The 72,089-nt window shown below is 35.3% G+C and overlaps 2 protein-coding genes and 4 pseudogenes across 2 annotated transcripts; 3 read left to right on the top strand and 3 right to left on the bottom strand.

Moving 5' to 3' along the window:
* The first annotated feature begins 7,293 nt into the window (after nucleotides 1–7,293).
* Nucleotides 7,294–8,259, top strand: LOC113177536 (olfactory receptor 52N4-like; annotated as a pseudogene).
* A 9,769-nt stretch (nucleotides 8,260–18,028) lies between these two features.
* On the top strand, nucleotides 18,029–20,873 carry LOC113177531 (olfactory receptor 56B2-like; annotated as a pseudogene).
* Nucleotides 20,874–26,994: 6,121 nt separating this feature from the next.
* On the top strand, nucleotides 26,995–27,528 carry LOC113177533 (olfactory receptor 52N1-like; annotated as a pseudogene).
* A 6,126-nt stretch (nucleotides 27,529–33,654) lies between these two features.
* Nucleotides 33,655–35,274, bottom strand: LOC144254279 (olfactory receptor 52N2-like; annotated as a pseudogene).
* Nucleotides 35,275–45,067: 9,793 nt separating this feature from the next.
* On the bottom strand, nucleotides 45,068–46,018 carry LOC113177537 (olfactory receptor 52D1-like). The gene has a single exon (XM_026382081.2). The coding sequence runs from the start codon at nucleotides 46,016–46,018 to the stop codon at nucleotides 45,068–45,070; it is 951 nt and encodes a 316-aa protein (XP_026237866.1).
* A 10,917-nt stretch (nucleotides 46,019–56,935) lies between these two features.
* On the bottom strand, nucleotides 56,936–57,895 carry LOC113177535 (olfactory receptor 56B1-like). The gene has a single exon (XM_026382080.2). The coding sequence runs from the start codon at nucleotides 57,893–57,895 to the stop codon at nucleotides 56,936–56,938; it is 960 nt and encodes a 319-aa protein (XP_026237865.2).
* Nucleotides 57,896–72,089: the final 14,194 nt, after the last annotated feature.

Consider the following 72,089-nt stretch of genomic DNA (forward strand, 5'->3'; position numbering starts at 1 on the left):
TCTGCCTATCCATGAGCAGGGTATATTTTTCCATCTTCTAAGGTCTTCTTCTATATCTTTCTTTAGTGTTCTGTAATTTTCATTGTATAAATCTTTCACCTCTTTTGTTAGGTTGATTCCCAAGTGTTTTATTTTGGGGGGGGATATTGTGAATGGAGTAGTTGTCCTCATTTCCGTTTCAGAGGGTTTGTCACTGATATACAGGAATGCCTTTGATTTATGCATGTTGATCTTATATCCTGCCACTTTGCTGAATTTATTTATTAGCTCTAATAGCTTCTTTGTGGACCCTTTTGGGTCTGCTAGGTATAGAATCATATCATCTGCAAATAGTGATAATATAAGTTCTTCTTTTCCTATTTTTATGCCTTTAATTTCTTTCGTCTGTCTAATTGCTCTGGCCAGTGTTTCGAGGACTATGTTGAACAGAAGTGGTGAGAGAGGGCATCCCTGTCTTGTACCAGATCTTAGAGGGAATGCCTTCAATTTTTCTCCATTCAGAATGATGCTGGCCTGTGGCTTATCATAGATTGCTTTTACAATGTTGAGGTATGATCCTGTTATCCCTAATTTTTCTAGCGTTTTGAACATAAAGGGATGCTATACTTTGTCGAATGCTTTTTCTGCATCTATTGAGATGATCATATGGTTCTTATTTTTAAGTCTATTGATGTGTTGAATAACATTTATTGATTTCCGTATATTAAACCAGCCTTGCATCCCAGGGATGAATCCTACTTGATCATGATGTATAATTTTTTTGATATGTATTTGAATCCGATTCCCCAGAATTTTATTGAGGATTTTTGCGTCAAGGTTCATTAGAGATATTGGTCTGTAGTTTTCTTTCTTTGAAGTGTCTTTGTCGGGTTTCGGAATCAGGGTGATGTTGGCCTCGTAGAATGAATTTGGAAGTTCTCCCTCTTTTTCTATTTCCTGAAATAGCTTGAAAAGTATTGGTGTTAGTTCCTCTTTAAAGGTTTTGTAAAACTCTGCTGTATACCCATCCGGTCCTGGGCTTTTCTTAGTTGGTAGCCCTTTGATGGTTTCTTCTATTTCCTCTATTGTTATTGGTCTGTTTAGGTTGTCTATATCCTCCTGGCTCAATCTGGGCAGATCATAAGACTCAAGGAATTTATCTATGCCTTCACTATCTTCTATTTTATTGGAGTATAAGGATTCAAAGTAATTTCTGATTATCTTCTGTATTTCTGAAGTGTCTGTTGTGATATTGCCTTTTTCATCCCGTATGCTAGTAATTTGGGTTCTCTCTCTTCTTCTCTTCGTTAGCATGGCTAAGGGTCTGTCAATTTTATTTATTTTTTCAAAGAACCAGCTTTTAGTTTTGTCAATTTTTTCAATTGTTTCTTTTGTTTCAATTTCATTAATTTCAGCTCTGATTTTAATTATTTCTTGCCTTCTACTTCTTTTGCTGTTGTTTTGCTCTTCTTTTTCTAGGATTTTGAGATGAAGTATGAGATCATTTATTTGTTGGTTTTTTCTTTTTTTGAGGAATGAACTCCAAGCAATGAATTTTCCTCTTAGAACTGCTTTCAATGTGTCCCATAGATTCTGATATGTTGTGTCTGTGTTTTCATTTAACTCTAGGAATTTTTTAATTTCCTCCTTGATGTCTTCTAAAACCCATTGATCACTCAGCAACCTATTGTTCATTCTCCAGGTGATGCTTGATTTTTCCTTTCTTCTTTTATCATTGATTTTCAGTTTCATTCCATTATGATCAGATAAGATGCATGGTATTATCTCTACCCCTTTGTATTGTCTAAGAGTTGCCCTGTGACATAGTATATGGTCTATTTTTGAGAAGGTTCCATGTGCTGCTGAGAAAAAAGTGTAGCTACTTGATGTTGGGTGGTATAGTCTATATATGTCAATTAAGTCTAGGTTGTTAATTGTGTTATTGAGTTCTATAGTTTCCTTATTTAACTTTTGTTTGGAAGATCTGTCCAGTGGTGAGAGAGGTGTGTTGAAGTCTCCCATGATTATTGTATGGTGGTCTATTAGACTCTTGAACTTGAGAAGAGTTTGCTTGATGAACACAGCTGCACCATTATTTGGGGCATATATATTTATGATTGTTATGTCTTGTTGGTGTATGGTTCCCTTGAGCAGTATGAAGTGTCCTTCTTTATCCCTTTTGATTAGCTTTGGCTTGAAATCTATTTTATTAGATATGAGTATGGACACTCCTGCTTGTTTCCGCGGTCCATATGAGTGATATGATTTTTCCCAACCTTTCACCTTCAGCCTATGTGTATCTTTTCCTATCAAATGCGTCTCCTGTAGACAGCATATTGTTGGGTCTTGTTTTGTGATCCATTCTACTAGCCTGTGTCTCTTAATTGGTGAGTTTAAGCCATTAACATTTAGGGTTATTATTGAGATATGGTTTGTTCTTCTATCCATATTTGTTTATTGATGTTACTAAACCTGATTTGTTATCCTCTTTGACTACTTTCCCCCCTTTACTGTCCTACCTCCCATTGTTGGTTTTCAATGTTATTTTCCATTTCCTCTTCCTGTAATGTTTTGCCAAGGATTTTTTGAAAAGATGGTTTTCTAGCTGCGAATTCTTTTAACTTTTGTTTATCGTGGAAGGTTTTAATTTCATCTTCTAACCTGAAGCTTAATTTCGCCGGATACACGATTCTTGGTGGAGCCCATTGTCTTTCAGTGTTTGAACTATGTTATTCCAGGATCTTCTAGCTTTCAGAGTCTGTGTTGAGAGATCAGCTGTTATCCTGATTGGTTTACCCCTAAATGTAATCTGCTTTCTTTCTCTTGCAGCTTTTAAAATTCTCTCCTTATTCTGTATGTTGGACATCTTCATTATAATGTGTCTAGGTGTGGATCTCTTATGATTTTGAACATTTGGCGTCCTGTAGGCTTCTAGGATTTGGGATTCTGTCTCATTCTTCAAGTCTGGGAAGTTTTCTCGTATTATTTCACTGAATAGACTGTTTATTCCTTTGGAATGGAGCTCTGTGCCTTCCTGTATCCCAATGACTCTTAAATTTGGTCTTTTGATATTGTCCCATAATTCTTGGATGTTCTGCTCATGGTTTCTTAGCAGACTTGCTGAGCTGTCTATGTTCTTTTCCAGTTGAAATACTTTGTCTTCATTGTCTGATGTTCTCTCTTCTAAGTGATCTACTCTGCTGGTAGTATTCTCAATTGAGTTTTTAAGTTGGTTAATTGTTTCCTGCATTTCTAGAATTTCTATTTGTTTGTTTTTTATTACCTCTATCTCCCTGTGAAATTGATCTTTTACTTCCTGGATTTGTTTGTCAATGTGATCTTTCATTGTCTGATTTTGCTGTCTCATGTCTTCCTTGAGACTCCAGATCATCTGAAGCATATATATCCTGAACTCTTTATCTGATATTCCATCTGTTGCAGCTATTACCTCTTCTAAAGTTGAGTTGACCTGCATTGCTTGTGGTCCTTTCTTTCCTTGTCTTTTCATACTGCTCGCGTTTCTTTCTGCTTGGTGCAACTGTTGTGTTTTTGAAATTTACCCCCTATTTATTTATGTTGTTCTTGTATAGTTGGAAAGTCTCCCTTGCAGGGCGGGTAGTGGCTGTGCTCCTCCTCTAATTATGGTGGTCTGTCTACCACGCTGATCGGTCGCAGGTCTGCCCCCCCTGCGGGCACGGGAGGCGGCTTTGCTCTGCCCCCACTCCAATTGTGGTAACGTAACTACCACGCCCTGGGGTCGTAGGTCCTGATCTGGATGTGGGTGGCGGCTCTGCTGGGTCCCCACTCCAATTGGTGTGACGTGTCTACCACGCTGGCAGACCTCTAGGCTGGTGGGTCGCAGTTCTGCACAGCCCCCACTCCCAATGGGGGAACCTGACTACCTCTCCAACAGGCTGCTGAGCCCCCTCCAGACTCAGGCGGTGACCCTGCTCCACCCCCACTCCAACCAGTGTGACGCGACTGCCTCGGTGTTACGTGTCCCCCACGCTGGCAAGCTACCTGGCCTGACTTTCCAGTGGGCGGCAGGTCTGCCTGCCCTGTTTGCTCAGATGGCAGCTCCGCACAGCCCCTACTCCAAATGAGGTAACTTGACTACCGCGCCTCGGGGTTGCTGGTCCTATTCTAGGCGTGGGCGGCTGCTCTCTTCAGCTCCAGCTGCGTTTGGGGTATCATGATACCACTCTGGCGGGTCACTTGGCCTGCTCTGGGCGCAGGTGGAAGTTCCACTCTGCCCCCACAGCACCCAGCAGGACCCTGATTGAGAAGCAGTCACCGCCGGTTCCCTAGCTTTGGGCCAAAGCAGCTTAGGTAGCCGGAACCCCACCTCTCCGATCCCGATACACTCTCCGCTGGGAGCTGGCTCCAGCGAGCGACCCCCACGGGTTCCCCAGCCCCAGGCCAAAACTGTTCCGGGAGTCAGAACCCAGTCGCCCCAAGCTCAGCGCATGCTCCACTTGGAGCTGGCCTCCACCGGCAGTCTCCACAGTTTCCTCAGACCTGGGCCAGGTTAGCCCCGGGAACCAGAATCCAGCTGCTCAGTGCCCGGCGCACGCCTTGCCTGGCACGAGCCTCTAGGAATATTCTCCACAAGATCCCCAGTCCAGTGCCTGAGCAAGAAATCTGTCTGCTAGACACAGGCAACTACCAGCCTGAAATCACCTGTTCCGTAGCTGAATGAGCTGAGATCAGCAGAACATGGGGATGATTACATCATCTCTCCGAAATGGTGGCTGCTGTCCTCCACTGTGGTCCGACCAGTGTCTGGAACCAGGCTGGACTGCTTCTCTCCTCTGTCTCAAAGCAGGAACTCAGCACTAAGGGCTGCCAATGTACCCCTGGCGTGAGCCCCCACAAACCTGTTTTGATGTTGCAATCTGTCGGAGAGTGGTGGTGTATCCTTCAGTTTTCCCAGATGGTGGCCACTCACTGCCTGGATGGAGTGTCCGCTGTGGGGGATGGGATGGGACTGTACTGCTTCCTTCCCCTTCTGAAATCCCGTACTCGGCCCAAGGGTCAGTGTGGGCTTGGCTGGCGGGATTCCACCTAATGGCAGTCCCTAACCTCCCTGCTTGCTAATTAATGGCTTCTCTGAGGCGCCACGCCTTCTGTAGCCGCGGGGCAGGCCGCGCGAATCAGTCGGCCTGGATCTCCGGGGTCCTGCTGCTGGCTGTTTTGATGTTGCAAGCTGTTGGAGAGTGGTGGTGTATCCTTCAGCTTTCCCGGATGGTGGCCGCTGACTGCCTGGATGGAGTGTCCGCTGTGGGGGATGGGACGGGACTGTACTGCTTCCTTCCCCTTCTGAAATCCCGTACTCGGCCCAAGGGTCAGTGTGGGCTTGGCTGGCGGGATTCCACCTATTGGCAGACTCTAATCTCCCTGCTTGCTAGTTAATGGCTTCTCTGAGGCGCTACGCCTTCTGTAGCCACAGGGCAGGCCGCGCAAATCAGTTGGCCTGGATCTCCCGTGTCCTGCTGCTGGCTCTATATTTCTTTCATTAGTCGTGTAATCATATATGCTCATAGGATAGTAATGAATGATTCATTCCACTATCTTTTCTATTCCCAACCCCCTCCTGTTCCTTCATTCCTCTTGTTCTAATCTAAAGGACTTCTGTTCTTCCCTACCTCCTCTCTTTTTATGAGTTAGCATCCACATATCAGAGAAAACATTCTGCTTTGGTTTTGAGGGTTTGGCTTATTTTAATTAGCATGATATTTTCCTGTTCCATCCATTTATGGGCAAATGCCATAATTTCATTTTTCTTTATGACTGAGTAATATATGCCATTGTGTATATGTACCACATTTTCTTTATCCATTCATCTGTTGAAGGGCTCCTAGGTTGGTTCCATAATTTAGCTATTGTGAATTGAGCTGCTATAAACATCGGCGTGGCTGTGTCACTCTAGTATCTTGATTTTAAATATTTAGGGTCCAAAACTCGGAGTGGGATAACTTGGTCAATGGTGGTTTTACTCCAAGTTTTCTGAGGAATACTGCTTTCCAGAGTTATTGTACCAATTTGCAGTCCCATGAGCAATGTATGAGTGTATTTCCCCCACCACAAATACATTCTCACCAATATTTATTGTTGCTTGTATTCTTAATAATTGCCATTCTGACTGGAGTGAGATGAAATCTCAGTGTAGTTTTGATTTGCTTTTCTCTAATTGCTAGAGATGTTGAACACTTTTCATATATTTGTTGACCAATCGTATTTCTTCTTCTGTGAAGTGTCTCTTCAAATCCTTTGCCCATTATTGGATTGGGTTATTTGGAATTTTTTCTTTGTGTGTGTGTGTGTGTGTGTGTGTGTGTGTGTGTGTGCCTGTCTGTCTGTGTGTTTTAATATAGCCTGGAGATTAATGCTCTATCTTAGGTGCAGGTGGCACATATTTTCTCCCATTCTGTAGGCTTTCTTCACAGTCTTCCTTATTACCTTTGCTGTGAAGAAGTTTTTTAGTTTGATTCTATACAATTTATTAATTTTTCTCCCTAGCCCTTTTTATATTTTATTTTGAGACATGGTCTCACTAAGTTGCTTAGAGCCTGAACAAATTGCAGAGGTTGGCCTCAAGCCTTTGATCCTCCTGGCTTAATGAGTTGCTAGAATTACTGGTACACACCACCGTGCTTGTCATGAGTCATTAATTAAGAATTTTAGGGGCTGGGGATGTGGCTCAAGCGGTAATGCGCTCGTCTGGTATGCGCAGGGTGCTGGGTTCAATCCTCAGCACCACATAAAAATAAAATAAAGATGTTGTGTCCACCAAAAACTGAAAAAAAAAATATTAAAAAATTCTCTCTTAAAAAAAAAAAGAATTTTAGAAGTGTTTTTAATTTTGTGTTTGTTGGCTCATCAGTGAGGTGATCAAAGTCTTCTTCTTTAGGATCACATTCATAGTAAGTATGAAATAATTAATAGTTAAATAAGGTATTCTAACAAAAATTCCTTATTATACTTGATTATAAATTATGAAAGTGTGAATCTACTGCTTAAAGAAATTGAGGTACAATCAGTTTCTCTGATAAACACTTATATTGCTTGATAAGAACTTATTGAATGAATCAATGAATTAACAACAAATAATAAGCAAACAAAGCTGTACCTTGGCACTCAGAAAAATTTGATTGTCTGATCATGAAAATGTTCTATGTAATTTTTTTAAAAGTAGGGATGGCGGAAAACAGTAACCTTAACCTATGCTTTCTCTCTTTCTCTCTCTGTTTTTTTTTCCTACTTTAGGAAAACTCATGTAACTTTAAGCTGTTTAGTGACCATACTAGCTTGATCATGCTGACTCTGAAGAAAACATATGTAACCCCAGCTTTGTTCATTCTTAATGGGATCCCAGGCCTGGAGGACATGCAAATCTGGATTTCCTTCCCATTCTGCTCCATGTATGTTGTGGCTGTGGTTGGGAATTGTGGACTCCTCTACCTCATCCGCTATGAGGACTCTCTGCACAGGTCCATGTACTACTTCTTGGCTATGCTTTCTCTAACTGACCTTGTCATATGCTCTAGCACAATCCCTAAAGCCCTCTGCATCTTCTGGTTTCACCTCAAGGAAATAGGATTTGATGAATTCCTGGTCCAGTTGTTCTTCATCCATACCTTCACAGGGAAGGAGTCTGGGGTGCTCATGCTTATGGCCCTGGACCGCTATGTGGCCATCTGCTACCCTCTTCGCTACTCAGTCATCCTCACCAATGATGTCATTGGAAAGGTTGGGCTCACCACCTTCCTAAGAGGGGTGTTGCTCATTACTCTTTTCACTTTCCTCACCAAGCGCCTTCCCTACTGCAGAGGCAATGTCATCCCTCATACATACTGTGACCACATGTCTGTAGCCAAATTATCCTGTGGCAATGTCAAGGTCAACGCCATCTATGGTTTAGTGGTAGCCCTCCTTATCAGAGGCTTTGACATCCTGTGCATCACAGTCTCCTACACCATGATCCTCCAGGCGTGGTCAGCCTCTCCCCAGCAGATGCTCAGCAAAAGTCCTTCAGCACCTACACCGCCCACATCTGTGCCATTGTCTTCTCCTACAGTCCTGCTTTCTTCTCCTTCTTTTCCTATTGCTTTGGAGGCCACACAATCCCTCCATCTTGTCATATCATCATGGCCAATATTTATCTGCTTTTGCCTCCCACCATGAACCCTGTTGTCTTATGGGGTGAAAACAAAGCAGATACAAGACTGTGTCATGCGGATCCTTTCAGGTTCTAAGGACACCAAGTCACACAACATATAAATAATAAGCATGTGCAAGTTGAAGAGAAGTAAATAATTATGTCTAAAGTTTGCCTGTTTTTGCTTTTCAGGAGATGGTAAATTCCTTAGCTGTGTAAGATAATACATCTGTTTTAACCACACATACACATACACATGGAACTTATAGAATTGTGCATTTTCCAAAAGTGCCTTGAGAATTTTAATGTCACTGGCATGCCCAGCAATTTTATATGAATTTCTCACCTTCTGGCATCTGTGAAGAAGTAGACTAATAAGTACACCAAGTTTCCTTTAAAAAGACCTAAGGAAAATTGAATAAAGTGTAATAATGTTATCTGAATATTGTTTTCAAATAGTAATTTCAAGATTGATGGCTAGTAGTGACATTCTTCTGGAAATATGTGCTACATATTTATTTTCTTTGTCTCTTTCTTTCTTTCTTTTTTTCTTTCCTTTTTTTTTTTTTTTTTTTTTTGGTGGTGGGAATGGTGTGGGAGTTGAACTCCAGGTGCGTTGCCACTGAACCACATCCCCAGCCTTTTATATGTTTTATTTTATGACAGGGTTTTACCAAGTTGCTTAGAGCCTTTCTATGTTGGTGAGGCTGGCCTTGAACTTGTAATGCTCCTGCCTCGGCCTCTCTTCCGAGCTACTGGGATTACAGGTATGTACCACCATGCCCAGCTACATGTTTCTTATTTTCTTTCTTCTAGTTATGTAACTTTAGTTATACATAACATTAGAAATCATTTTGACACAATTATAAAATCATGAAATATAATTTGCTCTAATTCAATCCTCAGTACTTCTTTCCTCACCTTCTCTCTCTCGATACCTACCTCTACTCTATTGATCTTTTGTCTATATTTTTATAGTTTTTTAAAAATGGCTTTCTTCAATGACTTCTTACTGAAAAAGGAATATGGAATGCACCCCATGAAGTATTTATTATTATGAGTCTGAAGTCTTTAGGCATCTTGCTAGAACCATAATTTTAGACAATATGTCTTTCCTAGTCTGGTCACATACAAAAGTATTTCACAACAGAATAATTGGACACTTAGTTTTCTCCAACAGACCCTTGAAAAGCACAAACTCTGGAAAGAGAGGTAGTTTTCTTAACCAAATGTAACAATAAATATATTTTTTTTCTAAGAACCACATGAGAAGTGATCAAAATCCATTTGTTTTAGTATATTTCCAATTATGGATACAATAAGGAAATGAGAAACTGGATAAAATGATCTTTTCATATTAATTCCTCATTAACTAAGCCAATTATAGAAGGAATATAGAGTAAACTGAATTTTAAACTTTTTATTGGTGCATTATAATTTTACATAATAATGAGATTCATTTTGTAATATCTATACATGCACATAAGAGAATTTTTCAATCTCCTTCCTGAGTACATTTCTTTCTCCTCCTCTTCTCCCTCTCCCTGATCCACTAGCCCTGTACACCTGGTCTCCCTACTATTATTATTGTTATCATTATCATTAATTTTAATTAGTGCATTATCATCATATATACATATATATGAATAAAGTGTGATATATTTGTTCATGGACATAGCATAATTTGGTAGAGTTCTGTTTTCTCTCATATTCAGAAGCAAAAGAGAGAGAATAAAAAAAAATTTAAAAAGGATTGTCAGGTGTGGTAGTACACTCCTGCAATTCCAGCAACTCTGGAGACTGAGGAAGGAGGATCACAAGTATGAGGCCAGCCTCATAAACTTAGCAAGACCCTGCCACAAAATAAAAAGGCTGGGAATGTACTCAGTGGTAAAGTGACCCTGGATTCAATTCCAAGTACTAAAACACAAAGGAGGGTGGATTTCGGGTATTTAGAAATCTTCAGGAAAGTGATCTGAAATTTATTTTTCTATCCAACTGACCAGAATATATGTTATCTCTCCCAAATTCAGTTAACTATAGTCAAATTATACTTTTTATTTTATGAATATTTCTTTATAATCTTATTGCAAAATGTGCAAACTTTATGGCATACACTTATATTTTTTCTTCACTTATTCCTCAGTAACTTAGTCTGAAGCATGGTCTGTGAACTAATGATTCCTCAAAGGAAGGCAGGCTTCAGGAACTGTTTTCCACATGCACTCTTCTTCAGACAATCCAAGATGTTTTTCCTTCTCCCTTAATCCTCCAACTGTACTCCTATTTCCTATCTCCCTGCTTCTCTAGTCAATCTCCCCAGCTGTTTTGACATAGGTTTTTTATACAGGTTTCTTTGAAAACATACATTATCATTAGTTATTTTGTTTCAACTTAAATATGTTTTATTTATTTACTTTTTTAAAGAAAAAGAGAGAGAGAATTTTTAATATTTATTTTTTAGTTTTCAGTGGACACAACATCTTTATTTTATTTTTTATGTGGTGCTGAGGATCGAACATAGCGCCCTGCGCATGCCAGGCGAGCGCGTTACTGCATGAGCCACATCCCCAGCCCTTAAATATGTTTTATTATTCTAACGACTTGAAACTATTTCTTTCATTCTCACTGAACAAATTAATATATGTTTCTCTTGGTATTTATTTTCATATTTACTGACTATTAACATTAATTTATATGTTTCAAAACTAATAAGGCTAGATACAACGTCTGTTAAAAACATGTGTCTGCTAACTTTGCAACAGAGAAATGCCAGCGGTGTTTCTATACACTAAACAAATATTCCAAAAAGAAAATAAATAAAACAATCTTATTTGTAATAATATAGAAATGAATAAAAATCCCTAGAAATAACTTTACCCAATCAGGCAAAATATTTGAGTAGTGAAAACAAAATCAAACTGAAAATATTAAAGATGATACAAAAAAGTGAAAAGATGTTCCATATTCCTGAATTAGAAGACTTGCTATTGTTAAAATGGTATTGTTAAAACACCCATAGTATTCAGTGATCTATAGACACATCACAATCTATAGGTCACAATAAAATTTGTATAGCAATATAAAAAAAAACAATCATAATATTCATATGGAACCACAAAGAAATCTGAATATCCAAAATGATTTTGAGAAAGAAGAATAAAGTTGGGCACTCATACTTAATTATTTCAATATACCTTATAAAATTCCACTCATTAAAACAATATAGTGAATAAGAACAGTGTGGGACAAAAATAGACATAGACCAATGGAAGAAAACAGAGAGCTGAGAAATAAACCCACACTTGTAGGATCAACTGATCTTCAACAAGGTGGAAAGAATAAACAACAGGAAAAGGATGGCCTCTTCAATAAAATATTTTGGTGAAACAGAATGTCCATATGCAAATGAAAAAAGTGGATGCTTATTAATTTGTAATTTTTAATTATGCATTATAATTATGCATTATAAGTATAAATAATAATGGGATTTGTTGTGCTACATTCCTATATGCACAATACATAATTTGGTATATCTCTCTCCCCTGTGCATCACTTCTTTTTCTCATTCCTTCTCTGATCCCCCAATTCCTAGTCTACTGGTCTCCCTTATATTTTCATGAGGTCCCTTTTCTTTCCTTTTTTCTCTCTAGCTTCCACATATGAGAAAAATCTCACTTGGCATAATGTTCTCCAGTTCCATCTGTTTTTCTGTGAATTGGTTAACTTTTTTCTTAACAAAACTCTATTGTGTATATATACCACATCTTTTATTATTCATTCATCTGTTGTCAAACCTAAGTTGGTTCCGTAACTTGGCTGTTGCAAATTGTTGCTGGAACAGTTAAGTCAACAAATTGGTAAGCAGGTATCACTATTATATGCTGACTTTAATTCTTTTGAATAAATATCAAGGAGTGGTATTGCTATGGACCCTTCTAACACAAAATTTATCAACAAATATATGAAAATGTGTTCGACATCTCTAGCAATTAGAGAAATGCAAAGCAAAGCTACTCTAATATTTCATCTCACTCCAGTCAGAATGGCAATTATCAAGAATACATGCAGCAATAAATGTTGGTGAGGATTTGGGGGTAAAGGTACTCACATGCTTTGCTGGTGGCACTGCAATTTGGTGCAACCACTCTGGAAAGCAGTATGGAGGTTCCTCAGAAAATTTGGAATGGAGCCATCCTTTGACCCAGTTAGCCACTGCTTTGTTTATACACAAAGGACTTAAAATCAGCATACTACAATGATGCAGCCACATCAATGTTTATAGCAGATCAATTCACAATAACTAAGCTATAGAACCAACCTAGGTACTCTTCAACTGACAAATAGACAAAGAAAATGTGGTATATATATTTGATAGGATGTTACTCAGCTTTCAAGAATAATGAAATTATGGCATTTGCAGATAAATGGATGGAATTGGAGAATATCATGCTAAGCAAAATAAGCTAATAAAAAAGGCCAAATTTCTTCTTTGATACACAGATGCTAATTTACAATAGGGAGGGACTAGGGAAGAAGACAGTTACTTTAGTTTAGATAGAGGGGAGTGAAGAGAAGGGAGAGGACATGGGGATAGGAAGGATATTAAAATGAATAAAACATTCTACTTATATACATATATGATTCATGACTGGTGTGATTTTAAAAAATCTACAATCAGATAAATGATAAATTATACTCTATTTATGTAAGACATATAAAAGTGCATAAATGCATTTTACTGTCATATATAACTAACAAAAAAAATTTTTTTTAATGCAGGACACAGTGGCACACACCAGTAATCCTAATGGCTAAGAAGGCTGAAGCAGGAGGCTCATGAATTCAAAGCCAGCCTCAGAAAATTCAAGACATTAAGCAACTCAGTGAAATCCTGTCTCTGAATAAAATAAAAAATAGGGTTGGGAATGTGGCTCAGTGATCAAGGACCCTTCAGTTCAATTCCCAGTTATCCCCTCCAAATGCAGTACTATTGCTTTTGTTGACAATATAATAAATGTGCTCTTAGACAATTTGTTTTTATTAAAATGATATTAGCAATGGGTCTCAAAATCTGATAAACTTTGGCTAAAAGAGATTTTAATATATTTAGAGACCTAAAATAGCCCTGTAATTATTGTGGATATAGATAATATCAATGGGAAATCATGAGCATATGAATTCTAAGTTAATTTATCCAATATATTAACTCTGTGATCTCAAACATGTTTCATGATTTTGTGTGCATCTGTTTCTGCATTTATAAAATGTAAAAAGAATGTCACATAACTCAATGAGGGTTGTTATCAGGATTATTTTTTAAACATGTAACATACTTAAAATAAATTATAGCTTGTTGGAATTATAATAAAAGGACTTATTAAAATTTTTATTGTGAAATATATAAAGTAATCCTGGATCTAGTTTGCATGTAGGTAAAGTTGTCATTGCAGGAAGTAGTTTATGAAAGTGTATTGTTCAATACTACTAAACTAGGTGTATTCATCAATAATCTTGTACAACAAAGAATTAAAAGATCATGTGGATTTCTGATTCGTATAGGTTTATGTGAGTTTGGGAGGAAGAGAATGAGTGTTTTGAGGACTATTACTAAGGTTACCCAGAGAAAGATAGGCTACTCTGCAGACTGTCAAAGAGAAAATTGCCTCATGCTCCCTCCCCTTTTACGTAACACAGCTCAGACTATCTAAGTCAAACAGACAGATATGTAAGAACTTCGAGTTTCTCTCCTCTTGTAGCTAATCAATCAATTGATCACTTAGTATTATTTAATCTTTAGAGCTTCCGACCCAATTATTTTCTGAGTTGCCTTCTCTAACTCAAAATTGAAAAAAATCCTAGAGACACAAGTTGAGAGAAAAATCCCTCAGAACTTTGTGTATATACATAATTTTAAAATATGGGAAGAGATTTCCACATCCTACCTTTATTTCAAGAAATCTCCTGAAAGCTTTCCTACCTGAGGCCTGTTACTCTTTTCTTCTTGCCTTTTTCTCCTTTTTGGAAGGGGAATGTCAATCTTATCCTTGACCCACTATTACATTATAGGAGTTCATAAGTTGTTTGATTTCACAGAATCACAGTTGGAGGACAATTTACTTCATGATTAATTGTGCCCCAAGTTTTATCCATATCTGATATAGATGAGACTTTTGAGTTGATCTGGGTAGAAGTAAGGCATTTGAGACTAGTAGAATAAAGTAAATATAGTTTGCTTGTGAGAAAAACATGAATTTGAGGACCAGGTACAGAATGGTATGGATTGAATGTGTCCTCATTGTGTCAAAGTTCATTGGTCAGAAACTTATTCTTCAAAACAACAGGGTTGAAAGCTGGGATCTTTAAGGATTCTGCTTCATGAATAGATTAATGTTATTATATGACAATGAGTTCATTATTGCCCTAAAAGGGTCATTCTAAAGGATAAGTTTGTCCCTTCCTTTTACCCATGTGATACCTTCCACCATGTTATGATACAAAACGAAAGCCCTGACCAGATGCATTTCATTGAAATGGACTCTCCAGCCTCCAAAATTGTGGACCAAATCAACTTCTATTGTTCATAAATTGCTCACTCTGTGGTATCCAATCATTGCAGCACAAAATGGACTTAACACTTTGAATACATCAGATTTATGGTACATTGATATTAAAAATGTAAAATGACACAGTGTCTGAAAGAAAACATTTTACAGTTACTCAAAATGTTAAACATAATTAGCATATGATACAGCACATACTCAAAATAATGGAAAACAAGTGTTTAAACTAAATCTTATCTCTGAGTATTTATTGTAGTATTATTAGCTAAAACAGGTGGAGAATCTCTATGTTCATTAGTTAACTAATGTGTAAACAAAAAGAGTGTTTCTATGAAATGCATCAATATTCTGCCTTAAAAAGAAAAGATGTACTGGGACAGCCTGTGACATGAACTTTGAAAACATTATACTAAGAAAGCCAGACAAAAAGTCTACCTATTGTGTGATTCTTTTTATATGGTTTTCCAGAATAAGTTAAGTAAACAAACACAAAAAGCAAATTTGTTTTTGCATGGGTTGGGGGCACAGGACAATAAGGAGATACTAATTAATAGTTATGAAGTTTTCTTTGGGAGTGATGGAAATATTATGTAATTATATAGTGACAACTGTTGCATAACATTGTCAATGTATTAAAAGTCCCTCAAAGTACATTTTAACATGGGTAAAGTGGTCACTTTTATTTTATAGAGTTTTCATCTCAATAAAAATAGTTTAAGATTTGTGCTAAAATCGTTCTCTGCATATATATTTGTTTATCATATACTATAAGATAAAAGAATATAGATGTCTATGAATAGGAGAGTGGTTTAAAAAGCATATAAATATACACTGCACCTTGGATGAGTTATACTGAAACTGAATAATCCTTTTTTGAATATGCTTAAAATATAATGTCAATTTTAAGTGATAAAATTTATAGTTTAATATGTTATTAACCAAAATATTTTTAAACATAATAATTGTATATTAAGAAATGTCTCAGAAGGCACATCTACATTATAGAATGTAAGAGTTATATATAACTTTTCAAACACATTTTATCTCACATATTAATTTTTTAATTAATAAAAATATACAGGTTGGCCATGATTTGGGTACTAATGTAAAGGGATATAAAATTAGGGTCACTTATTGTGTTTTATTATTGGTATGTTCACTATAATCATTACTATCTCAAACATTCAATGTTTAATTACATTAAGTTTTTTAAGTGTGCATAATACCCAAACTTTTGATAAATTTCTACAAGGTAACATTTATCACCAGCTTCATGTGAAATTAAATTTTATGAAAACCAGAACTCATGTTATGTGATGATTTTTTTAGTTCCTAGTCTGACTTTTGAATTTCAAATTATTCAATCACATTATTTTTTAAAATATAATAAAATGAATATAGAAGAATGCAATTATGCCACTTGCTCCTGCAAAAGAGATCATCATCTTGAGCAAAAAAGTCAGAAAAACACGTATTGCATATTTTCTTTCATATGACAAAACTAGAACAAATGGGGAGAAGGTTATCATGAATGTAAATATGACAAGATTAGTGTAAAGTAAGGGAATCAATGTAGAGAGATAAGGAAAAAAAGGGAAGGTAATGGGGAGTGAATTTGATTAAACCATGTTATAAGCATGTACAATACATGACACAATGAAACAAACTATACTGTATAATAAAAAATTTGAAGTAAATTTTGATGACAGAGTTTCATGTGATATTTAGCACATGTTTTAGAAATAGCCTAAGTAACTCAGTAACAACATTGAAACCAAAAAGAAAATATGAATCTACAAATGTGAATGATTGAAACATTTTGTACTTAAATACTTTTCTATCTGTATCTCACAAGGCCTTAATTACAAATAAATTTCTTGAAAATACTATTAAAATCATGATTTTTATTAAAAATAACATGATCATTCTCCCTTCAGTTTTCATATGCTCATGTGAAAACATGCACATAGGTATATGCAAATGAAATTATTTTACTTTTTTATGTATTATCACACAGGCCGTAGAAAGCTCCGCAGTCTTTTTCCTCTACCGTAAGAGTAATCTTGTTTCCACACCAATTCTGTTATATACTTCAGGATATATAAGATACATTTTCCTTTAAAGGCTCAGTTTAATTCTACAGATATCAAAGGATTTCAACAGTAGTACCAGGCATGTAAATATTGTAGATTCTGATATTTTTGAACAAGACCCAGAATAGCTAGATAAGATTGTTTTCATCTCCTTGTTTTGCTATTCATAAATGAGGTGTTAAAGGATACAGGAAAGGGGTACTACTTAAAAAGTATTTTTTGTTGATATTAGTAGATACATTGGTGAGAGATTTTGCTAATGTGCAGAGCTGCTTTGAATATATCCTGACTGATAGCTTTTTCTCAGAAATACATTTTTGATTCCACTCACCTAGTTCAAACACAGACAGCATTGGGAAGATTGCTTTTGTCTTTGAAAATGTTTACTTTTTACAATTCTTAGATTTCTATTCAGTGCCACTTTTCATAATGAGTGTGAATATTTGTTTTCCCTAGACAAATTGACACTATTAGAAGTGGTGGCAATCAGGTATAAATTGAAATGGAAAAGAACCAAAGTAATGCCATTTTGTTATGACCTGACTCCATTTTATGGTTGCTTAACAGGTTTTTTTTTTTTTTCAGCCTCCTGGATCTCTGTGGACAGTACACTAGGACCTTCCTGCATCCCTGACAATGGCCCTGATGTATAACAAAGATGACTCTGAAATGTGTAATCAAACAATTTTCTCATGTAATCAAAATATCTGTCTCAACAGAGTCTTTCTGACCTATATGTGCTCAGTTGTTTTTGTGATTTTTGCCTATATGAACTCTATACTTCCAAAATTCAGGTGCTGGGAGTTCTTTGAGGTGCTAGCCTGCTCCCAGCCACTTGCCAAGCATGTTCATTAAAGGACTTTTTCCCCCTTTCTATTTGGCTCAATATGTGTGGTGGATTGTAATTCTCATGCACTCTGTAATAGCATCACCCATGATAAGAAGAAATAGCTAGAAAAGCGTTGATAATTATGGTCAGAGCCCTGTTGCTTCTTACCTGTCCCTCCTTGCCCATCCAGAGCAGAATCTCATTAAATTGTTCTTTTCTACCCAGACTTAGGCATGACTCTGTTTCACTCATCTTGGCAGAAGTGACTAGAATGAGCCCACTGTCACGTGGACAGAAGAACTTGGGTTGCAAAAATTGACTATGATCAAGTGAGGAAATAAACTTACCATTATGGGCTTTGAAGTGAGAAAAAACACAGATGCTTTCAAAATAATACTTTGTGGTGATGCTCCTGTTCAGAGTTATTACTTCAGTGGACCTAACACAGAATAATGTGAGCCCATTTTCCCTGCAGAAATGTAAAGTCATATGGTATTAAAAGCATTTTTAATGTGCTGTAAAATGTCTAATTTAATTTGTTCTCAGTTCTATATTACTTGGTATCAGTTTGTATTTTTAACCCAGAAATTTAAAAGAACATTGAAGATGAAATATATACTTTTGTTACAATAAAACCAATATTATCAATTAAAATTATAACTATAAAGTGTGATGAGGGACATAGATAGGATATTTAGAGAGAGTTTGGAGACATAAACTCTTGAGAATACAACACAGTTCACCCCAGCTACGTATATCCTATTATCAACTCATGGCATCTATGTTTTCCCACTAGTCTGTGTTACATGAACACATAATAGTTAAGAGTTGACTCTTAAGTCAAATTTATTGAGAGAGTGTGTTATGGTTTGTATATGAGGTATCCCCCAAAAGCCCATGAGTGAGAAAATACAGAAACTTTAGAGGTGAAATGATTGAGTTATGAGAACCTTAACCTAATCAGTACATTAATCCCCATAATGGGGATTAACTGGGTGGTAAATGTAGGGTAGGGTGTGGCTGGAGGAGGTGCATCTCTGAGGACTTAGCTATGGAGTAAATATTTTGCTCTTGGTGAGTGGAGCTCACTCTCTGCTTCCCAGTGCCTTGTTCCCTATGCCTTTCCTCTGACACACACTTCTGCCATGATGTTCTGCCTCCACCCAGCGTAGAGTAATGGAGTCGATCATCTATGTATTGAGACTTCCAAGACTGTGAGCCCCCAAGTAAACTTTTCCTCCTCTAAAATTGTTATCATCAGCTCTTTAGACCACAGCAGAAAAAAGCTAAGACAGAAATGAATACTCAAGTAAAGATTGTAGTTTTTTCAGCAATTAGTGACAATGTTGAAGATAAGAGATAGATATATTATACTATTTCATTTAGTTTGTAGATATTTAAAAATTTGGAATAAAATTTTTCTATAAAAAGATAAAGGTCATCTACCATTTTAGCTCTTAACATTTTGCTTACCTTTGGGGACAAGAAAAGGAGAATACAATTTTCAGTGAGCATAAGAGAAGCTGGTCTGTTTCTTGCTAAAGAAGTGTTTTTACTGTGTAATCATGCACAGCTGGGATATACCTCAGCATTGCAGTGATTGCCCGGTGTGTGTGAGACTCCAATACCACTTAAATATTAACTATTAAAATTGCATCTCAATGTATAGCTTAATTCCACCATAATTAATTATAACATACATATGTTTCTTTAAATTTATATATCTACACACATACAACACACACACATACTCACACACTCACACACACACACTCACACACACATTTGCCTAATATCTCAAGTAAATAACTTTAAAAAAAGTTACTATGTAATCTCCAGCAGCAGAAGTTTCATACATAAAAACCTTTATTGTGTCTTCACTTTAGATCTCTAAAGCAACCAATTCATTAGCAAAGCCAAACCTCACAGTCAGACTGTGATATCAGATCACCTTCATCTTCTGCTGCTATTGTGACCTATAACATGAATGATCTTTAACACAGTCCTGATTTTCTCTAATAGTCAGTTCTTTAATTAGAAACATGGAAAAAACATTACCTGATTTATGGAATTTTAAAATGGTTTATAGAATAAATTAATGGATCGTGTCTCGTATTAGAGTTTCTTTTTTCATAAGAAAGAAGTAAAAAAAATGAATGAAAGAATGAGAACATGAAAGAGACTAAATTCTCCTTAATATTATGATCCTGGGTTAGACAATTTCCAACACTCTGACACAGACAGTTAAGAGGTGTAACATTCAGCTTTTTTTTTTTTTTCTATTACTAAAGGATGTTCCAAGATCTCAGAGATTCCAACAGCTCTCAGTTCCAGGTCTCTGAGTTTGTTCTGATGGAATTCCCAGGCATCCACAGCTGGCAGCGCTGGCTCTCCCTACCCCTGGCTCTGCTCTACCTCTTAGCTCTTGGGGCCTACATCCTGATCCTGACCACCATCTACCAAGAGGCAAGTCTGCATCAGCCCATGTACCATTTCCTGGGCATCCTGGCTGTGGTGGACATGGGCCTGGCTACCACCATCATGCCCAAGATTTTGCCCATCTTATGGTTAAGTGCTAAGGCCATCAGCCTCCCTGAGTGCTTTGCTCAGATGTATGCCATCCATTGTTTTGTGGCCAAGGAGTCAGGCATCTTTGTCTGTATGGCTATAGATAGGTGTGTAGCCATATGCTGACCTCTGAGTTATACATCAATGGTTACTAACACTTTAGTGATCAAAGCAACTGTGTCATGGCAATTAGAAACAGTCTGCTTTCAATTTCAGTGCCCATCTTAGCTGCTGAGAGAAATTACTGTTCTCATAATCAAATTGAGCACTGTTTTTGTACTAATCTTGGAGTCACTAGCCTCTCCTGTGATGACAGGAAAATCAACAGTATCAATCAGATATTTCTGGCTTGGCTGATTATGGGAAGTGATCTGGGTTTGATTATTGTATCATATGCTTTTATTCTTCAGTCTGTATTGAAGCTCAACTCCAAAGAAGCTGCATCCAAGGCCTTGAGTACCTGCACTTCCCACCTCATCTTAATTCTATTCTTCTACACTGTCATTGTTGTTATTTCCATCACTCATAGTGCAGGAATGGAACTTCCCCTCATCCCAGTTCTACTCAATGTGCTACACAATGTTATCCCTCCTGCTCTCAATCCCATGGTGTATGCCCTCAAGAACAAGGAGCTCAGGCAGGGAATATGCAAGTTGCTTAGGCTGAACATTAAGAGCAACTAACATGGAGAAGATACTCAGTCTCTTTATTTACTCCATATGCTCACCCTTTAAATTTATCAATGACTGTGACTATGAAGTAAATAATATTGACACTATGGCAGGTTTTCAGTTATCACAAGTAATTCATGGCAACAATTATACTTGCAGAAGAAGACATTAGAATTTTTATTTAAATATTTGTGTGTCAAGCAAAAATCTTCAAGACAACAAATACCATATTAATGATGCTATTTGTTTCAAGGAATCCAAGGAAAAGATATAGAGAATATATTTTTCATTATGTTTCATGGCTGCAATGGTCAGAATTTCCAGAGGATGTTGAATAGATATGGTTGAATCAGTTATTTACCAATATTTACTAATAAATTAGAGAGTTTAGTCTTTTTTATGTAATTGCTGATAAGTTGGAAATTACTTTTGCACTTTTTTATGTGCCTTATCATGTGTCCTTATTTTTAATTAATTTATATTTTATTAGTGAATTATAGTTATATGTAATACTGTGGCTTATATTGACATAATCATGCATGTATGAAAAATAATGTATTCTACTACAGTTCGTTGTGCTTCCTTTTTTCCTTCCCACTTTTCTCCTATCCCCTTTCCTCTACTTTACCGGTCTTCCTTCTACGTATTTAGTTTGTTTCCTAAAATTGGTGTTTTACAAATATACATAAGTTGAAATTCACTATGGCATATTTTTATATGTACACAGTACAATTTGGTCAATTTTATTCCACTATTCCTCTCTTTTCCTGTCCCCATCTGTCACCTGCAATCATATTCTGCTGATATTCTTTCTATTTTTATGGGACTATGAACACTCTTTTTCCTTAGTTTGGTCTAGCCTCTGCACATCAGAAAAAATATTCAACCCTTGACTTTCTGAGTCTGGCTTATTTTATTTAGCATAATGTTCTCCAATTCCATCCATTTAATAGAAAATGCCATGATTTCATTTTTCTTTATGGCAATAGAGTACTCCATTACATTTTCTTTATTCATTCGTCTGTTAAGGGCACCAGTTCAACTGTTGATTGTTGCCCAACTTGACTATTGTGGATTGTACTGCTATAAAGTTAATGTGCCTGAATCACTATAGAATACTGATTTTAGTTTGTATTGATAAGCACCAAGGAGTGGCTATAGCTCTGACATATAGTAGTTTCATTTCTAGTCTTTGAGCAATCTCCATATTGCTTCCAATTAGTAAAAGCAAATCTCCATACCGTTTGTACTAATTTGAAGTCTCACCAGCAATGGGAATGTCACTTTTTTCTCCACATCCTCACCAACATTTTTTATTATTTGCATTCTTGATCGTTGCCATTTTAACTGGAGTGAGATTAATTCTTAATGCAGTTTTGATTTCCATTTCCCTGATTTCTAGAGATGTTGAATATTTGTTCATGTATATATCCGTCTTTTGTATTTCTCCTTTTAAGACATATCTACTTATTTCTTTTGCTGATTTAGTAATTGAGGTATTTGTTTTCATGGTGTTAAGTTTTTAAATTCTTTATATATTCTAAATTTTAATCCCTTGTCAGAGGAGTGACTGGCTAAGATCTCCCAGTCTGTAAGCTTTGTATTCATGGCTTCTTTCCTTTGCTGTGGAAAAGCTTTTTAAATTAATGCCCTCCCACTTATTGATTCTTGGTTCTATTTCTTGTACTTTAGAGGCTTGATAAGTAAGTCAGTGTCTTTGCTAATATGTTGAAATGATGAAATTGCATGTTTTTCTAGAAGTTGCTGACTTTCTGGTCTAATTCATAGGTCTTTGAGCCACTTGGAGTTGATTTGTGCAGGGTGAATGATAGAGATGTACTTTTGTTCTTCTACATATGGATATCCAGATTTCCCAAGACCATTTGTTGAAAAGGCTATCTTTTCTCCTATATATGCTTCTTGCACCTTTGTCAAATATCTGATGCCTATATCTATGTGTGTGTCTCTATGTCTTCTTTTCCATTCCAATCATCTTCATGTCTGTTTCGGTGCTGTTTTTGTTAGTATAGCTCTGTAGTATAATTTGAGATCTACTATTGTGATGCCTTCAGCATCACTCTTCTTGCTCAGGATTGCTTTGGCTATTCTGGGTCTTTTATTCTTCCAAATAAATTTAAGGACTGTTTTTCTAGTTCTGGGAAGATTGTCATTGGTATTTTGATGGGCATTACGTTGAACTTGTATAATGCTTTTGGTAGTATGGTCATTTTGACTATATGAATTCCTTCTATTCAAGAACATGAGAGATCTTTCCATTATCTTAGGTTTTCTTCCATTTCTTTCTTCAGTAGTCTATAGTTTTCATTGTAGAGATCTTTTTCCTCCACTGTTAGATCTATTTCCAAGTATTTCTTTTTCTTTGAGGTTATTGTGAATGGATCGTGTTCCTGATTTCTTTCTCAGAAAATTCATTACAGGAGTACATAAAAATAATTGATTTATGACTGTTGATCTTGTATCCTGATACTTTGCAAATTTTTTTTTACCAGCTCTCAAAGTCTTCTGGTGTTTTTTTTTTGGGGGGGGGAGGGGACTTCTATATAGAGGATCATATCATCCTCAAACAGAAATAATTTGACTTCTTTTTATATTTGTATTTCTTTTCTCTAATATCCTTTTCTTTTTTATTGCTCTGACTACAGTTTCAAGAACTATATTGACAGATCTGTTGACAGTGGTCATCCTTGTCTTATTTCTGTTTTAAAAAAATGCTTTTATTTTTTCCCATTCACTATAATTGACCTTTGTTTGTCCTGTATAGCCTTTATAATGTTGAAGTTAAGCTCTTCTATCTAGTTTTTCCACTATTTTTAACATGGATGCATCCAGTATGTTTGTCAAATGCTTTTTCTGCATCTATGGAGAGGATCAATTAGTTATTGTCCTTAATTCTATTTATGCAGTGAACTAATTTTTCAATTCAGTTCTGTTGAACAAATCTTACATCTTTGGAATGAAATACACTTATCATTGGAATCATCTTAATGTGTTTTTTAATCAATTTGTCAAAATTTTATTCAGAATTATTGTATCTATGTTTAATCAGAGATGTTGGCCTGTAGTTTAATTTCGTTGATGTGTATTTGTCAGATTTTGGTATCAGTATAATACTGGCTTTATAGAATGAATTTGGAGGGTCTCCTCCCTTTCTATCTTATGGAATCATTTGAGGAGTATTGGCATTAGTTCTTCCCTAAAAGTCTGGCAGAAATCAGCTGAGAATCCTTCCAGTTCTGGGCTTTTCTTTTTTAGGAGTCTTTTAATTGTTGTTTCATTCTCATTGCTTGATATTAGTCTGTTTATGTTGTCTACATCTTCATGGTTCAATGGGAGTAGATCACACATATCTAGAAATTTCTCTGTATCTCACATGTTCCAGTTTATTGGAGTATAAGTTTTCAAAATAGCTTCGAATGATCCTCTGAATTTCAGAAGTGTCTGTGTAAACATTTTCTATTTCTTCTCTAATTTTGTTGATTTAGAAGTCCTCTCTCTCTCTCTCTCTCTCTCTCTCTCTCTCTCTCTCTCTCTCTCTCCCCCTCCCTCCCTCCCTCATTCCCTCTCTCTCTCTCTTAGTTTGGCTAAGGGTTTATCAATTCTGTTTATCTTGTCAAAGAACCAGTGCTTTGTCCCATTGTTCTTTGTATCTTTTTTTATTCTCAATTTCATTATTTACTATGTTCTGCTGATTTTAGAATTAGTTTGTTCTTCTTTTTCTAGAGTCTTTAGGTGTAACTTTATTTGCAGTCTTTCTATATTTTAATCTTTCTTTAAGTAGGACCTTAATGCTATTAACTTTCTAAATGTAGTGTGCCTTTTTTATATGTGGTACCTCAATTCTCATTTGTTTCAAAGAAATTTTAATTTCTCCCCTGATTTCTTCTGTGATCCACTTATCACAAAGAAGTGTATTACTTAATCTCCAAATGTTAAGATAGCTTCTGTTTTTATCTAGTTGATTTCCAATTTCATTCCAGTATAATATAATAAGATGCAAGAAATAATCTCTCTTTTTTTTATTTGCTAAGACTTTTTTTTGTGTCTTAAAATGTGACCTACCTTAAGGAGAGTTCCATGTGCTGCTTAGAAGAAAGTCAATTTGGTTGTCAATTATTAGTGAGCAAAGAACTTCAATGTAGTTTTCTCTATGAAAATGTACAAATAACCAAGAAATATCTAAAAATATAATTAGCATTATTAATCAATATACTAGCAAATTCAAGTCAAATTATAGCAATGTATAATTATACCTGCTAAAATAGATATCATTAAAAATTAGAACTCAGCAAGTATTTATAGGTATATAAATATGTTGCTATTGAGATGTTAAATAGTAGAATACCTGTGGGAGAAAAAATGTTTGGCAATTATCCATGCACTTAAAAACAATGGGCACCAGATCCAGCATTAGATCCAGAGACTCAGTGTAACAGAAAGCAACTGATATAACAAAAAAAAAAAACCTTTTTTCTTTTCTTTTTCTTTTTAGTGGTTCTTTTTGTTATACATAACATTGGAATTCATTTTGACAAAATTGTACAAGCATGGAATATAATTTGTTCTAATTTAGTCCCCAGTATTTTATCTTTTCCTCCTCTCTTCCTTCCTCCATACCCTTCCCTCTGCTCTACAGATCTTTCTGCTAATTACTTATAGTTGCTTTTTTAAAAAAATAGTGTCATGTATCTAATGGTGAGATTCACTGTGGTATATTTATACACATACATAGGAAAGTTAGGTCAGATTCATTCCAATGTTCTTTCTTATCCCATCCCTCCTCCCTCACCAACAATCCCTTTTTCTTCTCCACAGATCTTTCTTCTAATTTTTATCCCCCAATTTTTTGCATTAGCTTCTACAAACTTGTGCATAAATTTTTATAACAGCACTATTAGTCCAAAAGTGGAAACAAACAACATGGATATACAAAATTAAATGTATCTACCTTTACAAGGCATGAAAAGAGTGATGACTTCTTCATCTTTCAATATTGTTTCAGCATAATGCCATATCTATACTGTAAATTCAAATTCAATACTTTTGACAGGGGACATAGATTTTCTTCATCTATGTCCAAGTTCAAGTAGCTTGGAAAATTTTTGATACCTACAGAACTAAATCTAAGATACCCATTAATCCTCAGAATAGACCAGAGAATTTCAGGTCTACCTCTAGATTCTGTCTGATTTACATAGAGCCGTGAACTTACATCAGACTTCAGTGAGGGAATTAGACTACAAAGAGCAAGGATCAGTAATAGCTAAATAGAGACCATGGGTCCCTATTAGCAATGCACTGATTTTAATTTGCTAGGGATCTTAAGGTAGTAGATGAAATTTTAAAAGCTTCTTGCATTGTATCCTTCAAAACAAGACAAAGGATTAATCCTAAAATGCAATGCCATAATAATGAATGATATTAAATTTTAAAATAATGCATGTCTGACATGATAAGGCTCATCTTTATAATTCAAGTGTCAAGCAAGTTATCATAAAGATTATTCACTTTATTTGAGATTTTATTGAGTATTTGAGTCCAACCATTAGCAACAAGCTAGGGATCATCAGGTCTTCTTTCTTACTGAGAGTCAGTCTATCTTCTTGACCACAGTTAAGACTGAATTACTGGTCTTGCTTGCAGTAGACAGAGATAAATGCTTTTACATAGACATAGAAACTTTGATATTTCACTAAAATAACTGCATGATATGCATCTTTACCAACTATCTTCGCCTCTAGATTTGTACATTTCCATGAAAGAGACCAAAAATTTCATAGAATATAAGTTTACATAGTGTATAATGACAAATTCCTTTCCAGTATATGTTTGATTATTAGAATACATTTTCACTGTAAATCTATGACACAATTTATGTAATTACTGAATTCTTCTATTGCACTTGACTAAAATTCTTGAGATACAAATATTAACCAAAAAAGTAAACTGGGAATATTTAATTATTTAAGTATTATTCTAATTGAAGTGTCACAGAGAAAAGATTACAAATTATGAGTGAAGAACTTGATGAATTTTAGATTCCATATACAGTCAAGAATCCTACACCTTTATCCCTGGGTGATTAACAACCTGTTGACTTTTCTACTCTCTATAAAATGTCACAATCCTCGCTAATGCAGGCATTGCCCAGGCAAGTCTGCTCATTTTTATTAGGGGTGTGATATTTGTTATCCCTTTCACTTTGCTCACCAAGCACCTGCCATACTGCAGAGGCAATGTCATTCCCCATACCTACTGTGACCACATGTCTGTAGCCAAGATATCCTATGGGATGTTCAGGTCAATGCCATTGACAATTTGATGGTTGCCCTCCTGATTGGAGACTTTGACATCCTGTGAATCATAGTCTCCTCACCATGATCCTTTGGGCAGTTGTGAGTCTGACTTCAGCAAATTCTCAACAGAAGGCCTTCAGCACCTGCACCATCCACATCTGTGACATCGTCATCACCTACAAACCAGCTTTTTTCACCTTCTTGACACACCACTTTCGAGTACATATCATTCTGCATACCCATCATTATGGTATTATTATTAATTATTACTAATTATTGTTACTAATCTCTATCTACTCATGCCTCCCACCATGAACCCAATTGTGTATGGGGTGAAAACCAAGAAGATCTAAGACAGTTCCATGGCTATTGTTTAAAAGAAAGGATAATTTTTCTTAGATCTTTAAATGTAGTCTTCTGAGAAGAGCTTCCTTAGCCAGGTCAGATCAAATAAACAGGAAAACCTCCAGATAAAACCTGGTATGTGTCTGCAGGAAATATTTTTCTGCAACTCAGGGTCTTCTACCTCCTTTGAAAGACTAAGATACTGTTTGTGTAGATAAATTCCCATTCTTTGAAATTCAATGCCTCTTTAATGTAAAGGACTTTGAAGTTCACAGCATTTCATCTTTACAGACTGATATCTCCCCAATACAATCTACACCTGGTGCACAGTGGTTGAATTATTAGGACTGAAGGTGCATGTTTAAAAAGTTTAAATCCCTGGCAATACATGACCATACCCATTGATATGTATGCTAATGTATTTATTTCAGCATTCTACTGCCAAAAATAGTTTGATTTTCATTTTTATGTCCTACATTCTTATATCTTGCTTTCCATTCCAACTTTGCCAGCTATTTATCCAGTTGCAATTCATATATGCATTTGCCAAAAAAATCTTGTAAGAGGTAAAAACTGAAGAACACTCAATACCCAGGAACTAGAAACAATACCAGTGTCTATCAATCTTAGACTACATAAATACATAGTTGTTTGTTCAATAATGGTGAATGGAAAATACAAGGAATGTATATCATGTTTTCATTTATTATAAAGCTTAAAATCAGGCAAAACTAACTTATGATATTAGGTATTAGGATAATGTTTACATTTGGAAATAAATGATCATAAAAAGGAGGATGCTGCTGGAGTACTCCATTGATTGATTTTGGCCTGGGTGGTAGGTATGGGGCATATCAACTAATAGCATTTCATAAAGCTGTCACTTATGTGCTCTTTGGGTGGGGGAAGTAGCGGGGTACACAGCCTATACTTTTATAAAATGTTTATTTTAAAGAATACATCTTAGGCACACACTCTAGTCCTCTAAATTATGAATCACATCTTTCTTGCTTCCAATTCCTCTGTGTGTGTACCTTACAAGGTGTGTGTACTATTTTCTCTTTCAGAAGAATATTAAATTTAGTATAAATTTAATATACAATAATAATATTGTATATTAAATAATAATAATAATACAACTATACAATAATAGTTTGTATGTACAATAAATTTTGTGACTTTATCGCCGCCCACACACACACAACTTTCAGCAGTAGATAAATCATCCAGACACAAAACCAACATATAAATAGAAGAGTTAAATTCCATCCTAGACCAAATGGACCTAACACATATCTACAGACCATTCCACTCAACAGCTGCAGAATGCACACTGGTTCTCAATAACACGCTGAACATACTCCAGGATAAATTATACCGTAGGCCACAAAGCAAGTCTCCACAAATTTGAAAGCTTGAAATCATATCCTGTATCTAAATTTCAACATCATGTAAAAAACACCAATCAAATATGGCATAGAGGGAACCTATCTTAACATGATAAAGGTCATATATAATGAGCTAACAGCTAACATCCTGAGTGGGAGAAAGCTGTAAGCTTTTTTCTAAGATCCAAAACAAGAAAACAATGTTCACTTTCAGCACTTCTATTTGATAGAATAATGAAAGTCCTGACTGAAGCAAGGGAAGCAAAGAGATTCTAGACTGGAAAAGAGAAAATAAAATTGTCACTGTATGCAGATTATATGATATTAAGTGTGGAAAATCTGAAATATTCCACCAAAAAATTATTATCATTAGAGAATGAATTTGGCAAAGTTTTATTATCTGAAAGCAATCCTATTTATAATACTACAAAGAAAACCCTAAGATTAATTTGAAAAAGCAGCTGAAAGATCTCTATAATTATGTTGATTAAACACTAATTAAGAATTAGGAAAGAATAGAAGAAAATGTAAAGGTATACTTTGTTCATGTAGTGAAAAAAATAATATTGTTAAAATGTCCATACAACCCATAGCTAACTATAGATTCAATGTAATTCCTGTCAAAATACCCATAACATTCTTCATAATAGTAGAAGAAACAATTCCAAAATCTATGTAGAACCACAAAAGTCCCCACATAGCCAAAGCCATCTTGAGCAAAAAAGAACAAGGCAGAAGAATTCACACTACTTGACTTTCAAACATATTCCATATACTAATCAAAATGCATGGTATTAGCATAAAATAACCATATAGACCAACAGAACAGAATAGAGAGCCTAGAAATTAATCCAGGTATCTACAGCCAACTGATTTTTGGCAAAAGAACTAAGAATATGCATTAAAGAAAGGATAGTCCTTTCAAGAAATGGGGCTGGAGAAATTGGATATCCACATGTGGAAGAATGCAAGTTGAGCCCCATTTCTTACCAGTTCTAAAAATCGATTTGAAAGAATTTAAAAATTTAAATGTAAGACTTAAAACAATGAAGCTACTAGAAGAAAATGTACAGAAAATTCACTTAGATCATTGGAATGGGTATGGATTTTTCAATGAGACCCCAAAAGTATGTCAAAGACTTGGGCTACAACATTACTCACAATAGCCAACAGTAAAGTGAATAATTGATAGAGAAAATGTGGTATATACATGGATTAATACTCTCCATCATAAAAAAAGAACAAAAAACTATCATGTGCATAGCATGGTGTTAACAGGAGATCATTTTGCTAAGTGAAATACACCAGACACAGAAAGATGAGTGCTATATGATTTTACTCATAAATAGAATAAAGAAGAAATAATATAAAGGAAAACTTATTGACTTTAACTTGTTTACAATAACAAGCGATACCAAGTACTGCAAGAATATGGAGAAAATAGAACACTGGTACAATGTTGATGGGAACATAAATTAGTGAAACCATCATGGAAAAAAGACGGAATTTCCTCAAAAAATTGAAAATATAACGATCAGGTGATTCAGCAATTTTCTTTTGCTGGGTATGTATCTAAAGGAAATTAAATCAATATCTCAAAGAGAGGTGCATATAATCATATTCATAGCAGCACTATTCACAAGAGCCAAGAGGTAGAAACAACACATTGAAAGATGAATGGATAAAGAAAATGTGGTATATGTGCACAAGGAAATGCTACTCAGCATTTAAAAAGAAGGAAATTGTGTTATTTTGTGACAACAAAAATAAACTTGGAGGACATACTAAGCAAAATAAGCCAGGCACTGAAAGACAAATACTATATAATCTCTCACATATAGAATCTTATAAATGTTTATGGTATATTATGAAATAATGTGAGAGCTATAAAAATTATTACCAGCATAAACATAGTTTACAAAAGAATACAAATCCTTTTTGGATCTTTCGAGGTGCTTGGTGATATGCTCTGATTGAACCTACCACGTGGCAGACAATCATTTTGGAAGAGAGATATGTTGGAAACAAATTGGGTGAATATCCTGATTTCATGGCACTACTAAACTAAACTTGATCTTAGCCAACAGGATAAGAAGCAGTCATGGCACTAATCATCTGAAGAGCAGGGTTGAGGAGGGCACCCAGTTAAAATTTTTAAAGTAATCTGCTCCATGAAAATTACAAGAGCAGAATAGAGAACACAGGCTTTCTTGTGTTACAAGTTCTTGAGTCAGATATTATGTGGGACCCATAAGAATTTAATGGCAGCTCTGTATTTACAGAAGCCATTCTCTCAGAAGAGAATAAATACTCTTCAGTCAAAAAAAGAACAAAAAGAGAATCACTTCATAGAGGGTAGGGTAACCATAAGGGACTTCTCACCATGCCAATCATAAAAAACTATTCTACAAACTTTTAATTGCTTAGAAAATAGTGTTGTATATTATAGTTGTTAAAAATAAAGACACTGGATCCAGGTGGCCTGGATGTAAATCCAAGCTCTGCCACATGCTAGCTATGTGGCTTTCATTTTATAACCTTCCTGTGCCCCAGTATGCCTGCCTGTAAAATGGACATGAAATAGTGCCATCCTCAGACTTGTTTTAAAAACAAATGAGCATATAATGATTAGAAAAATATCTGGAAAATAAGTGCTCGGTATGGTTTGTTGTTGTTGTTGTTGTTATAATCTTGAAACCATGCTCTTAAGAGAATGTTCAACCCCTTCAAAAGAAGTAATTACAGAGAAAGACACAAGGAATCTATGCTCTACCCAGGAACACCCTTTGAAGAACTCAGGCTGGTTCACTGAAGAAGTAGAACTGAGAAAATAGAGTTTATATGGGAGACAGAAGAAAGCAGGGAGAGAGACAGGCCTTAAGAGACAGAGGTTATGGTGCAGATATGAACAGTCCAGGAAAGTGACCAATGGGCAGCAGCTGCTCAAGGTTAAAGGCCATTCTAGGGCCCCTGTGGCCTCTTAGTGGTGATGGAGGAGCAGCACCTGGTGCTCCTGGTGTCCTGCCCAGGCACAGAAGCAATGCACCTCCCAGCAGGGATTCTACCTTTCCAGACCCATCTTTTTGTCTTCCTCTTTCTCTTTTGCTTCTGAAGACATTTATCTGCCCAAGCTCGATATTGTTTGTTTAACCTTCACATTTTACACAAAATATATGAAAATATTTTATTGTTTCAAATAATCCCATCTTCTCTTTCTTAAATACTCATGTATAATTCAAGATTCATCCCAAATCCTATCTTTCCTATAAAGAATTTACATACTAACTCTAATAAATATTGATGATCCTTTTCTTAGTTTCCATAATTTTTGAAAATCTGTTGCACAACTATCTTTACATTGTATGGTAGCCATTCCATGCATTTTATATCCACTAGGAGAGTAGAATTCACTAGAGTTTTTGTAATCATTTATATTGTTCAGTGCATAACATGGAGCCAGGTACCTAGAGGATAGCCAGGAAAACTTGTTTGCTCATATTGACAAAATATTTGTGGAAACTCAATGCAAGCTTAACCACAGAAACACTAATCATCCACTACCTGTACATTTGGAAAGATTTCTCCTGCCACTGTGATGTTCAGAATGAGTCAGTGTAGAAGCTATTAACTCATAAAAAAGCAAAACGTGTCAAAAACCACGCTACATACTTTTATTTTTAATTTTGTATTAGACCATGCAATTGGCCAGATGCATCTTTGTTGATGGTTTTCTTTTCCTCACTTGTAAAAATACGGAAGCTGAGACTTAGATTAAGTAGGTTTTCAAAGTCTAGTCACTACATATCAAAAGACAGAGAACTTACACTTTGGGACTAACTGTCCTACTAACTTTTTGGTCACTCCACATTTCATCCATTTTTCAAATTCTCTCTCCTCCTTTTTTTTCACATGTGTTTTCACTCATGTATCCTGGGCCAGAATCTAGAGGCCTATACTGAGGCCCAAGACTGTATTATTTTCAACTCTGCCTCACTCATTAAATTCAAGGCATGATTTATAAGATTAATGAAATTAGCTCAAAATTAATGAATGAAGGAAAGAGTGAATAAATTATTAGGTACACTAGTAACAACACATTTGCCTCCTTGGTATTTAACATGACAACTATATATTTAGATACATTTTAAATAGAGGTTGTAAAATGATTACATGGGACAAAATAGAACACTTAGATATTTTTGTATGAAGCATAAGGTATTTTTTTTCAACAATAGCAAACAAAACTCAAACATTTTATAAAACATCTAAATCTTGCTTATCTTTGAAAATTATTAGAAAATGTTGCAACACTGAACCCTTCTAACCTGGCAAAAATGCACTTGATCTGCATAGAATTTCTCCCTAGTGGAGAGGATGTGCTTGCCCACATTAGGCTAGCCTCCTACTTCTCCACACAATGTGTGGGTACATCAGGCTTACTTTTTGCCTTTTATTAACTTTCTAGTGTCACTAAACATATGACTCTATAAAAATTCATGACAAACATGATCTTTATTGGGAATGAGTATTTTACCTTTTTAATTCTACATTCTCTATTTTGGCAGATATTTACTAACAGGAATCAGTTTAAAATACACACTTGCAAAGACTTTAGAAAATCTACATTTTAGAATGATTTAATATTTCATTTGCACCTTTTATGAATTCTTCTCCACTATTTTCTCTCCATGCCAGGCAATGCATTTTATGATTCATTTGTCTTAGGTGAGGCCAATATTGTCTCACCTAATGAGTCACCAATTTGATGACTCCTTCCCGAATCTGCTTGGTCTTGACTCCATAAACAATTGGGTTCATGGTAGGAGGCAACAACAGATAAAGGTTGGCCACAATGATGTGTATGTGGTGGGGAATAATGTGGTCTCCAAATTGATGAGTGAAGAAAGTGAAAAAAGCAGGTGCATAAGTGATCACGATGGCACAGATATGAGATGTGCAGGTGCTAAAGGCTTTGTGACGAGCATCTGCTGATGACAGGCTCACTACAACCCGCAAAGTTATAGTGTAAGATGCAGAGATACAACAGATATCAAACACCCCAATCAGGAGGGCAACCATCAGACCATAGATAGCATTTACCTTGACGTTGCCACAGGACACCTTGGCCACAGACATGTGGTCACAGTAGGTGTGGGGGATGAGGTGGCCCTGGCAATAGGGCAGGAATTTGGTAAGGAAAGTGAATGGGATGATGAGCATCACACTCCTCAAGACAGTGGCAAGACCAGCCTTGGCGATGACAGGGTTGGTGAGGATGGTGGCATAGCATAAGGGGTAGCAGATGGCCACATCTGCAGTCCAGGGCCATGAGCATGAGCAGCCCAAACTCCATCCCAGCCAACATGTGGACAAAAAACATCTGGACCGGTAAGCATTAAAGTCAATCTCCTTGAGGTTGAACCAGAATATACACAGCATGTTGGGCCCAGTGGTGGTACACAAGGTAACATCAGTGGAGGCCAGCAGGGCCAGGAAGTAGTACATGGGCCAGTGCAGGGCTTCCTCATGACTAATGAGGCAGATGAGTCCCACATTCCCCAAAGAGCAATGATGTACATGAGGCAGAATGGCAGGAAGATCCAGGTGTGCACAGCTTCCAGCCCAGGAACACCATTCAAGAAAAAGAATCCTGGTATCAGGCTGGAGCTGTTGGCTCCAGATATAATGACTGACAGGAGGAGAGCATTTCATACTCTTTTTTTTTTAGTTTTATTGATTTTATTTTTTTTAAATACACAAAAGTGGAATGCATTACACATATTACACATTACACATATTACACATAGAGAGTACAATTTTTCATCTCTTTGTATATAGAGTATGTTCATACCAATTCATGCCTTTATACATGTACTTTTTTGCATTACAATTCTTATTACACATATATACCACAATTTTTTTTTTAATTTTAATATTTATTTTTTAGTTATCGGCGGACACAACATCTTTGTTTTGTATATGGGCTGAGGATCGAACCCGGGCCGCATGCATGCCAGGTGAGCACGCTACCGCTTGAGCCACATCCCCAGCCCAATATACCACAATTTTTTATATTTGATTGTATATAAAGTATATTGACACCCAATTCAAGTCTTCATACATGTACTTTGAATAGTGATGTCCATCACATTCCATCATCCTTGCTAATCCCCTGTACCCTCCCTTTTCCTCCTACCCTTCTTCCCTATCTAGAATTCATCTAATCCTCCCATGCCCCCACTCATTACCCCACTATGAGTCAGCCTTTTTATATCAGAGAAAACATTTGCCATTTGTTTTTGGGGATTGGCTAATTTCACTTAGCATTATCTTCTCCGATGCTATCTATTTACCTTCAAATGCCATGATTTTATTTTCTTTTATTGCTGAGTAATATTTGATTGTGTATATATGCCACAATTTTTTATCCATTCATCCATTGAAGGGCATCTAGGTTGGCTCCACAGTTTAGCTATTGTGAATTGTGCTGCTATAAACATTGATGTGGCTGTGTCACTGTAATGTGCTGTTTTTAAGTCCTTTGGGTATAGTCCGGGAGAGGGATAGCTGGGTCAAATGGTGACAGTGTGATAGTTCCCTGGGCCCAAAAGGAAACCAAAGGTAGAGAACATGGAAACTGCCCCCCTTTTTTTTAATCTGTGATTTATTTTTAAAAATTTGTTAATTTTATATATATACATGACAGTAGAATGTATTTTGACATATTATACATACATAGATTATAACTTATTCTAATTAGGATTCCACTCTTTGGATTGTACATAATGTGGAATGTCACTGGTGGTGTAACTGTATGATTTCAATAAGGCCTTTGGAATGAGAAGTAATTGGATTTCTCTGGAGTCACTCTGTCTAGTTTCATGCTCCACCTGTTTCTCACTTCACATAGCGTGTGTTATGAACGCATTGTTTAACTACATTATGCCTCAGTTTTCTCCATATAACATGAGTTATTTCATTGTTTTCAGGATTATTCAATAAGTTAATTTTATATTATGTGCTAAACTTTGAATAGTACATCATGAATACTTAATAGATATGAGCAGTAATCACGATTGTTATTATTGTTACTTCTATGCCAATTTAGAGCATCCCAAGAGATCAAAAGTACCTTGGTTAGTTAATATAAATTCAAATTAAGCATGCTTAGCCTACTTTAACTCAAGTGGCATTGTACATTTGGGGTTAAAAAGACAGTGTGAAATTTTGAAAATCTCAGCTATATCCAGAGATTGGGAAGTCAGATTTAGAAAATACTTTACTATGACTGTTAGGAGTTTAAAACATATTTTTGTGTTTTAGATAGGATAAGATATATACATAAATGTCTTTTAAAATGTGAATGAAATCCAGGAAAATTTCATTGAGCTAAATCCTTTTAAAAGTCTTGCTACTAAGAAAATTAAGCCTGTGTCAATTGGAATCCCCACAAAGAGAACTGATCTGTGTGAAATGCTAACTTGGGTGTCTCTGTTTCTTTTCACGTAGCCAGAAGCCTGTAGAGCTACAAGACTGGAGAAAAGACAGGATATCAGGAGAAATAGGAAATTTAGACTTTGTACTGCTGGCTCATAGAGCTTATCAGCCATCACAAACTCTTCCAAGCATCTGTAATAGCAATAAACATCAAGCCATACTTGTTAATTTACGAACAGACACAAACTCAGAGCTAGTTCATTCTTCCCCTGTGTATAATCTCCCTCACAATAAGACTCAAAGATTTGCATGGATTCTGCTATTAGGCAAACTAATTATAAAACTAGAATATATACAAAAAAAGTAAAAGTAGATGACTTAGTGTCTTCTCTCTGAAGTATAACAGTGATTTTTTTTTTTTGCCTGCTTACTACGGCACCATGGACACCCCAAACTTCTTGGGTTAAATCTCGTTTCCAGCACTCACTAGCTGGGTGGATTTGAGCAAGTTGCAAACTTCTCCTTGCACAATATTCATAATTCACAAGAAGAGTGATAATAATATATACCTTAGACATGTTAGAATGACTAAATGATAATCATTTTAGCAATACCTGGCACATGGTTATTAAAACTTGTTATCAATTTTAAAAATTGTCAGATATATTAGGAGACATACATTATTTGTTTAACAGGTTATTTATTATTTCCAACATTCCTGGTAGCATTCCTAATTTCTAGGGATATATTAACCAACTAGATAAAGTCCCTTCCATTCAGGGTGCTAATATTTCAATATAAATACCAATAATATATGTTATAACCATCATTTTATACATGAGGAGATGGAGATGCAAGGGCAATCAAAATATCTATGCCCATAAAAACTTAAAACTGGTAGATGCGAGGTTCAAATCAAACTTTTACTTCAAAGCCACATATTGAATCAGTCTCCATTGTTACAATAATTTACTGATCCTAAACACTCAATAACAGTTGCAAAAACTGCACATAACTAGACTAAACAAGTCAGGATGATCTAGGAAGAAACTGATTTTCAAGGAAAGAAAAATCTATTTAAAAAACTTTTGTTAGTGCATAATAGTTATACATAATAGTGGAATTCATTGTGATGTATTAGCACATGCACATATGTTTTTTAATTGTATCTTAAGTAAGAGATAGAAGAAATGTGAGAAGTTAACCCAAGTAAAATTTACAGCAAGTCAGTCTTTAGCTTAAGGAGCTCTCTGAACAGAGAGAATGTGTTTGTGTTATAGCTGGATTTTCATCCCTGGACTTATTTACACAGATTCTATATGGCATCTGGTTGCACAGTCATGTGGGAGGATTTTTATATTGAAGCAGGTATCCTCAATGCTTCTAGGATTCATGGGTCACTGTCTACCTACCCACAAAGACCATTCCCACTGGACCTATTCTGAGTGTAGTGATTCAATAATTAGGGTAAAGCTTTTTTTTTTTTCCTTCCTTTCATTGCAACACGAGACTGTATATATTTTGCTATCTCCAATGAATTATGAGGTATGTTTTAAATTTATTTCACAACTAGGGAAAACCTTTCCCTTCTTATTCCCCAGATAAATGGTAATGTATTAGGGTGACAGTGAAAAAGTAAATCCCGAGTTTGCCATCAACTACATCTCAAACACTTGTATTTCTGGTACTAGAAGTTTTCATTTTCTGGAAATGTGATTCTTCAACCTAACTCACCTCAGTGTTAGCAAAGACCAGACTGGTGTGCATGCCTAAGAGTTCTGAGCACCACAAGTCCCACAGCAGTCAGGTTCTGCCTCTTCTGAGCATCATTGCACCTTTTGAAGATTATCCAGACTCCAATGTGTGCACCTGCTTGGGTCTCTGCAGTTCAGTGTCTCAGAAGGCTCTGGTTCAAAGGAAAAGGTCCTTTGGGACTTTTGAGACAATTTCTGCATTTTTCAGCTTTTTATGCAGGGAGGAAACTACAGAAAAAAAATAGTGTCATATTTCTTTATCTTCTCCCTGAACTTCTGACCAAGGATCTGATAGTCCTAGGAAACATTTTTCATTTATCTTGATCACAATATTATGCTCACCACAGCTCACCACTCACCATATACATACATATGTATGTGTGTGTATATACATGACACATTAATACACACATATACACAAATATTTATACAGATACATATATTTCATAAAGATTTATGAAATAGAAAATTATACATAATTGAGTAATAGAGGACTGTGCCTGTCTAGTTATGCTTTGTCTTGAGTTTATCAAGTTGATGAATATATAAATGTTCACAAATATGCATATGAATGTTCACATGTTTATTTTAGAGGGCAAAAGTTGTGGCAAAACGGTTCTAAACATACTTTGTATACACTTTGTTTCCTAAATTTTCCTTTTTATATTTTATTATTATAAAGAAAACCGATTCTGAAGGGACTAGAAAACAAATTTAAATTATTTTTGTCACTCCAATTGGTAAATATCTGAAGATTTCTGCCAAAGCCAAAGCAAATGTTGAAAGCAATCTTTAAGTTTTAATTCAAAGTATATCACAGTCAGGAGTGGTGGTACATGGCTGTAATCTCAGCAGCTCAGGAGGCTTGAGTCAGGAGGACGGCATGTTCAAAGCCAGACTCGGCAAAAGTGAGGCACTTAGCAATTCAGTGAGACCCTGTCACTAAATAAAATACAAAAATAGGGGATGTGGCTCAGTGGTTGAGTGTCCCTGAGATCAATCTCCAGTACAAAAATAAAAATAAAAAAAGCAAAGTATATCAAAACCCTGCGTCAAAATTATGAATCTAATAAATTGATAGTGCAAGTATAGGATGATACAACTATTTCATATGATTGGTGTATGTGTAATTTAATTTAAAAAAACTGCAGGAAGTTGAATAGTTTTGTAAGTTACAAATACACTAGAAATTTCATTCTTAGGTTTTTAATGCAAACATTTGTCCACAAAAGACATACAGGAATGCACATATAACACAAGCATTGTTATAAATGGAACAGGATTGAGTGGTGGTTTCATACAATGGTATGAAGGAATAAAATATGAAATACAACATAGGTGAATCTCAAAAACATGGCACAGAGTCAAACACAAGACCTTATTATATGAGTCCATTTATAGGCAGTCCAAAAGCAAACAAAAGTAATCTTAAATTGATAGAAAAGAAAAGGTGATATTCTCTGAGGAATAATAATGACTCATAGGAGCAAGAAGGAAATATCTCTGAGTATAGAAATGTTCTTTTTCCTATTTTATTGGGCAATATACAGATTTATACTATTGCCAAAACTTGTCAAATTGAACACAAGAGTAGCACACTTTATTAGGTTTAATAAACTTTAATGGAGCCAGTCATGGTGCTGCACATGTGTAATTCCAGTTACTTGGAGACTGAGATAGAAGGGTCAAAAGTTCAAAGCCAGCCTCAGCAATTTAGTGAGACCCTAAGCACCTTCGAAAGAACCTGTCTCAAAATTAAAAAAAAAAAATTAAAAGGGCTGGAGATGAGACTCAATGGCAAAGTGTTGCTGGGTTCAATCCCTGGAACCAAAAATAAATAAGTAAATAAAAATAAATATATATATATAAAAACCACAAGCTATTGGTACAATTAAGGTATATAAAATATATAATAAGCATTATAGTTAGTGAAATATTAAAGGCATTTATTCAGAGATTAGACCAAACCTAGGGTTTCAGCTATAAATACATCTATTCACTACTTTGCTAAAATTCCATCTAATGAAAGATGGCAAAAAATGGTAATGATTGAACATAAATAATTAAAAGTAATTTTTTCAGAATGATTATAAATGCAGAAAAGGTAAGTAAAAACTACATACACATTATTAGCACTAATTCATTAACTTAAGAATGTCATTAGAAACAAATGTCATTGGTAAATAAAACTATATTTTATCAATATCTATTAATAGATTAGATAATTAAAATTAAAAACTGACACCATTTGCATTTAGTTTTAAATATTTAGAATTTAATTAAATTAAGGATGTGAAAATCTTTACTGAAAGCTTAATAAAAACTATGTCCACAGATTAGAAGACTGATACGGTACAAAGTTCATCTTAACGTAATATATAAACCTAGTGAAATGTCAAATTCCAGAAATTATTATTAAAAATATAAGGAGATATTATCATTTATTGTGAAAAACAAAAGCAGCAATAACTTACACAATACTTTTAGACCCAGAACTACTAAAAACCTCACAAATTGTGGCTGAAGAACATTCAATTGTAGAATACACGGTTTAGTCTTCTTTTTTTTTTTCTCCAATTACCATGTAGTGTATCTCCTGCTGTTGTTGTAGTTTGTTTTGGCTTGTCTTCTGTTCCTGGAAAGTTTTGCTACTGTTTTTTAAATAAAAAGAATAATATTTGAGTACTTTATTGACTAATAATGTATACTATGAAAGTATAATAACTAATGTAGTCCAATTTTTTTTAAAGAGAGAGAGAGAATCTTTTTTTTTTTTTTTTTTGTAGATGGACACAGCACAATGCCTTTATTTTTATGTGGTGCTGAGGATGGAACCCGGGTCCTGCCCGTGCTAGGGGAGCGCTCTACCACTGAGCCACAATCCCAGCCCAAGTCCAATCTTAAAATGAAATATACACATTGAGCACAAGGGGATGTCCAAAAACAAATCCATGCTCATTTGAACACCCCATATAAGCAAGGTGGCATTGCTAAGTGGAAAAAGGCTAATGAGCACAACAAATGGTGATGGGTCAGTGGCTACCATATGAGAAAATAAGTCCTTAGTCCTGAATTCTATCATTAACAACAGTCAAACATAGTGTATTGTTTTTTGTTTTGTTGTATTGTGTTTTGTTAGGGATCAAACCGAGGGCCTTACAGGTATTAGGCAAGCATGATATCAGTGATCTACATCCCCATGGTATCACTGATCTACATCCCCAGCCCAAAACATAGTGTAACTTTCAATTAGAATGATAAAATAATACCAAAGGAGATGATATGTGATCATATTATTCAAGATTTAGCATCAATTTTTTTATTAAAAATAGGACAAAAGTTTAGAATGCTTAATTTTTATTTTTCCATTGTTTTAAAATTAATAAATTGGTATACATAATTATAAAACATCTTGTAAAATTAAAGATGCATTTTTCTACCAATTCTATTGACTATATATCATAGGAGAGTACATTTTAAGATAACCAATAATATGTACATGAATGTTTACAAACTGTTACAGCAATTTGTTCCTTATGTAATATCAAAAAGCAAGAATAATTTTAAAAGTATTGAATTGAATTCTGTCAATTTAAAAACAAAATTATAAGATAATAAAAGTGTAAATACATATTGTACATATATGTGTAACATATATTTTATATGTGGATCAATGACATGCATATTTAAGCTATAGATGTAAAAAATCAAATTTTAAAAATATTGACTAAACCTTTAAAAACAAATGCAATTTTCCCACCATAAATATATCACATAAAATAATATTAAAGAAAAAATGTAAGAAAATTTATGTCAACATATATAACTGACAAAGAAGCTACATTCATAACAAATAATGAAATCCTGTACATCAAAACAAGTTCACAGACAAATGGGCAAATGTTTTGAGCTGCTACTCAAGATAAAAAAATATATATTTAAATAGATTAGAACTTATGAAATTGTGGTTTACTTTCTTGGTCAGCAGGAAATGGAAATTAAATGGATGGATTTTACAAAACGGACAATACCAAGCATGGGGATTGGTGTGTGTGTCAGTGGAATTCTTACATAGTTGGCGAGAACTTAAACGAGTACAGCTGTCTTGGAATTTAGCTGATACAATATACTAATAGTGAATTGAAAGTGTTCTGTGATCAACATAATCCAATCTTAGACACTAAACCAAAGAAATATTTAAATATGTTTTCCAGAAACATATTTAAGTAGGTTTGTAGCAGCATTATTCAAGGATTCCACAAAAATATCTCTCAAGAGTATGATGAATAAATAAATTCACACATTAGGATATCCATATTCATAAATTGATGACACATTATATTCATAAATTAGAATATGTATAAATAAAAGTGATAAAACTAATGTTTCTAACAACAGCATGGATAGCTTTAAGTATAAACTTTGACATTTCAAAACTCAGAACAAATCACCTTATTCTTTTCTAGTTTGGTTTACAGAATATGAATCTACATCTACTAGCTTCTTCTTCTCTTCATCTCTTACACTCTCCTCTTATTTATTTTTATCATTCCTTTCTTTTATTTTAAGTTTAACCCATTGTTTTCTTTTATATGGACTGAATGTTCTTTTTATTATTATTGCAGTACACGTTTTTAGACTGTCTATACCAGTTTCTTGTAATGCTTTTTCTTTCTATGTGGACTTTCTTTATACTTGAACAAATGTATCAGGATTAAATAGTGTTTTACTATGTTCTTTATGAGTTTGAATACTGTTTATGCTCCAGTCCTTGTGAATTTTCTTTATTAACAGCAAAAACTTTTTTGCTGCCTCTTCTCTATCATTTATCTTTTGTAAACATTTTTACCTTATTGTCTTTATCCATGGCAACATAAATCAGTTTTCCATATTTGCCTTCACTATTACTAATTTTAAAACATAGCATCTTTTATTTACTCCGCAATCATAGATGTTAATGCTTTTATTTTGTTTTTACTTTCCTAATTAAATTCTTTCTTGTTTGTCCTTGTTTCATCTCATTCTGTTATCATATTAACCTTCATTCTGGCCATCCTAATATTTGTCATATTTCTTTCATCTTTTACAAAGTTAATGTGAAATTTCATCCATTTTTAAAAGACTCTCTAAATAGTCTCTGTAATCTTGAAGTAAATATGTTATATATCTGGTAATCTTTTTGTTCTGCTACCTGCTGTTCTTTGCTTGTTATAAGCTTGTTACTTGTTGAAATACAGGTTTCCCTTTTTATTCATCTTAAGCCAGAGTTAGATCTGTCTATTCTAGGTGTTTTTCAACAAAAATGAATAGTGAAAATTTGAGTCCTTCTTTTCCTATCTGTATCCCTTTAATTTCTTTCATCTGTCTAATTGCTCTGGCTAGAGTTTCAAGAAATATGTTAAACAATAGTGGTGAAAAAGGGTATCCCTTTTTTGTTCCAGTTTTTAGAAGAAATGCTTTCAATTTTTCTCCATTTAGAATGACATTGGCCTTGGGCTTAGCATAGATAGCATTTACAATGTTGAGATATGTTCCTGTTATTCATAGTTTTCTAGTGTTTTGAGCATGAAAGGGTGTTGTATTTTGTTGATTTCTTTTTCTGCATCTATTGAGATGATCATACGGTTCTTTTCTTTATGTCTATTGATGTGATGAATTACATTTATTGATTTCCATATGTTGTACCAACCTTGAATCTCTGGGATAAATTATAATAATAAGTAAAAGAATAGTGTTTTTAAAGTTCTTTTAAGAAGGTATGCATGCTTCAGAAAATAGGAATTTCAGAGCTGGGAGGGGAAGGCAACAAGAGTCATTGCTTAGTGGTAATAGAATGTCTGCTTGAAGTGATGAAAATGTTATAAATAGATAGTGGAGATGATTGTACATTATAACTGCAATTAATGTCACTGAACTGTACACTTCAAAATGAGTAAGATGGCAGAGTTTATGTTATATATATATATATATATATATATATATATATATATATATATATATATATAATGGCACAATAAAAATAGAGTGATCTTTTTATATGACCCTTATTCACCAAAAACATATTATGAACTAAGTCAACTATGGGTAGTCTGAATCTCAGTCCTTAGAAAAAGAAAGAAATATAAATACTCAAGTTGAAAAGTGGAATGAATAACTGAGTAGATCAAGAATGTCTGTGATAAATAATACATGGTGAAAATGACTATAGAGAATGTTATTGCGTTTGTAAAAGGACAGACTGGCCACTTGCATTCATCTTGTTTCCAAAAACTAGGCGGAAAAGCAAAAAAAAAAAAAAAAGAACAAGCAAAAAAACCATGGCAACACTCATGGAAGTTAAGTCTGTGCTGAAACATGCAGGCCAACTGTGTAAGGATTCTTTTCCTCTGGCTATCAGCCTGGTTAGCGAAGGCAGGAAACTGTGACTTGAAAATTTTTGTACACTCAAAGGCCAAGGCTTTCCCATGCACTCTCATTCTGAAGACCCTCTTGGTCTAAGAAAGTGCTGGCAGTAATTAATTAATTAATAAGTAAGACTGTGTGTGTGTGTGTGTGTGTGTGTGTGTGTGTTCGGGCACGTGTTTTCTCAGTTCCATAAAGTAATAAATTAATAGTTCTTTTATGACCATTTCTCTCCTACCTCTAACACTGGGATTTCTTTACATGGAGAAAATAATTCTCCTAGCTTTTACTTTCAAGTATACTACAGTGACTGCTAATCTTTCTTTTTTAAGACCTATAGGTCTGTTAACAGCCTACATTATTACTTTACAGGGAAATGGTATTTTATAGATTTATCAGGTATGAATGAGTTGCTCTAAATACTTCAAAATCTCAGATAATATATGATACTGATGTTCTGGGATTAGCCTAAGTGGCAACCTCTAATCTAAGGATAAGGAGTGCTGAAGAAGGTAAAAGAATAATTATAACTTCCCACTAGTCCTCTGAGTATGTAGAGAGTATAGTTACCTTCTCCCCATAAGAAAGTCAAATATTCTCAAACGAATCTGTTTGGTATTAATGCCATAGACCAGGGGATTGAGAACAGGGGGCACAAGGAGATAAAGATTTGCAAGTACAATGTGGACCTGAGGGGGTACTTGGTGGCCAAAGCGGTGGGTAAAAAAGGAAAAGAAGGCAGGGATGTAGAAGACAAGAATCACACAAATGTGGGCTCCGCAAGTGCTAAATGCTCGGAATTGAGCGTCCTTGGAGGGCAATCGCAGCACAGCCTGCAGGATCAGGATGTAGGAGGTGGCGATGAGGACCACATCCATGCCAGTGATTGAGAGAGCTACAGTAAGACCATAGATGGTGTTGGGCTTGATGCTGGCACAGGCCAGCTTGGCTATGCCCATGTGCTCACAGTAGGTATGGGGGATGATGCGATGTCCACAGAAGGGTAAGCGTTCGATGAGGATGACAAATGGGAAGACAAAGAGAAGACCACGGATAACACACGCCAGGCCAATCTTGCCAATCATGGTGGCGTTGAGGATGGACATATAATGTAGTGGACGGCAGATAGCCACATAACGATCAAAAGCCATGGCTAGCAGAACAGCTGACTCTGTGGCAAAGACTGCATGAACAAAAAACATCTGGGTGAGGCAGCCTTGGTAGGAAATGATGTGGGACCTAAGCCAAAAGATTGTTAGCATTTTGGGCAATGTTGTTGAGCAGAGTACCAGATCCGTAATGGAAAGTAGGCACAGAAAGAGGTACATCGGTTCGTGCAGAGCTCGATCTGTCATGATGATGTAGAGGATGGTACCATTGCCAACCAAAGCAAGGATATACATGGAGCAGAAGGGGATGGCAACCCAAATGTGCTGGTCTTGCATCCCAGGGATTCCAAGTAAAAGAAATGTCGAAGGGTGGAAGGCAGTGTTATTGGGAACAGATGCAGAGAGCATAATGGTGCAGAAAAAAAGGGTCTTTCGCTTCCTAAAAGAGTTAGAAAATTAAATGATGTCAACGTAGATGTCATTTATTCCTTCTGAATACCCATTCCGTTGTCTGCCTTTCATATACACCAATTCTGCTCAAGTTTATGCCTTTCTCACATTTTGTCTAGATAATTTAAATAGTTTTGTGACTGCTAGTGTTTAATCCTGCTTCTAGGATTTGCATTTTCCAGTGATACATCTACATTACTGACCAAATATTCTAACACAAATATAATCAACTATAGCACAAATGAAACTTTTCTTTGTGTATCCTGTGCAAAATTTTGCCTTCTCTGGTCTACCCTCCACTACTTTTTATCATCTTCTGGAACCTGAACACTGACCTCTCAGACTACCTCAACAAATTCCCTCACCCTGTCACTACTGGTTGGATCTGGGAAAGGAAATATCAATAGGAAGTTGGAGGGAGAAAGAAGAATGAGGTCAGAAGTTTATTCCTCTCGCTCCCTTCAGGCAGGGTTGTTACAAGCTCCCTATATTACTGTCTAAACAGTCTTTCTGCTTTGGGTTATCTCTGGCAACCGTGCCTTCCTCTTGTCCATTCTGTTCAAAGATTGTAATTATGCCTACTGTGACTCACCTATGGAATTTTAAAAGCAGTTATGTTTTCCTAATACATACCCGCCTCTTTTAAAATGATTTCTGGCTGGGTGCGGTGGCACAGGCCTGTAATCCCAGCAGCTCAGTAGGCTGAAGCGGAAGGATCACAAGTTCAAAGCCAGACTTAGCAATTTATTAAGGCCCTAGGTAAGTTAGCAAGAGCCTGTCTCAAAACAAAAATAAGAAGGACCAGGGATGTGACTCAGTGGTTAAGCATCCCTGGGTTCAATCCCTGGTACAAAAACAAACAAACAAATAGCTAAATAAATAAGTAGAATGGTTTCTGTATTATCTTATACTCTTCTAAATTGCCAAAACTGAGTAGGTGATTTGTTTCCTGCTGGGATCCTGATACAAACCTTCTCTTGAGCTTGCTTTTGCCTCCTTATCTAACATTATTTACTAATATTTTTTTGTCACATACTTCATGTTCCAGCCATATGTAGTAATGCAAAGTGTCTGAAAGCATGCTTTCTTGCACCAGGATAACTTTTCATTAGGTGTTTTTGCTGCAGGCAATGGCTCTTTCCATTTGGTGAACTAGCAAGCTAAAAATTATTCAAACGTCATTTGAATATATCACCCTCCATGAAACCCTTCTACTATACCTTTTTCCTCTGGAGAGAACGATAAATCTTCAACTTACGTTCCTTTGGAAATAATAAAATTGTTTATGTGAACATCTATCTCCTCATTATACTATGAAATTTCTGAGTCCTATTTTTTCTTTTTTTTCTCTCTCTCTCTTTTTTTTTTTTTTTTTTTGGATACAGGGGTTTGAACAAACTCAAAGATGTGGCTCTTAATCACTGAGCCACATCTCCAGTTATTTTTTTGGTTGTCGTTGTTATTTTTGTTTTTGTTTTATTGTTTCGGGACAGGGTCTTAAGTTGCTTAGGCCCTTGATAAGTTGCTGAAGCTGGCTTTGAATTTACAATCCTCTGCTTTAGCTCCCCAAGTTCCTAGGATTCCAGGCATGTGCCACTGCACCCACCTGAGTCCTAGTTTTCTTTATATCCAGCATCTATGCCTTATATACAATAGACTAACAAATAATGTTAAATAAATATTTAAAAATATTTAACTCACTGATTGAATTTTTAATAGATGAGTGATAGTGATTACAGTTGAAAAAAATTTTTTTTTTCTCTTGGGATCCTACCTTATGAATTGAGCAATATCTTCCCTTGCTATATCGATGATTCTTTCCACTGTATGTACTCCAAGAAGTGCTCCTTACCACACCTCTTCCTCAGTACATACAAGATATGTGATATTAATAGATATAATAAAGTATACCTTAATCTAATCTATAGCATACATTTATATTTTCCTGCTTAGGCATATGAATTATCTTGATTATAAAAAAATCTCTGCCTTATTCTGTTTTTCTGGCTTTAGAGTTTAAGATTTAGAGTTTGTTTAAGATTATGCCAATAGGAAATAGGGGGGAAAGAAACAAAATTCTAGAGCCATCTTGCCTTAGGAAAACTGAAGGTGAAAGCAGAATCATCATTTTTACTTTGTCAGTGTCTACTCTTTGGACATCAAAGATTCTCATTATTGATAGGAGACACCAACATTAAGTTCATTCAATCCTTCTCACCTAAGAAGAATTTTAGAATGTGGAGGAGCCAAACATAGGATTAAAAAGTTCTATAATAATTATAAAGAATATTCTTCCTTTAATCCGCTGCTTACCTGAAACTACATTATAAAAGAACAATTAATATTACACTATAAATTTGCTTGTTTATAATTACAGTATATATTTTTCATTTGCTACTGCAAGTTTATATTGAGTCACAGGAAATTATACAGATAATAATGTTATTACAAACTTTGCTAGTAAAATCATCATTTTATTTGCCTTTTTACCAGGAAAATAGAATTTACTGCAGATTTTTCTTCAATTCAGTATATCCTTAAAAATTCAAATATTCAATTTTAACCAAAAAAAGTGATTTTTCTTTAATTGAGTATATCCTTAAAAATTCAAATGTTCAATTTTAACAAAAAAAGTGATGGTAAACATGTCAATGCCTATCTTGGCAAAATTTAAAAGTGTTGGGTTTGATCTTGGTAATATTTGAGATTTTTAAGCAATAGATCTATCAATATGATACAAGCTTGTTCTCTTGTTGAGAAAAAATTACAAAGCATTTGTAGAACAATAAATATGTGATGCTGGACTCCCAAATACAAAATCCTGAAAATGGATTGCCTGACAGTTTATTGCATATCTCATTACAGGAAACTCATGCTCTTTTCAGGCAGCAACTCTCAACCTCAAATGCTCTAAGACTGAGAATATTAGTCTTTTCATTGAACTAATGTTTGTGTCCACAACCCACAATAAACTCTGCAATTTCTCCTCAGTGTCTTTGGTTTTCACTTTTATCAATACTTATCTTCTTTCTAAGGCTGCTCTTTTATTTCATTTCTTTGTAAACAAATTAAAATGATAGTCTATTATGAACCAGTTATTCCTCTAGGGGTTTCATATAAATTGAAGAATAAGAACATGCTTATTTGCTGATATATTTAAGTTATAGCCTGATAATAATATACAATTAAATCAAGTAATCTTCAATATTTGCATAAATTAGGGTTATTTTTATAAATTAGTTTATTGATATATGCTATGAGATAAATTTTCATGAACCACTTTATATTCACAGAAGGCTGCTTAGAGCAAATGAGTGTGTGCTCATGCACACAAAGTGTTAAGTTTTGCTGTGCTTAGCAAAACAAAGGGGTTCCGTGAGAAACCATGAACTCTTTGACCTGTGTCCTTGTTGCTCTCTTAAGAAGATAAGAGAAAAGAATGTTTTGCAAAGTTATATATATATGTGTGTGTGTGTGTGTGTGTGTGTGTGTGTGTGCTTGCCAAGAAATTAACTAATTACAACTCAGATAATAAGAAGTATGGAGCACTGTGACCATGAACAAAGTTATTCTGAGAATGTTTATCCATGCTTGATAAGATTAAGCTGCAGAGAAGATTTCTTTTTTGCTGTATAAAAGAAGTAGGGAAAAAATAAAGCTGCTGCTTATTTTTTACTGGACGTGTACATGTGCGTGTGTCTTTCTTTATGCATCTCTGCTGTACCAGGAATTACAGATTGTCAGCGGGTTCTGACAAATGAGACTTGGTCTCCAAAGCCAAGCCTTCTTCAAATGCTTTAAACATCTCTTGAACAAGTCCATTCCCATCTACTTATACTTTTCTGTAGCTCTTTCTGGGGTCCAATTTGAAAAATGAGGGATCAACCTGGATTTAGACTGCCTGAGTTCAAAATATGGCTCTATTACACATACTTGCTAACTACACTACCTTGGGTGCTTTTGATATTCAGAACCTCTGTCCTCAGTTTCCTGGTAGAAATTTCAGATAATAATACTTCATAGGGTTTTATTATTATTTATTAAGAAAAATCTATGAGTGAATACAAATTAACTAAAATACTCCTTTTTATCTCCCATGATTTTGATATCTCTGAATCCATTAATCTATGTACTTACTTTTAGAGAGAAGAAATTTCATTTGAAAACCTCAACGTGAAAGACAGTGGCCAGTCTTCAGTCTGTAATCCCAGGATGAGGGCACTGACATGTCACCCTTGATCAAAACAAGGGATCGCTTCAGAAATATCCAAGAGTGGTTCTCAGCTAGCTTGGTTAGGTGCCTTCTCACAAGGTGGCTCCTCAACAATCCCAGTTTCATCATGCTGCCAATATCATTGAAGTCCCCTCATTGGTTTCCCTGGATAAGAAGGACCTATGGTACCATTCAAGGTCTTTAAATACAGAAGGAGCAAGTTTGTTCTATGTTCTCACTAAGAACAGAGTAAGGATGAAGGAAGGAGTAGTTATCTTATTTCTGGTAAAGGAAGAACTTCATTAAGGTGAGCACTCACCCAATTTTACTGTCAGGGGGAGGGGCCAGCAGCAGCAAGCAGCAAGGATTTGTTGATTGGTCAGTCTCCAAGGTTTATGCACATGAAAATCCAGGATTATCTAAATGAAGGAAGTTAAATTTATGAGGTAGGAGCTGCTGTGCTCAAACACTGGGGAGATAGGAAATCAAATGAGCTTCCTGATCTGCTAGGTTTTTGGGAATATTGTGAGGGGTCTAGGTACTCAGAGATAAAGTAACTTAATAATAACTTTATATATCGATTTATACACACCTGCTGGGCTTGGTTGGTATCAGTGAGACCAAGATGAAATACTGGGCTTCACTATAGTAAGCATTTTAATATCAATAAATACTTCATATCATCATGATATACACCTTAAAAACACACACCCCAAAAAATAGTGTAAAAAAGAAAAGTGGATGCTGGCCTTATTAATTTCAGAAAGGCTGCTCCTAGAGATCCAACTGCCTTATCTTGAACCCACAGAACTAAACTAAAATCGCAAAAAACAATGAGACGAATTCAGGTACAAAGCAAAAAAAAGACTGATAAAAAAAATATTTTCATACACATTATGGCTATCCAAATACCTGAAGTGTTCAAAGAACCATAGCTTCTATAATGAAGTTGCAGGAAAGTCTGAGATGACCTCTAGAGTATGTAAAAGCATCAATATCGTTTTGTGATATGATCCAGCACAGCTAGCATATTTCTGGCCGCTGAGGTCTGTTTCCATTTATGCTGCCGAGTGAAAGCATTTGGGGTCCACAGAGGCTGAGATTGGCTCAGAGCACCAATGGTCCCAGCTGCTAAATAAAGATAGAGGTGACTTTCTGGATATGATCCCTGGGGAGACATGTCAGGAGTCATGTCAGGATCTACTTTCAAAGGCTGGGCATATTTCTGTACAGGAGAAGTAGTCACCGTCACCCTGTGCCATGTCATTAATAGCTCCCCAGCCTTGGGACAAAAAAAATGTAAGCAAACTGCCAGAATTTGAGGGAAAGCAACTCAGGAAAAGGGAGGAGTCTTGGACAGAATTATAAGGGATGCTTCTTGTGTTGAGAATTTGTAGTTTCCTTTTGTTGACAAACCTAATACCACATACCACCTGCTTTCAAGACCATAATCACTGTGTCTAATTTGCATTTCTCTGTGTGTACCTTGAACTTGATTCCTTAATTCCATGTGTCACATCTTTGTACGTTTAATAGGGTAATTTCTTGTATTGTTTTTTGATCAAATCATACCAGGTGATTAACTACTTAATTAAAGTTCTTGCTATTTAGGGTTCAGTGTGAAGGTGCTGATTTTTCCCATAATCTGTCAAGGAAATGACCTGTAGGCAGTTGTTGATACACAAGCCAGAAGCTCAGAGAATAGATCCACATGGGAATAAATATTTGCAAGCTATTATCATCATTGTGGCAATAATAAATCCTTGAGGTCAAATGAGATCAATAGACAGTGAATCTACATAAACAGCAGCAAAAAAAATGTTTAGAGTTTACATGATAATTTTAGAATAATATAGGAGAAAAACTACTGGAGCCAAGTAGATGTGTAATTTAAAATGGAGAACTTGTACATAAAAGAATATTTTTTAAAAGCTGTGATAAATACCTGAAATTTAAACTATTATTAATTTATACGAATGTGTGTAAATATAATCACTGAGGTATTTCCAAGTGCAAAGGTGGGCTAGGCAATATCTTGGGAGAAAAAATCAGCATACTGAGAATCGAATTGACCATAGTCACTTGTTCCCAAAATTACCCCTCAATATAGTATGTTTAAAACAATTTGTTATCATCTCTTATGATTCTATAGATTTACTGGAATTAGTTGGGCATTTGTCACTTGGCTTTATCTCTCTCAGGTGACTAAAATCAGATTTTTGATGGACTTGTCTTCATCTCTGAGCTTAACCAGAACTAATGGAGTTGATGCTGATTATTAACTAGAAGGTGGGCCAGGACTGTCATGTACATGACCTCTCTCCATGTTGTAATGGCACCCCCCTCCTCCACAGAAAATCTTAATGAAGATTCTCCAGAGACCCTCACCATAATTGTCCTTAGACTATCAAAGAGAATTTCCACAGAAGAGTTTGGGGTTGGGAGTATGTTTGCAGAAGCACAGTGTGCTAAGAAATACTAACTCAAGGCCTCCCCAGAGGCATTTGCACCTCAAAGGACAGTAGTCAGATCCTAGGGAAAGTCCTTGACAATCTAAAAGATGAAAATAAATGGCGAATTAGGTCCTTGGAGACCAGCTGTCAGAAAAGGGAGGAGGGGAACTCTCCCTTTCCCAGGCACCGATTTTCACAGAGAACAACCTTGGGGTTATTTTTGTGAAAACTGGCCTGAGTTGGGTGCCAAGAACAGTAGGAAAAAACTTACTTTTACGTGGACTTCTGCAGATTGTGAGCTCTGAGCCCCTCCCCCTACACACTGAGTGTAAACTTCTAAAACCTTCTGAACTCAGAGGAATGGATTGATTGTGGCAAAAGCCCACCCGCCTCAACCTGGCTGCAGCCAATAAACCTGATAATTCCTCTGTGTCCAGCTTCATCTGTCCTACAACAATGTGGCATTGGATTCTGATAGCATGGTGCTTGTGTATTGGAAAGTATCCAAAATGTAAATGTCTAAAGGCAATAAGGAGAAGACTGTAATTTTTCCTTAACATTATTCCAAATGTCTTAACATGTACCTTCTGTTTTTCAAAGAAATCGGCATGATCCTCTCTGAAAAGGGGGATGGGAATTAGATTGCTTCTCCTGGGAAAGTGGCAGAAATTTCACAGAAAAATATATGGAGTACAAAATATTGTTCTGGCCATTCTTATAAAGTAAGCACTGTAAGACCTCCCCCTCAACCCATAATAATACCTATTTCTTCCTGTCTAGGATCTCAAACTCTCATTGAATCCCATCAAAGGCTTTTTACATATGTAAAGATGTTCTGCTTTACCTCAAGCCCATATTTACCTTAGGCCCACATTGAAACCTCTGAAACTGATCCAAAATAAATCTTCCCTCCTGTAAGCTGCTTTCCTGAGGTACTTTTCACTGCAATGAAAAACTAACACAGGTTGACTATGGGTTAGGGTCTAATCCTTGAATACTGAGTAGGTTAATTATGTAAAGAAAAATTCAGTACCAAGAAGGACTTGTGCAAGAAAACTTTTCTTCTCAAATATTTAAAGGAAAAGTTAATAAACCTACTAAGTGGTATTGTATGGGGGATGACAAATCTAGTAATCACATTCAGAAGATTAGCTGCAGTCACACACATAACACACATTAGAAAATTTAGTTTTATATTACATAGCAGAGAAATATTTTATTAGTCTATAATTATAGTAAAGGTTTGCTTGAATGCATTGAAAAATGCTTTGTGACCACTAAGATATGCTAAATTAGTGTTAAGCAATGTTAGTAATAAAACAAAGGAAAAAAGGAGAACAACAATATAAAAAGTTAATCTTTTTTCTGTTATATAGAGACTGTAGGCTTTGTGTACATCAGCTAATAGAAAAACTTGGGTTAGCCAATACCCTTCAAGGATCATCTGGAGTATTCACATAATCATTAGTTAAATTGTCGTTTTAAAATTATCTTTTAAAATATATTTATTTGTCCCTGCATTAAAGTAAATCTATTAATGTATTCTTATTTTACTAACAAGATTATGTGCTCAGGTAGATGTTTTGAATGGAAATGTAATAATACTAAATCATTATGTAAATATTGCTGTGCTTATAAATGAGTATACAATTAGTACATTAACATTTTTCCTTAAGAGGATTTTTAAGACTGCATAGAAGTTTATCAAAGATGAATATAATTTATATTAATGTCTTTTTTTCTTTTGATATTTTATTTTTAATAAAAGCTATAATAAATGTATCTGTTCATGTTTCACACATGACACCTCTGATTTTATTATTTATTCAAAACAAATGCTTAGCAGTGTATAAACTTCCATTCTGTTATGTCACGGTCAGGTCTGTCATTAGAAAGTCTATGCAAAATTCACTTCACAAATTGATATATCAATAACATTTAATTTACAATTTGTTTAGTAACTGAAGATACTTTTTAATTTCTATCTTTATTGCACTCATTTCTGAAGTATTGTTTTTATCATTTATTCCTTGTGAAACTCATTGAGATTCTTATTGACCTAATACAATTTTCTTGAGATGGTAAATCCAAAATTTTTGTGAATGCTTCAAATACACTAGAGAAAAGGGGATGGGGTTGTGGCTCGGTGGTAGAGCACTTGCCTAGCATGTGTGAGGCACTGGGTTCAATCTTCGGCACCACATAAAAATAAATAAATAAATTAATTAATTAATTAATTAAATAAAAACCCATTGACAACTAAAAAAAATATATACTAGAAAAAATATTGTCTATTATTGGGATATAAAACATAATTTTTAAATTAATTTCAAGTTTTTATCTACTTTTTCATGATTCCCAAATCTCCAAAGATATTAAGTAATATTTTCTAATTGTAACATGCTTCTAATCTTGAAAATAAGAATATTTATAGAATTTCAATTTTAGGAAGATATTATTTAACCATAAATATATTTCATAAATCAATTCATGTGTCTGTACTCTTCAGTCATGTCCTATGTATTCAACCCAAAGAAAATAGGTAAATTATGGTTTCTTAAAAAGAAATTAATGTAATTTAACTAAGTAATCATCTGTGTCAAGAGAAATAATGGGCAAAGTCCAGTGGTATCTGTATCCAATGAACACTGGGGTGCCTTTGCTTTTTTTTTTTTTTTTTTGACAACATCATAGCTAACTTTGGAAATCCATGGTTTATACTCTTAATCTCTTCTCACAATTTCATTTTCTTTTTGCTTTGTGACATTTTATTATGAGGCTCTTGCATATATTCATGACAGTTTTGATTCTGCTGGACTGTAATGTGTGCATCATTTCTGCTGGAAATCATGCATCACTGGTTATAATGCACCTATAAAAATTACAGGAAAAAAAGCTGTCATTCCTGTCATGTTTCACTGATAGTGCTTACTTAGCAAAAACTGCAAATATCAAGCATACGTTTCCTTAAATTATCTAAATGTCCTAAAATATATCATCATTAAAGAAATTATTTCATGAATCCATAAAACACTGTGTCTTTTCTCTTTATCAGTCTTCACAAGAAAATTCAACCTAACTGATTTCTAAAGAAATCAATTCATGCTAATAAAGCGTTTCATGTTATTTTCATTATACCTGAATCACCTTTTTTATCTAACTGAAAGGAGAGTGACAGCACACAATGGATTTCTAAGGCTTTTTATCCCAAATTAATATTCATATTTGAAGATATATCCTATAAAATATCCCATATTTTTATAATATACTCTAAACCTGGATACAGAAGAAAGCAGCCTGGATCAGGTTGAAATACAAGTCAAAATATATCATGCCCCACTTCCTTTCTTCATTGGTTTTAAGGTTATAAAAAAGAGGTACAGATAACATTCTGAAAGCATGGCATATAATTCATTCCCAGGTTGGGGTTTTGTTTTTAATACCATTTGATAGGTTTAGCAGACAGCCCTTTAATATTACATACATTTAACTTTTGCCAAATTTGAAAAGTCTATGAAAGTTTTTCTTCTTTCCCTTCAGAAGCTTTCACAATTATTTATGTACAAATATGAAAAAGGGATCTCAAACTCATGCACCCCTCCACCCTCTTTGGAATTCTACTACACAGTTTAGAAAAAGCTGAAGTTTGTATGTCTTTTGCTTGTTTGTTTATTCCCAGCTTTAGTTTATTAAAACAATGACAAACTAAACAGTTTTGAATATATTATTTCACATGTGAAAATATTATTTTATGGTAATTCCTAAAATCCCCAATTTAAAATCTGTTGAGCAAAAGGAACTTCAATAAACATGATCAATTGTTGAACAAAAATGTTTAAATTAAAGTACAATGGATGTAAAATGTCACCTACTAGCATATGACAGCTTATGAAAGTTAATGGTTTATACACACACATGACCTGAGTATTTGCTAACTCAACAGAATAAAATTTGATGTTTTTAAGAGTGAAGTTGAGGCTTTATTATAATATATATGTGTGAACACTTGGAAAATTTAGATCCATTTAGCAATTTGAGACATTTTTTCATCAGACTGTTTTCCTTTTTTTTTTTTTTTTGAATATTCAACATTTTCACCACATTTCTTAATCTTTACATTGAAGTTCTATATAATGATGGGATTTATTGTTACACATTTGTACATGCAAATAACTATAATTTGGCTAGTGTTACTTCCCATCTAGTGTCTTATTTCTTTTGTAAACCTAAGCAAAACACCTTCTGGAAGCCTTCTCTAAGTTCTTTGGTCCTAAGTGCATAAACAATAGGATTGAGGGAAGGAGGGATGGTGTTGTGCAGCACGTTGAGTAGAACTGGAATCAAAGTAGCCTTAGTCTCTGTCAGGTGAGTTACTGAAATGACTACAACAACAGTGTAGAAGAAGAGGATGAGGATGAGATGGGAGCTGCAAGTGCTCAGAGCCTTGGAGACAGCTTCAGCAGAGTTCAGCCTATGGACGGAGCGCAGAATCAGGGCATAGGACAGTACAATAAGACTTAGATCACTCCCCATTCCAAGCCATGCCAGAACCAATTGACAAATACTATTGGGCCTCCTATCATCACAAGCCAGGCTTGTGACTCCAAGATTAGAGCACAGGCAATGTTCAATTTCATTCCTGGAACAATAATGACGCTGGGCTGCAAGTACAGGCACTGGAATGACAAACAAGCCATTTCTAAGCACCATAAACAGGGTAGCTTTGATGATAAAGGAATTGGTGACAATCAGTGGGTAGCGAAGAGGATGACAAATAGCTACATATCTATCAAAAGCCATGCACAGGAAGACACCAGACTCCATTCCAACAAAGCAGTGAATGGCATAAATCTGAGCAAAGCACTCTGGGAGGCTAATGGCCTTGGCATCAAACCAGAAGATGGCCAGGATCTTTGGCATGATGGTGGTGGCAAGGCCCATGTCCACCACAGAGAGGATGCCCAAGAAAAGGTACATAGGCTGCTTCAGAGAAGGGTCCTGGTAGATGGTGGTGAGAATGAGGATGTTTGCACAAATTGTGGAGAGATAGAGCAGTGCTAAAGGCAAGGAGAGCCAGTGCTGCCAGCTGTGAATGCCTGGGAATCCCATCAGAATGAACTCGGAGACCTGGAATTTGGAGCTATTGGAGCCCTTGAAAGATGTAGACATATTTTCCTAGGAGAAAAAAAAAATTTCAATGTTGTTATCTCTGAATATTTTCATTATCAAACATTATTTTTTATCTCTCTGCATATAGATTGGGGCTATAATAAAATGACTGTTGTAGTCTATCTCTTATAGTAATTTAAGAAGAAGTACAAGGAAGTTCCAGGATTTTAGCAGCAGAAGGTAATTTTAAAAGTCACAATGGTTGAACTGGGGGTGCAGATCAGTGGGACAGAACACTTGTCTAGCATGCATGAGGCACTGAGTCCTATCCTTAACACTATCAAAAAAGAAAAAAAAAGTCAATTATACTGTTGAATATCCATGGAAATTTCAACATAAATCTTAAATCTCTATTTGTATTATTCTCAATTACAATTATCCCAGGGTGAACCACCATATAAATATGAACCTAGTTTTTCTTTTTTTTCAAAAAAATAATTTGGAATACAGTGGATGTTCTTGTTTCCTTTTTATTTCTCCCAATTTTGCCTGACTCAGATGTTTTAACTAATAATAATTAGATTTTTTAATGTGCAATTATGACCAACTGATTTTTTTAGCAATTACATTCCAATTTTATATAGATATCTATAGATATTTTATATAGTCTGACAAGAATTTGTTATAGCGAACTTCAAAAGATTTATAATAAGTAAACTATGTTGTAGATTGTGGATAAAAATATTTCCTTTTGTACTTTTTTGCATGCACATCTGAGAAGGTAGAAAAATAATAGCTTTACAGGAAAATAAAGAATAAATGGCTAGATATTTCAACTTAGAGTCCTATAATGGGCACATACCTTAGCACTTTTCTTTTCCTGATTGAGTCTTAGACAATTTTTCAAACAGAATTTAGTACAAGTAATATGATTTTGAAAAGTCATGCTGATAAGACACTGAATACAATTTGTACCCTCTTAAAAATTTAAATGCATGATACAGTATTGTTAATAATACGTACAGTGTTGTACAGAAGATTTCTAGAACTCAATTTGTTATAACTGAAACTTCACAATCACTGAGTACGAATTCTATCCTATCTAGTAAGCAAGAATGACTTATCCATCATATTTAAGGAACTCTCAGGGGATGCTCAGAATTTGTTTAAAGTTGAACTTATTATCTTTCCTTAAAAGATAATATTTTATAATATCAATTATAATAATAATTGGTTTTCAGGTTCTTTTTATTCTGTATGATCACCAAACCAGTCAAGCCTGAAAACTGCAAACCAGCCTGCTCTTTCCATATTCAATTGCTCCCTTATCCTGTGCATTTCTTTACTTTGATTCACTCATTTGCACCCTTCTTCTTCAGGACTACTGCTTCTGTAACCAGCCTCATTGCAATTACGTCTCATTTCTTCACAGTTCTCCCAACAATATGCTCTAAAATTTATATTCCCTTGCTTAAAATCATTTAGGCCTATACTCTTTCATTCAAATGATCCCCAAACACTTTCATTGTGCAGAGGGCACTCTGAGCTGTGATGCAAACACAACTGAGCATCATATCTTGGTTTGCAATTCCTTGTATCGTGACTTCAGAGGTACATAATACCTGAATAGATTCAGAATATGTTCTCTTCACAACAAATGTTGATTCTGCAAGGTATTTCATTGTTATTTTTTTTTTTTTGCCATAATGAATGCTATTGCATGTTTGTGAGCAAGAAAAAAAGAAATATGGGCTGGGGATGTGGCTCAAGCGGTAGCGCCCTCACCTGGCATGCGTGCGGGCCGGGGTTCGATCCTCAGCACCACATACAAACAAAGATGTTGTGTCCACCAAAAACTAAAAAATAAATATTAAATAAAAAATTCTCTCTCTCTTTCTCTCTCTCTCTCTCTCTCTCTCTCTCTCTCTCTCTCTCAAAAAAAAAAAAAAAGAAATATTAGGTCTTGTTAGTAATGAAATTTTAAGATGATATCTTTAAATAGGATGCAGGCAATTACATTAGTCATAGGTCTATTTTTGACATAATTACTATTAAGTGCAGAGAAAACGGAAAGAAAACACAATTTTCTTGTAGTGTCACAAGAAGAGATAATTCCTCACAACTAAGTGTATTTCCTTTCAGATATTTCTCACAGCTTTCATGTTTAAAAAATACATTCTCTAATGAGATAAAAAATCATTATGTTTCTGATGAATGTAATTGATGAAGAGTAAAATCATTTAAGCCTATCTGTAAACAATTTAATGAATCAAAGGCACAGTCAGGTGTAGGTGGATAATATTACCTTTTTCTCTGAGCTTTCATATAATGGTTCCAAAAAACAACTGGCATGGGAGCCATTTGATTGTACAAAACCATGTACTTTGTGAAACCCTCATATATTATTTATACTCTTTATCATATAGCCTTTTATCTTTCGTATATTCAGTTTCCTTCTTTGTAAAGTGCATGTTTTATTTATTTACTTATTTTATTACACACATTGATAAATTATGGTTGTATATATTGGTAGGACACAATGGGTTGTTCTAATGTTAATATAATACTAAATGCTTAAACAAATTAATGTACCATCACCCGAAATATTAAACATTTTCATTAGAATATCATAAATTTATTTTGAGTGATATTGAAATGTACAGATTCAATCATTACCTATATTCCAGATTCTGTGCAATTGACCTAAAAATTAGACTTATTCCTCTTAACTGAAGCTTTGTCCCCTCTGATGACCAGCTGCCCATTTCCCCACCCTGCAGACTCTGGTAGCAACAATTCTCTTCTCTGATTTTAGGAGTTCAATTGTTTTAGATTCCACATGTAAGCGAGACCATGCAGTATCGTCTCTGTGTTTGGATTATTTCACTAAGCACAATGTTATCTAATTCCCTTAATGTTTAAAAAGAGATTTTCTTTAAGGTTGAGTACTATTTATTCATATGTATCATCTCTTCTTTATCCATCCATCTCTTGAGGGGCACTTAGGCTGATTCCATAATTTGGCAATTGTGAATAATGTTGCAATGGACATGTTTCAGGCATCTATTTGACATAATGATTTAAAATCTTTTGTGAACATATCCAAAAGTGGGACTCCTGAATCATATAGTAATTCTATGTTTGGTTTTCCTTATTTTCTTTATGTTTCTCCCTAGTTGCCATTTGTTTGAAACAATTAAGAAAGGATTTGAGCTCTCAGAAGAAGAGTTGATTTTGCCATTTTTTTAACAATTAGATTCTAATGCGAAATAAAACGTGATTCTGTTACAAAAACAGTTAATATACTATTAATACTGAAGAAACATGGAAGTTCTTTACAGACAAGCATTTTCTCTTATACCATATAATCCTTATATTTTCTCATTCTACCCTTAACTCCTTTTGCAAAGGCTTTACAAGACTGTGTATCCTACCAGAGTATAAGGCAAGGTCAATTTCTTTTGCCAGGTGTTATCAAAACACCATTCTGTTTAGAATGATGCAACAAATGATCTGAGGTTCAGCCAGTGTGCCCTTAATATGGTTTTAGAACTTACTGTGGTTATGAGCAGAGACTCACAGTCTGAAGTCTTCACAGTGGAAGGAGTTTCCTACTGGACAAACACAGAGAATTTTGAGAAAGAAGCTTTGTCAAGAGATGAAGACGTATTCTTCTCTGAGATATGACACACAAATTATGAAAGCCAAGAATTTATGGGAAATAGTAAGCAGCCAAATGATCTAAGGGTAATAGGCCTCCTTTGGAGGCATGAGAAGAGAAAGGCCCACAGAGAAAGTGAATTCCTAAGATGTTAAATCCCAAAAGAAAAACAAGGAATTTAATGCAGGGATGAGATTTTTAAAAAAAATAGTGTTAGTACAACCTCAGAACCTGCATAAATAGAAAATTAGTTGCACTCATGAAACCAAGGTGTTTCTATGATAGATGGGAAGATTTGATTTGTTCTTAGGCACAAAAATACCGAGAAATTTAAATTCTGTGGTTAGGCAGTTTCTTTAAATATATATTAAAAGAAGAAAACATTTATTTATTCAAAAACAGAGTTTCTACTGTCCTTGGAAAATATGATAGACTTTATTAAAATGATTGATGAGGTCATTTTCTCTATTCTCATGGAAACTCTGGTCTACAATGGGTGAAGGAATAGAATACTAAATAAGAAAGCAAGCAAATATAGAATTGTAGACTGAGATGAATGTTTTAAACAAAAGCACTCTGTAATATAAAATCATGTATTGAAGGGAATAATCTCCTTGTCAGGATTTCCTGAAGTAATACCATCTTGATATAAGGTCAAAGATTGAGTAGCATTTCAATATGGTAGAGGTTTGAGGGTGTGAAATGAAAGAATTCTGGGAACTTAAAAATGTTTAATTAGAGGTACCATGGCACATTTAATGTAACACAAAATAATAAATGTTACTGGAATACTCGAGATGTGTGTGGAGGGTGTGTCTATGATGTGAGATGTTGTTCTTGAGGTAATAGGATAAGCTGGATTAGCAGCTCCAAGGTCCTGGAACAGGCAGTGGGAAAGGAGATGTTATTCATATGCCTAGGTATGGATAGAGTGGGGCTAGGTATAGAAGACTAAATTCAGATTAGGTTACGATGAACATGAAGTGTGTGACTTGCGTCATCCAAGTGAACAATGGGAACAAGCAGAAAGATAGTTTTAGAGAGTCAGGAGCAAGCTGACAAAAAATGAAGTTATCAGGATATTAATTCAAAATTATGGAGTTGATACTATTTTTTTCTATTTTTTTAAAATTTGTTCTAATTTGTTATACATGACAGTAAGAATACGTTTTGACACAGATGGAGCACGAATTCTCATTCCTCTGGCTGTGCATGGTGTAGAGTCACACTAGTCACGTAATCACACATGTATATAGGGTAATAATGTCTGTCTCGTTCTATCATCCTTCCCATCCCCACAGCCCCACTCCTCTGCTCACTCCCCTCTACACAATCCAAAGTTCCTTCATACTTCCCTACCCTCCCCCTACTCCACTATGGATCAGTATCTGCTTATCAGAGAAAACATTCAGCCTTTAGTTTGGGGGATTGGCTTATTTCACTTAGCATGGTGTTCTCTAGTTTTAGCCATTTACCTGCAAATGCCATAATTTCATTTGATAGAGTAATATTCCTTTGTGTATAGGTACCACATTTTCTTCATCCATTCATCTGTTGAAGGGCATCTGGGTTGGTTTCATAGCTTAGTTATTGGGAATTGAGCTGCTAAACATTGATATGGCTGTGTCACTGTAGTATGCTGACTTTGGATATATACTAGGAGTGGGATAGCTGGGTCAAATGGTGATTTCATTTCAGATTTTTTAAGGAATCTCCATACTGCTTTCCAGAGTAATTGCACCAATTTACAATCCCACCAGCAATGTTTGAGTGTACCTTTTCCCCCACATCCTCACCAACACTTATGATTGCTTGTATTCTTAATAATTGCCATTCTGACTGGAGTGAGAAGAAATCTTAAAAGTAGTTTTGATTTGTATTTCTCTAATTGCTACAGATGATGAACATTTTCCCCTGTTTGTTGATCGATTGAATTTCTTCTTCTAAGAAGTGTCTATTCAATTCCTTAGCCTATTTATTGATTGGGTTATTTGTGTTTTTGGCGTTAAGTTTTTTGAGTTCTTTATGTATCCTGGAGATTAGTACTCTATCTGAGGTGCATGTGGTAAAGTTTGTTTTCCAATTCTATAGGCTTTCTCTTCATATTATTGATTGTTCCCTTTGCTGAGAAAGTACATTTTAGTTTGAATCCATCCCATTTATTGATTCTTAATTTTACTTCTTGTGTTTTAAGAGTCTTTTTAAGGAAGTTGAGTCCTAATCTGACATGATGAAGATTTGGACTACTTTTTTTTTTGTCTTTTTTTTTAATTTGGATTATTTTTTTTCTTCTATTAGGTGTAAGGTCTCTGTTCTAATGCCTAAGCCTTTAATCCACTTTGAGTTGATTTTTTTTTTTTTGCATTGTGAGAGAGAGAGGTTTAATTTCATTTCATGACATAAGGATTTCCAGTTTTCCCAGTAACATTTGTTGAAGAGGGTATCTTTTCTTCAATGTATGTTTTTGTGCCCTTTTCTAGTATGCAATAACTGAATTTATATCGGTTTGTCTCTGTGTCTTCTATTTTGTACCATTGGTCTAAATGTCTATTTAGGTGCCAGTACCATGCCAATTTTGTTGCTATTGCTCTGAAGTATAATTTAAGATCTTGTATTTTGATGCCTCCTGCCTCACTTTTCTCACTAAGGATTACTTTGGCTACTCTGGATCTCTTATTTTTCCAAATAAATTTCATGACTGCTTTTTCTATTTTTATGAAGAACATCATTGGAATTTTAATAGGATTTGCATTAAATTGGTATAACACTTTTGGTAGTGTGGCCATTTTGACAATATTAATTCTGCCTATTCAAAAACATTGGAGGTCTTTCCATCTTCTGAGGTCTTCTTTAACTTTTTTCTTAAGTGTTCTATAGTGATGTCTTTCACCTCTTTTGTTAGATTGATTCCTTTCTTTATTTCCTTTTTTTTTTTTTGACTATTGTGAATGAGGTAGTTTTTCTAATTTCTCTTTCAGCTGATTCATCACTGGTGCCTAGGAATACAATTGATTTATGTGTGTTAATTTTGTATCCTGGTACTTTGAATTAATTTATGAGTTCTGTATGTTTTCTGGTGGAGTAGTTTAGGTCTTCTAAATATAGGATCATGTTGTTAGAAAACAGTTTGAACTCTTCTTTTTCTATTCATATTCCTTTAATTTTTTATTTTTCCTAATTGCTCTGGCTAGAGTTTTCAGGCCCTTTTTGAATAGAAATGATAAAAGAGGGCATTCCTGTCTTGTTCCAGTTTTTAAAGGGAATGCTTTCAGTTTTTCTTCATGTAGAATGATGTTGGCTTTGGGTTTAGCATAGATCGCTTTTACAATGTTAAGGTAAAGTTCCTATTAACCCTAGTGTTTCTGATGTCTTGAACATGTATGGATACTGTATTTTGTCAAATGCTTTTTACACATTTATTGAGATAATCAAACTACAGAGCTTTAGGAACAAAAACTGCATGGTATTGACACCAAAACCATAATGAAGATCAAAGAAGTAGAAAAGAAGACACAGAGACAAACCCACATAGAGTTATCTTATACTAAACAAAGCCACCAAAAGTATACCTTGGAGAAAAGATAGCTTCTTTAAAAAATGGTGCCTGGAAATCTGAAAGTCCATACATAGTAGTATGAAATTTAACCCCTAACACTCACCTTCCACAAAAATCAACTCAAAGTGGATCAAAGACTTAGGCACTAGAACAAAGACCTTATACCTAGAAGAAAAAGGAGGCCCAAATCATCATGGACCTGACTTCCTTAACAAGACTCTTAAAGTACAAGAAATAAAATAAAAAATCCATAAATGGGATGGTATCAAACTATTTTTCACAGCAAAATGAACAACCAAGAGCTTGAAGAAAGAGCCTACAGAATGGGATAAAATCTTTGCTACCCACCCCTCAGATAAAGCATTAATTTCCAGGATATACCAAGAAGTCAAAACTTTACACTCAAGCAAACAAATTCTAATTCCAGTCAGAACAACAATTATCTAAAATACAAGAAACAAGCCAGGTGCTGTGGCATATACTTGTAATCCCAGCAGCTCAGAAGGCTGAGGCAGGAGGATGGTGAGTTCAAAGCCAGCCTCAGCAAAAGTGAGGTGCTAAGCAATGCAGCGAGACCCTGTATCTAATAGAAATACCAAACAGGGCTGGGGATGTGGCTCAGTAGTTGTGTATCCATGAATCCTTCAATTACTGGTACCAAAAAAAAAAAACACAAGAAATAATAAATGTTGGCGAGGATGTGGGGAAAATGGTACACTCATACATTGTTGGTAGTAGTTCAAATTGGTACAACCAGTCTGGAAAGCAGTATGGACATTACTCAAAAAACTAGGAATGGTACCACCATTTTACCCAGTTCTCTCACTCTTAAGCATATATTTAAAGAACTTAAAATCAGCGTACTACAGTGATGCAGCCAATCAAAGTTTATAGCAACACAATTCATAATAGATAAGCTATGGAGCCAATTTAGGTGTTCTTCAACAAATGAATGAATAAGGAAATATTAGCCATAAAGAAGAATAACTTTATGACATTTGCCAGTAAAAGATGGATCTGAAGACTATCATACGAGGTGAAATAAGCCAATTCAAAAAGACCAAAGGTTGAATGTTTCTCTGGGATGATGATAACCCACAACAAGGTGGGTTATCAATAGTAGACATATTAGACAAAGGGAAATGAAGGGAAAGGAGAGGGGATAGGAATAGAAAAGACAGTGGAATGAATCTGACATTGCTTTCCTATGTACATATATGATGAACACACCAAAGTAATTCTCAACATCATGTATATTCACAAGACTGGGACCCTAATTAAAATAAGATATCTTCCATGCTTGTATAAATATATCAAAATAGATTCTACTGTCATGTGTAGCTAAAAAGAAAAAAAAAACAATGACTATGAGGCTTACTTATGGGAATATTGCAACCAACTCCTTTGTCTCAGAGTAGCCAGAGCAGCGGGAGTATGTGTGAGAGGACTGTTGGTGGAAGTTGGGGATGAACCAGGATGGACATAATTTTGGTACTTTTTTTTTTTTTTATTTATTTTTTTTTATTGGTCGTTCATAACATTACATAGTTCTTAATACATCATATTACACGGTTTGATTCAAGTGGATTATGAACTCCCGCTTTTACCCCGTATACAAATTGCTGTATCACATCAGTTACCCTTCCATTGATTGACATATTGCCTTTCTAGTGTCTGATGTATTCTGCTGTCTGTCCTATTGTCTACTATCCCCCCTCCCCTCCCCTCCCCTCCCCTCCCCTTTTCTCTCTCTACCCCTTCTACTGTAAATCATGTCTTCCATTTGTATTCTCTTGACTTACCCCTCCTTACCTCTTATATGACATTTTGTATAACCCTGAGGATCGCCTTCCATTTCCATGCAATTTCCCTTCTCACTCCCTTTCCCTCCCACCTCTCATCCCTGTTTACTGTAAATATTCTTCTCAAGCTCTTCGTCCCTACCCTGTCCTTGTTTACACCCCTTATATCAAAGGAGTCATTTGGTATTTGTTTTTTAAAGATTGACTAGCTTCACTTAGCATAATCTGCTCTAATGCCATCCATTTCCCTCCAAATTCTATGATTTTGTCATTTTTTAATGCAGAGTAATACTCCATAGTGTATAAATGCCACATTTTTTTTATCCATTCATCTATTGAAGGGCATCTAGGCTGGTTCCACAGTCTTGCTATCGTGAATTGAGCTGCTATGAACATCGATGTAGCAGTGTCCCTGTAGCATGCTCTTGTTAGGGCTTTAGGGAATAGACCGAGAAGGGGAATAGCTGGGTCAAATGGTGGTTCCATTCCCAGCTTTCCGAGAAATCTCCATACTGCTTTCCAAATTGGCTGCACCAATTTGCAGTCCCACCAGCAATGAACAAGAGTGCCCTTTTCCCCGCATCCTCTCCAGCACTTATTGTTGTTTGACTTCCTAATAGCTGCCAGTCTTACTGGAGTGAGATGGTATCTTAGGGTAGTTTTGATTTGCATTTCTCTGACTGCTAGCGATGGTGAGCATTTTTTCATGTACTTGTTGATTGATTGTATGTCCTCCTCTGAGAAGTGTCTGTTCAGGTCCTTGGTCCATTTATTGATTGGGTTATTTGTTATCTTATTGTCTAATTTTTTGAGTTCTTTGTATATTCTGGTTATTAGGGCTCTATCTGAAGTGTGTGGAGTAAAGATTTGTTCCCAGGATGTAGGCTCCCTATTTATCTCTCTTATTGTTTCTTTTGCTGAGAAAAAACTTTTTAGTTTGAGTAAGTCCCATTTGTTGATTCTATTTGTTAACTCTAGCGCTATGGGTGTCCTATTGAGGAATTTGGAGCCCGATCCCACAGCGTGTAGATCATAACCAACTTTTTCTTCTATCAGATGCCGTGTCTCTGATTTAATATCAAACTCCTTGATCCATTTTGAGTTAACTTTTGTGCACGGCGAGAGATAGGGATTCAGATTCATTTTGGTGCAAATGGATTTCCAGTTTTCCCAGCACCATTTGTTGAAGATGCTATCCTTCCTCCATTGCATGCTTTTAGCCCCTTTATCAAAAATAAGATAGTTGTAGTTTTGTGGATTGGTTACTGTGTCCTCTATTCTGTACCATTGCTCCACCCGCCTGTTTTGGTACCAGTACCATGCTGTTTTTGTTACTATTGCTCTGTAGTATAGCTTGAAGTCTGGTATCGCTATACCGCCTGATTCACACTTCCTGCTTAGTATTGTTTTTGCTATTCTGGGTCTTTTATTATTCCATATGAATTTCATGATTCTTTTATCTATTTCTACAAGAAATGCTGCTGGGATTTTGATTGGCATTGCATTGAACTTATAGAGAACTTTTGGTAATATCGCCATTTTGATGATGTTAGTTCTGCCTATCCATGAGCAGGGTATGTTTTTCCATCTTCTAAGGTCTTCTTCTATGTCTTTCTTTAGGGTTCTGTAATTTTCATTGTATAAATCTTTCACCTCTTTTGTTAGGTTGATTCCCAAGTATTTTATTTTTTGGGGGGGATATTGTGAATGGAGTAGTTGTCCTCATTTCCGTTTCAGAGGATTTGTCGCTCATATACAGGAACGCCTTTGATTTATGCGTGTTGATCTTATATCCTGCCACTTTGCTGAATTCATTTATTAGCTCTAATAGCTTCTTTGTAGACCCTTTTGGGTCTGCTAGGTATAGAATCATATCATCTGCAAATAGTGATAATTTAAGTTCTTCTTTTCCTATTTTTATGCCTTTAATTTCTTTTGACTGTCTAATTGCTCTGGCCAGTGTTTCGAGGACTATGTTGAACAGAAGTGGTGAGAGAGGGCATCCCTGTCTTGTACCAGATCTTAGAGGGAATGCCTTCAATTTTTCTCCATTCAGAATGATGCTGGCCTGTGGCTTATCATAGATTGCTTTTACAATGTTGAGGTATGATCCTGTTATCCCTAATTTTTCTAGAGTTTTGAACATAAAGGGATGCTGTACTTTGTCGAATGCTTTTTCTGCATCTATTGAGATGATCATATGGTTCTTATTTTTAAGTCTATTGATGTGGTGAATAACATTTATTGATTTCCGTATATTAAACCAGCCTTGCATCCCAGGGATGAATCCTACTTGATCATGATGTATAATTTTTTTGATATGTATTTGAATCCGATTCGCCAGAATTTTATTGAGGATTTTTGCGTCAAGGTTCATTAGAGATATTGGTCTGTAGTTTTCCTTCTTTGATGTGTCTTTGTCTGGTTTCGGAATCAGGGTGATGTTGGCCTCGTAGAATGAATTTGGAAGTTCTCCCTCTTTTTCTATTTCCTGAAATAGCTTGAAAAGTATTGGTGTTAGTTCCTCTTTAAAGGTTTTGTAAAACTCTGCTGTATACCCATCCGGTCCTGGGCTTTTCTTAGTTGGTAGTCTTTTGATGGTTTCTTCTATTTCCTCTATTGTTATTGGTCTGTTTAGGTTGTCTATATCCTCCTGGCTCAATCTGGGCAGATCATAGGACTCAAGGAATTTATCTATGCCTTCACTATCTTCTATTTTATTGGAGTATAAGGATTCAAAGTAATTTCTGATTATCTTCTGTATTTCTGAAGTGTCTGTTGTGATATTGCCTTTTTCATCCCGTATGCTAGTAATTTGGGTTCTCTCTCTTCTTCTCTTCGTTAGCATGGCTAAGGGTCTGTCAATTTTATTTATTTTTTCAAAGAACCAGCTTTTAGTTTTGTCAATTTTTTCAATTGTTTCTTTTGTTTCAATTTCATTAATTTCAGCTCTGATTTTAATTATTTCTTGCCTTCTACTTCTTTTGCTGTTGTTTTGCTCTTCTTTTTCTAGGATTTTGAGATGAAGTATGAGATCATTTATTTGTTGGTTTTTTCTTTTTTTGAGGAATGAACTCCAAGCAATGAATTTTCCTCTTAGAACTGCTTTCAATGTGTCCCATAGATTCCGATATGTTGTGTCTGTGTTTTCATTTAACTCTAGGAATTTTTTAATTTCCTCCTTGATGTCTTCTAAAACCCATTGATCACTCAGCAACCTATTGTTCATTCTCCAGGTGATGCTTGCTTTTTCCTTTCTTCTTTTATCATTGATTTTCAGTTTCATTCCATTATGATCAGATAAGATGCATGGTATTATCTCTACCCCTTTGTATTGTCTAAGAGTTGCCCTGTGACATAGTATATGGTCTATTTTTGAGAAGGTTCCATGTGCTGCTGAGAAAAAAGTGTAGCTACTTGATGTTGGGTGGTATAATCTATATATGTCAATTAAGTCTAGGTTGTTAATTGTGTTATTGAGTTCTATAGTTTCCTTATTTAACTTTTGTTTGGAAGATCTGTCCAGTGGTGAGAGAGGTGTGTTGAAGTCTCCCATGATTATTGTATGTTGGTCTATTAGACTCTTGAACTTGAGAAGAGTTTGCTTGATGAATACAGCTGCACCATTATTTGGGGCATATATATTTATGATTGTTATGTCTTGTTGGTGTATGGTTCCCTTGAGCAGTATGAAGTGTCCTTCTATATCCCTTTTGATTAGCTTTGGCTTGAAATCTATTTTATTAGATATGAGTATGGACACTCCTGCTTGTTTCCGCGGTCCATATGAGTGATATGATTTTTCCCAACCTTTCACCTTCAGTCTATGTATATCTTTTCCTATCAAATGCGTCTCCTGTAGACAGCATATTGTTGGGTCTTGTTTTTTGATCCATTCTACTAGCCTGTGTCTCTTAATTGGTGAGTTTAAGCCATTAACATTTAGGGTTATTTTTGAGATATGGTTTGTTCTTCTATCCATATTTGTTTATTGATGTTACTAAACCTGATTTGTTATCCTCTATGACTACTTTCCCCCCTTTACTGTCCTACCTCCCATTGTTGGTTTTCAATGTTGTTTTCCATTTCCTCTTCCTGTAATGTTTTGCCAAGGATTTTTTGAAGAGATGGTTTTCTAGCTGCGAATTCTTTTAACTTTTGTTTATTGTGGAAGGTTTTAATTTCATCTTCTAACCTGAAGCTTAATTTCGCCGGATACACGATTCTTGGTTGGAGCCCATTGTCTTTCAGTGTTTGAAATATGTTATTCCAGGATCTTCTAGCTTTCAGAGTCTGTGTTGAGAGATCAGCTGTTATCCTGATTGGTTTACCCCTAAATGTAATCTGCTTTCTTTCTCTTGCAGCTTTTAAAATTCTCTCCTTATTCTGTATGTTGGACATCTTCATTATAATGTGTCTAGGTGTGGATCTCTTATGATTTTGCACATTCGGCGTCCTGTAGGCTTCTAGGATTTGGGATTCTGTCTCAATCTTCAATTCTGGGAAGTTTTCTCGTATTATTTCACTGAATAGACTGTTTATTCCTTTGGAATGGAGCTCTGTGCCTTCCTGTATCCCAATGACTCTTAAATTTGGTCTTTTGATATTGTCCCATAATTCTTGGATGTTCTGCTCATGGTTTCTTAGCAGACTTGCTGAGCTGTCTATGTTCTTTTCCAGTTGAAATACTTTGTCTTCATTGTCTGATGTTCTCTCTTCTAAGTGATCTACTCTGCTGGTTGTATTCTCAATTGAGTTTTTAAGTTGGTTTATTGTTTCCTGCATTTCTAGAATTTCAATTTGTTTGTTTTTTATTACCTCTATCTCCCTGTGAAATTGATCTTTGACTTCCTGGATTTGTTTGTCAATGTGATCTTTCATTGTCTGATTTTGCTGTCTCATGTCTTCCTTGAGACTCCAGATCATCTGAAGCATATATATCCTGAACTCTTTATCTGATATTCCATCTGTTGCAGCTATTACCTCTTCTAAAGTTGAGTTGACCTGCATTGCTTGTGGTCCTTTCTTTCCTTGTCTTTTCATACTGCCCGCGTTTCTTTCTGCTTGGTGCAACTGTTGTGTTTTGAAATTTACCCCCTATTTATTTATGTTGCTCTTGTATACTTGAAAAGTCTCCCTTGCAGGTGCGGGCGGCGGCTGTGCCCCTACTCCAATTGGGGTGACGTGTCTATCACGCTGGCGGCTCTCTGGGCCTGTTCCGGGAGTGGAAGGCGG

Source organism: Urocitellus parryii, chromosome 4 (genome assembly GCF_045843805.1).
Source record: "Urocitellus parryii isolate mUroPar1 chromosome 4, mUroPar1.hap1, whole genome shotgun sequence".
NCBI lineage: Eukaryota > Metazoa > Chordata > Mammalia > Rodentia > Sciuridae > Urocitellus > Urocitellus parryii.

Excerpts from the sequence above, each read along its gene's own strand:
- LOC113177537 (XM_026382081.2), bottom strand. The coding sequence starts at position 46,018 with ATGCTCTCTGCATCTGTTCCCAATAACACTGCCTTCCACCCTTCGACA.
- LOC113177535 (XM_026382080.2), bottom strand. The coding sequence starts at position 57,895 with ATGTCTACATCTTTCAAGGGCTCCAATAGCTCCAAATTCCAGGTCTCC.